This window comes from Mobula birostris, chromosome 8 (genome assembly GCF_030028105.1).
Source record: "Mobula birostris isolate sMobBir1 chromosome 8, sMobBir1.hap1, whole genome shotgun sequence".
In the NCBI taxonomy this organism is placed as follows: Eukaryota; Metazoa; Chordata; class Chondrichthyes; order Myliobatiformes; family Myliobatidae; genus Mobula; species Mobula birostris.
In genome coordinates, this window is record NC_092377.1 from 143,302,409 (window position 1) to 143,374,497 (window position 72,089).

The 72,089-nt window shown below is 41.6% G+C and overlaps 1 protein-coding gene across 1 annotated transcript; it reads left to right on the forward strand.

Annotated features, from left to right (window-relative positions):
• Positions 1–3,765: 3,765 nt before the first annotated feature.
• On the forward strand, positions 3,766–48,664 carry LOC140202328 (scavenger receptor cysteine-rich type 1 protein M130-like). Its single transcript, XM_072267236.1, has 16 exons — positions 3,766–3,770; positions 4,195–4,227; positions 4,858–5,172; positions 19,206–19,511; positions 25,199–25,513; positions 27,326–27,640; positions 34,250–34,564; positions 36,193–36,510; positions 36,598–36,672; positions 36,761–37,072; positions 37,200–37,235; positions 40,135–40,227; positions 40,652–40,759; positions 46,988–47,095; positions 47,531–47,661; positions 48,236–48,664. The coding sequence occupies exons 3-15, from the start codon at positions 4,878–4,880 to the stop codon at positions 47,623–47,625; spliced, it is 2,691 nt and encodes an 896-aa protein (XP_072123337.1). The 5' UTR covers positions 3,766–3,770; positions 4,195–4,227; positions 4,858–4,877; the 3' UTR covers positions 47,626–47,661; positions 48,236–48,664.
• The last annotated feature ends 23,425 nt before the right edge of the window (positions 48,665–72,089 follow it).

The window sequence follows — 72,089 nt, forward strand, 5'->3', positions numbered from 1 at the left end:
GCAGAATTTTGTTTCGTTATATTTGCCGTTGCAAATAAAGATAACTTAAATTCACCGTCCGAAAACAGAGTTATATCGTCATGCAAACAAGCAGCATGCAAAGATCCGCGCCCACTCACCGAGTCTGCGCTGATCAGCAACAACCCCTTTATAAGTTACTCCTTTTTCAATTTCTTTCTCAATCTACTGGCGTGATTGTACCATTCACCCACATAAAAGAGATAATTTACAGTGGTGATTCAACTTATCATGAAGCCCGTCCGTGCGTATATTTAAGGCGGAAGGTGATCGTTTATTTATTGGTCAGGGTATCAAAAGATATGGCGAGAAGACAGGTGTATGGAGTTCAGTGTGAAACAGGAGAAAATCTGCAGATGGTGTAAACCAAGCAAAATGCAGAGAATGCTGGAGGAAGACAGCAGGCAAGGCAGCATCTATGGACAAGTGGACTGCAGACGTCCTGCCGAAGGGTGGCTGCCCAAAACCTCGAGTGTTCCCTTTCCATAGATGCTGACCGGCCTGCTGAGTTCCTCCAGCATTTCGTGTGTGTTTATGGGGTTGAGTAGGATCCGTGAACAGTAACGATGCAAAGGCGGAGCAGACTTCTTGGGCTGAATGGCCTTATCCTGCTCCTATGTCTTATGGTCCAAAACTGCACACAATTTTCCAATTTGAGCCTCACTAATGTTTTATAGAATTTCAAGATAACAGCCCAAGTCCTGTACTCAATATATTGTTATGTGAAGATTTTCTTTACGACCCTATCTACCTGTGACGCCACTTGAAACCCCCTTACACACGGAACGATGGATCTTTATTACTAGAGTCCTCTTGTCTGCAGCACTACTTTGTGCGCTATCGCTCACCTAACCAATCGCTACGGCATGCCAGAAGTCATAGGTCTCCAGTGTGAGAGGCAATCATATACATCCTTACTCTGGATCCTTCTGTAAAACCAATGTCTAATCCAATTTACTACTACTTCTTGAATGCCAAGCGACTGAACGATCTTGACCAAGTTTTCATGCGGGACCTTGTGAAAGATCTTGCAACCTCAGTGTGGACAACATCCACTGCTTTGCCTTCATCGCCTTTCCACGGAACATAATCGAAAAGTTGTGTAAGATTGGTTAGATACGACGTTCCACGGGCAAGCTCATGTTGACTATCCCTAATCGATCGCTTTCTAGCCAAATGCCTATGTACGCGGTCTCCTAGTATATTTTGCAATAGCCTTCCACTTCTGATGTCAGCCTCACAAGTCTACGATTTTCTGGCGTGTCCCTACAGCTTCTATTGAACAACAGAACAACAACACCTATCCTCATATCCTGCGGTATCTCATGCGTGGATAAAAATCTTTTGAACAGCTCTACCAAGGCCCCTGCAGTCTCTGCATTAGCCTTGTTCAGGTTTCGAGAGAATCCGGACCCGGGGATTTATCCAATCTAATTTGCCCCAAGAGAACAAACGCTGCCTGCTCTGTACATTGTATGGGGTCCAAGAACTCGCTGCTGCATTGGTTCAAATCTATAAAATCTTTAACTGCCCCGAGTAAATACAGATGCAAAAAAAATCATTTAAGATCACTGCCAATCTCTAATTGCTCCTCGCATAGATTAGTACAATGATTTACCGAGGACAAATTTTGTCCATTGCTATCCATTTGCTCTTAACGTATCTTTAGAAGCTCTTAAGATTCTCCCTCACCTTTTCTGCAACAGAATAAAACTCAAGTCTTGTTTCACCGTTCCTGATTTCCTTGTCCTGCATTCCTTGTACTGCTCAAGTACCTCATTTGTTGCAGTCTGCCTATACCTGCTGTATAGGCAGACTGGAACAAATGCTCCTTGTTTTCCTTAACCAGGGGCTCAATACCTCTCAAAAACTAAAGTATATTGAACCTGTTAATCTTGCCTTTTACTCAGGCAGAAACGTACAATCTGTATTTTCAAATTTTCACTTTTGTGGTCGTCATGGACACAGGAGGTCTCTCCGCATTTCCACATCCGGCAAGGGGAATATTTCAGTATCAAATCCGGTACCGCACTGCTCCAGATATGCAATAAGAGAAATAATACATTAAAACACAATATTTCCTCGTGGAAGCCTCAATGAGCCAAGCCTCAACTCTTCACTCCAACACTGGCCCAGTCACAGAAGCGCGACTTAAACTTAACTTATATTTGTTGTTCCTTGCTAAGTGCAATCATTGTCTTCTCTGGAACTGTACAGAGCAAAATGTGCCGACTTTTACTTCTACTTCTTTTAAACTCTTCCACCGCCCATCATCTTAACCCAATCCGATTGCTCCTCAGGACTGTCCACAGTCCACAGTAAGAGGATCTGTTTACCATTGGATGAAACTCAATACTGTTGATAGTCTTCCTAGAAGTGTTACCCTGCAAAGGTCACACCAACAGCACAACGTGTAATACTGATGGAGGTGAAAAACAACCTGAAGGTAACAGCAAAATACCTGCAACAATTTCTGTGCATATATCCACCACGGAGGAAACCGCTGCTTTCCGAAAGAAAAAACTTTGCTGCAATTCTCAACTTTGCAAAAGACCACCTCGATGTTATCCAATACTCCTGGGACAGCGTTCTGTGCACAGATGAGAAAAAAGTTAAACTTTTTTGGCAGAAATGCCCATTGCTATGTCTGGAGGAAAAGGGGCACTGCAGACCAACACCAAAACCTCATCTACACTGTGAAGCATGATAGAAGGAACGTCATGGTTTGGGGCTGATCTGCTGCCTCAGGGCCTGGGCAGTTTGCAATCATGGAGGGAATATGAATTAGAAATTGTATCAAGACATTTTACAGGAGAATGTCAGGGTGACAGTCCGAAACCTGAAGCTTGAGAGAAGTTAAATAATGCAACAAGGCAACAAGCCGAAAGACAAGAGTAAATCAACACCAAAATGGTTCAAAAAGATGTCATTTCGAGTTTGGAATGGACGAGTCAAAGTCCCGCACTTAATCCTATAGAAATATTGTGGAAGCACATGAAGCAAGCAGTTCATATGAGGAAGCTCACCAACATCCCAGTTATTGCTGTACAACGTGGTCATACCAGTTACTGAAAACAAAGGTTCACATACTTTTTTTTCCAACAAATACATATAATATTAGATTTTTTTCTTTATAAAGAAATGAACCAGTATCGTGTTTTTGTGTTACTTATTTAATTGGGTTCTCTTTATCTAGTTTTAGCACATGCAAAGGTCTGATCACATTTTCTACAGGGTTCACAAACTTTATCGCACCACTGCTAAGGATGTTGCCAGGACTGGCAGATTTGAGTTACAGAGGAAGGTTGAACAGATTTGCAGTTTATTCCCTGGGTCGTATTTGGGGAACAGCTTACAGGGACATACACAATTATGTCACGTACAGATAGAGTGAATATATGCAAGACTTTTCCCTCAACTTTGGTGATGGGTTCGGGTAAAAGATGAAATATTTACTGGGAATCAGAGGGAGACTTCTACACTCAGAGGTTGGCGCGAGCGTAAAGAATCGTGAATTCTATTGGTGGATGTGGTGTCAATTGCAACACTTAAAGACTTTTGAATAGGTACATACGTCAGAGGGCTACGAAGGGCTATGCTTTGGGTGCTGGTAGATGGGACTGGGAAAATATTAGGTACGCACGGAATAATGGGCTGAATGGTCTGTTTCTGTGCTGTAGTGCTCTATGGCTGTTTTATTTCGCTAAAGCCAGTTAATTTGGGCAAACTTGAGATGTCACGAGTCGGGTCGGGTAATTACCGCGGTCCTAAAAAACTGCTTTTCTGTGTCTCACTTGCCTTACACTCGTAGAGGCGGACCAGTCGTCGGCCATCCACAGGTGTTGTAGAGGAGAACTAAACAGATGTGATCTCTAACCTCACAATGTGAGGATGTGTCCAGATGTCAGCACACCGAAAGTAATTTCCAATGCAAAAACACGATGTGAAGTAACAGCTGTCGACTTGTGATAATGGTGTCATTAAAACAAATATATGAGAAAGTGAAACCACTCTTCTATAACCGATCGGTATACACCGCCTCACATCATTAAGACATTTCTGGCTGATGGATTTATAAGTTTGATAACCCGCCTCCCATGAACACCTCCGCTTCTACGTCCCAACGCGACAGCTCCACCACTAAATCTAATTATGTTTTTTTTCCCCTTGCTTTAGGGCGTCCGGGGGATTGTCAGCCTGACCGATCAGGTAATGTTTCTTAATTATCATTACGCGTAGGGCTGGATCTGATTGTCACTGAAAATCAAGCTGAGAGGTAACTGCTGAAATCCCGTGCAGTGATTCGGCAGAGAAATGACTCCGCTGGCATTGTCCAAAAGCTCACAGGAGTTCACACAGTTTATTTTTGAGTTTTGAGGCTGAAATCACGTTAAGGCTCATTTTAACCCTTTCTCCTTTGTGCCCCAGTTAGAGGAATGTCTCCTTCCGTCCAAGCAAGTTTCGGTTCTATCACTGAATTGATGAGGGCTGAGTGCAGCGGGACAATGACCCGAGCAGTCTAACAGCTGTTCTCCGAAAAGAGAAAACGATCCCTCAGCCCAGCCTTTTTTTTTCCCGCTGGGAAACGCTTTGCTCTCCGGAACAACCGGATGACTCCCGGTTCACCGGATGATCACGAGTTTACTCTCTGTTTTTGTCACGTTTAGCAGTTCGTGCGTTGTCTGCCACAGCCTGACAGTTCGTTTGATCATAACATGGCACCTACGGAGTTTAAATGCTTGGGATGGGTGGGCAGAAGGAGCGGTTTACTGAGCATTGAGTAGCTGCAATCTTAAACTAACGTTAAAGATTGATCTCCCATTAACTGATATTTTTCAGAAAGCGTGAAGTTGAGGTTGATGAACGGAGGCAGTCGATGCGCCGGGAGACTGGAGGTTCACTACGTGGGATTCTGGGGGACTGTGTATGGTCGTAAATGGGACCTGGATGACGCGACTGTGGTGTGCCGGGAGCTGGGTTGCGGCAAAGCGGTGGATGCCCCTAGCAAGGCTCACTTTGGAGCAGGTTCCGGATTCGTTGTGACCCAAGATGTTCAGTGCAACGGAAACGAGGCAACCCTGCGGGAGTGTAAATCTTACACTTGGAATCATTATGCGTGGCCTCACTCCAACGATGCTGGTGTCATCTGCTCAGGTAAAAATCAGAATTTTGTCCCTTCCGTCCCGCCTGATTGATGACTCTATGATGTCCCGACTGTAAAATAATGTGGGCTGATAAAGCGCTGCCAGTGACGTGAAACTAAATAGGGTTTTGTCGAAATTATTCCCGTCATGTTGTGATCGCAATTTGTGTTACCGAACGTTTGCACCGATATTAATTAGACACGTACATTTAGTACGCAGTACTGGACTCGACACAGCATTTGAAAGAGCTCAGCAGTCAAGTAGCATCTATGGAGCGAGATAAAATGCTGTCACGGCTGACACTGATCGAGAGCTGAAGCAGCGAGAAAATTTATACCAAATATAATGCATATTTCGCTGCGTTCCTCCATAGTATGTTTTTAGTTGTTCCATTTTCCAGCATTTGCATCGATAGAGTCATGGAGTTGTCAGCCTTTGGGGGGAAGCTTTCTATATTCCCCTCATGATATACACATCTCAATAAAGATTGAAGTCCTCGTCTCTCCACAATTACAGTGCAGCCAGACAGATAGCATCTGTGAATATAGAATAACAACTTCCCAAAAGTCAGGTGCTGGAAATGTGAAATAACCTCAATGATGTTGCAATCAATGCAATCTCGTATAACTGTGGTGCCGAAATTAGAGTTAACACACATTGTATCACCGTCTTTGCAAAATATTTTCCTTCCGTGTGTCCATGTAGTTCCTGCTGCAAAATAAGGTCTCGGTTAAAAGAAACAACATAGTAACCCCTACTCCCTCCATACGAATGCTGCCTGACCTGATATATAAGACAAAACAAAGGAGCAGAAGTCGGCCATTCGGCCCATCGAGTCTGTTCTGCCATTTTATCATGAGCTGATCCATTCTCCCATTTAGTCCCACTCCCCCACCTTCTCACCATAACCTTTGATGCCCTGGCCACTCAGATACCTATCAATCTCTGCCTTAAGTACACCCAATGACTTGGCCTCCACTGCTGCCCGTGGCAACAGCTTCCATAGATTCACCACCCTCTGACTGAAAAAATTTCTTCGCATTTCCGTTCCGAATGGGCGCCCTTCAATCCTTAAGTCATGCCCCTCTCGTGCTAGACTCCCCCATCATGGGAAACAACTTTGCCACATCCACTCTGTCCATGCCTTTCAACATTCAAAATGTTTCTATGAGGTCTTCCCTCATTCTTCTAAACTCGAAGGAATACAGTCCAAGAGCGGACAAACGTTCCTCATATGTTAACCCTCTCATTCCCGGAATCATTTAGTGAATCTTCTCTGTACCCTCTCCAACGTCAGCACATCCTTTTTTAAATGAGGAGACCAAAACTGCCCACAGTACTCCAAGTGAGGCCTCACCAGTGCCTGATGTTGCCTCAACATCACATCCCTGCTTCTATACTCTATTCCTCTAGAAGTGAATGCCAACATTATCTGAATGGTGGCCGATTAGGACAAGGGGAGGTGCAATGAGACCTGGGTGTCGTTATACGCCAGTCATTGAAAGTGGGCATGCAGGTACAGCAGGCGGTGAAAAAGGCGAATGGTATGCTGGCATTTATAGCAAGAGGATTCGAGTACAGCAGCAGGGAGGTACTACTGCAGTTGTACAAGGCCTTGGTGAGACCACACCTGGAGTATTGTGTGCAGTTTTGGTCCCCAAATCTGAGGAAAGACATCCTTGCCATAGAGGGAGTACAAAGAAGGTTCACCAGATTGATTCCTGGGATGGCAGGACTTTCATATGATGGAAGGCTGGATGAACTAGGCTTATACTCGTTGGAATTTAGAAGATTGAGGGGGGATCTGATTGAAACGTATAAAATCCTAAAGGGATTGGACAGGCTAGATGCAGGAAGATTGTTCCCGATGCTGGGGAAGTCCAGAACGAGGGGTCACAGTTTGAGGATAAAGGGGAAGCCTTTTAGGGCCGAGATTAGAAAAAACTTCTTTACACAGAGTGGTGAATCTGTGGAATTCTCTACCACAGGAAACAGTTGAGGCCAGTTCATTGGCTATATTTAAAAGGGAGTTAAATATGGCCCTTGTGGCTAAAGGGATCGGGGGTATAGAGGGAAGGCTGGTGCAGCGTTCTGAGTTGGATGATCAGCCATGATCATACTTAATGGCGGTGCAGGCTCAAAGGGCCGAATGGCCTACTCCTGCACCTATTTTCTATGTTTCTATGTTAGCATTGCATTCGCCTTCTTCACTACCGACTCAACCTGGAGGTTAACTTTAAGGGTATCCTGTACGAGGACTCCCAAGTGCCGTTGCATCTCAGAACTTTGAATTCTTTCTCCATTTAAATAATAGTCTGCCCGTTTATTTCTTCTTACAAAGTGCATAACCAAACACTTTCCAACATTGTATTTGATTTGCCACTTCTTTGCCCATTCTTCCAATCTATCCAAGTCTCTCTGCCAACTCTCCGTTTCCTCAGCACTGCCGGCCCCTCCACCTATCTTCGTATCGTCAGCAACCTTAATCACAGTGCCATCTATTCCATAATCCAAATCGTAGATGTACAACATAAAAAGAAGCGGCCCCAACACGGACCCCTGTGGAACACCACTGGTAACCGGCAGCCAACCAGAATAGGATCCCTTTATTCCCACTCTCTGTTTCCTGCCAATCAGCCAACATTCTATCCAGATTTGTCACTTTCTCGTAATTCCATGGGCTCTGATCTTGTTAAGTAGCTTCATGTGTGGCACCTTGTCAAAGGCCTTCTGAAAATCCAAATATTCAACATCCACTGCATCTCCCTTGTCTAGCCTACTGGTAATTTCCTCAAAAAAATTGTAATAGGTTTGTCAGGCAGGATTTTACTTTGAGGAATCCATGCTGAGTTCTGCCTATCTTGTCAGACGCCTCTAGGTATTCTGTAACCTCATCCTTGACAATCGAAGCCAGCAACTTCCCAACCACCGATGTCAAGTTAACAGGTCTATAATTTCCTTTTTGCTTCCTTGCCCCCTTCTTAAATAGCGGAGTGACATTTGCAATCTTCCAGTCCTCAGGACCGATGCCAGAATCTATCGACTTTTGAAGGATCATCGCTAATGCCTCCGCAATCTCCACAGCTACTTCCTTCAGAACACGAGGGTGCATTCCATCTGGTCCGAGAGATTTATCTACCTTTAGACTATTCAGCTTCCTGAGTACTTTCTCTGTCGTAATTGTGACTGTACACACTTCTCTTCCCTGCCACCCTTGAGTGTCCGGTATACCGCTGTTGTCTTCCTCAGTGAAGACTGATGGAAAATACTCGTTCAGTTCCTCCGCCATCTCCTTATCTCCAATTACAATTTCTCCAGCATCATTTTCTATTGGTCCTATACCCACTCTCACCTGTCTTTTACTCTTTATATACTTGAAAAAGCTTTTAATATCCTCTTTGATATTCTTTGCTAGCTTCCTTTCATAGTTAATCTTTTCCCTCTTAGTTTCCTTTTGTAAGGTTTTAAAAACTTCCCAATCCTCTGTCTTCCCACTAATTTTTGCTTCCTTGTATGCCCTCTCCTGTGCTTTAACTATGGTTTTGACTTCTCTTGTCAACCACGGTTTCATCCTTTTTCCATTCGAAAATTTCTTCTTTTTTGAAATGTACCTGTCTTGCACCTTCCTCACTTCTCACAAAAACTCCAGCCACTGCTGCTCTGCCGTCTTTCCCGCCAATGTCCCTTTCTAGTCAACTTTCGCCAGTTCCTCTCTCATGCCACGGCAATTTCCTTTACTCCACTGAAATACCAACACATCAGATTTCGGCTTCTCTTTTTCAAATTTCACAGTGAACTCAGTGATGTTATGATCACTGCCTCCTAAGGGTTCCTTCACCTCAATCTCTGTAATCACCTCTGGTTCATTACACAATACCCAATCCAGTACAGCTGATCCCCTAGTGGGCTCAACAACAAGCTGTTCTAAAAAGCCATCTCACAGACATTGTACAAATTCTCTCTCTGGAGAACCAGTGCCGACCTGATTTTCCCAGTCCACTCGCATGTTAAAATCCCCCACAATTATCATAACACTGCCCTTCTGACAAGCCTTTTCTATTTCCTGTTGTAATTTGTAGTCCACATCACTACAGCTGTTTAAGGCCTATAAATAACTGCCATCAGGGTCCTTTTACCCCTGTGATTTCTTAGCTCAACCCATAAAGATTCTGCACCTTTCCATCATATATCACCTCTTTCTAATGACTTAATATCATTTCTTACCAATAAAGCCACGCCTCTCCCTCTGCCTACCCTCCTATCCTTCCGATACACCGTGTATCCTTGGACGTTCAGCTCCCAGAGACCTGCATCCTTTAGCCACGTCTCAGTGATGGCCGCAATATCATACCTGCCAATCTGTAGCTGCACGACAAGGTCAGCCACCTTATTCCAGAGTTTTTGGTTTAAGATCAGATTTATTACATTTGCGTTTATTTTATGTTGACACGACACCGGTCATGACATTGAATACTAACATGACATTGCGTGAGTGGCAGGGTAGTATGAGACTCAATGGCAGATCTGCGCGTCCCGTGAGCCAGTTCCCTCCTGGTACTTTTATTTGTGATGTTACCTTCAGTAACATGGAAATTAAGTGCAATGCACTTGGTTGAGACTGAATACCGTTGTGTGCCAGTAATGGAGAAAATGAGTGCCCATCGTGGTAGAAAGGAGGGTTAAGACGTTGAAAATGGACTCAGATGAGTTACTTTGTTCTGAATGATCTCAAGTATCTTGAGCATTATGGGAGTCGATCCATGTTAGCATTGCCAGACATTCCTGAATTTTGACTCATCAATAATAACATGATATTGGGGACAATCAAAAGAGACATTTGCAGCCTGATATTTAAAGATTGCATAAGTGTTGTCGCTGTAGCCTTAGTGCGTCCCACCTCGTTTAGGTTCTGTTAATGTTTGACTGATAAGTTACAGATGATGTGATGTACAATCTCAGAATGTCGAGGAGAGTTGTTGTGAGCTTCACTTGTATTCCTGACGCTTGGTCTGTATGAACGCAGTACATCACGTATAAGCTATTATTTGATTAATATTTAGGCTTTGCGCTACCTGATCTGGAAATGAGGGCAAATGTTAAAAAGCATCAGAGAAATTCATCTGCTTGCAAGATATACAGAAAATGCTACATAGGCTGGTGCCCACAATGAAGCTGACTCAGTCCAAAACTTTCTGCAGCTTCTTTAAATCTTGCACGGTAGCCCTCCCACTCCCATCCCCACACACCCCATACCAGAATGCGATGCTGCCAGTTATAATGCTCTGCACGGTACAACTGTAAAACATTGCAAGTGTTTTTGCTGTCATACCAAACCTCTTCAAACTCCAATAAAATACATTCGCCATCTTGCCTTATTTGTAACTTCATCAATATATTGGACCCAAGATATTGTCCAGGAAATGTTGTCACCCAGGAATTTGAAAGTGCTAACTCATTCCACTTCTGATTCCCCTATGTGGACAGGTATCTGTACCTTCTTCTTAACCTTTCTGAAGTTCACAATCAATTATTTGGTTCAGTGAAGGTTGTTGCTGCAATACCACACAATGCCTTTATATATCCCGTTCCGTACGACTCTCATTACTATCTAAAATTCTGCCAACAATTATTGTGTCACCAGCGAATTTGCAGATGGGATTTAAACTGTGCCTAAACACACAGTCATAGGTGTAGAGAGCGTGAAGCAGTAGGCGAAGCACACATCCTTGAGGTGTTCCAGTGTTGGTAATCAGCGAGGTGGAGATGCTTTTTCCGATCATCGCAGACATTGCTTTTCCGCTTGGGAAATTAAGGATCCAGTTGCACAGGATGGTACAAAAGACCCAGGTCTGGAACATTCGATCAGAATGGTTGGAATGTTTGTTTTAAGCACTGAACTCTGGTCAATAAACAGCATCAATAAATTATGGTAGTTTCCAAGTGCTCCAAGGTAGCATGAAGAGCCAATAAGTGTGATAGCCATCCGTAAATCCAACCTGGTATTTTTTTCTTTTAAATGCTACTAATCTAGCTATCAGTTGTCTACAAACCTTCTGGCTTTTGATTCGGGTATGTACAGTATGTTCTCATTGGCCCATAGTTGTCCACAAGAAGTAGAAGATATGAAACATCGGGTAGGCAGAACAATATTATCTAGAGCTGCGGCCGCATAGAGATCAAATTGAACAATGCTTGGAATATTGGTACATTTATCTCGATAAATATGAGGGAATGCGGCTTAGCTAGCAAACGAGGACTTAAGATACAGTAAGGAGGAGCGGAAGACGGAATGTTGAAGAAGTTTGATAAATAGATCCTGCGGTTCATAGCTTCATAGATCGAATAAAGTGGCAACAGAGGACGGAGGGCATCGGAGATCTTATAACATCTTTTCTCTCAGAGGTCAAAATAAAGCATAAAAGAGTTGAGTCATCGTAATAAAACCTTGTAAAACACTATTTAAGTTTCACTTGGAAAACTAACTGCAGCTCAGCAGCCATTTTATAAGAAACTTTGGGAATGATTTTACTTGATGAATTGTAGAAGAGATGAACAAGGATTTTTCTTGAAAGAGGATTTTATTTATGGAGAAAAGACTGGGAAGACTGAATTCATTTTCTACAAAAGAACAAGGCCGACATGTAACCTGATAGATTCGTGTAGAAATGTGAGGAAAAGATGGTTAGATTTTCAGAAATCAATCAAGAACATAAAAACAAGCAATTAGGTTAAAATGGATATAGGTTTAAAGTTGTAATTGTGACCTACAAGACGCGACTGTGTTGTGCCTGGAGCTGGGTTGCAGCAAAGTGGTGGATGCCCCGGGGTGGGCTCACATTGGAGCAGGTTCTGGACCCGTTGTGGTCCAAAATATTCAGTGCAACGGAAACGAAACAACTCTGCGGCAATGTACATCTTACTCTTGGGATCATTATGCGCCGTCTCACTCCAGTGATGCTGGGGTTATCTGCTCAGGTAAAAATCAGAATTTATTCTCTTCCATCCCGCCGGATTGATGACTCTATGATGTCCCGTCTGCAAAATAATGTGGGCTAACAACCCGCCGCCAGTGATGTGAAACTAAATCTGGGCTGTGTCGAAATTATTCCCATCATGTTGTGATCGCAATTTGTGTTACTGAAAATTTACACCGATATTATTTAAATACGTACATTTAGTACACAGTACTGGACACGATACAGCATTTGAAAGGGCTCAGCAGTCAAGTAGCATCTATGGAGCAAGATAAAATACTGTCAGGGCTGACACTGATCTGGAAATAAATAACAGAGAAATGTTATACCAGCAATAATGCGCATTTCGCTGAGTTCCTCCATATTATGTTTTTAGTTGTTCCATTTTTCAGCACTGCATGGACAGAGTCATGGCGTTGTCTGCCCTTGGGGGAAAGTTTTGTGTATTCCCCTCAAAATTTACACACCTCAATGAAGATTTAATCCTCGTTTCTCCACAATTATAGTGCACCCAGCAGATAGCATCTGTGAATATAGAGTAACAATTTCCCAAAAGCCAGGTGCTGGAAATGTGAAATAACGTCAGGAGATGTTGCAATTACTACAATCTCGTATAACAACTGTGCAGCAGAAAGCAGAGTTAACACCTTCTTTGTATCACCATCTTTGCAAAGTATTTTCCTTCCGTATGTCCATGTAGATCCTGCTGCAAAATAAAGTTATAAATAAACAACATAATAACTCCTACTCCCTCTATACAAATGCTGCCTGACCTGAGATATATTTCCAGAGTTTTTCATTTAAGATCAGATTTTTTGCATTTGCGTTTATTTTATGTTGACAGGACACTGAATACTAACATGACGCTGCGTGAGTGTTAGGGTACTATGAGACTCAATGGCAGATCTACGTGTCCCGTGAACCAAATCCCTTGTGGTACTTTCATTTGGAATGTTACCTTCAATAACATGGAAATTAAGTGCAATGCACTTGGTCGAGTCTGAATACGGTTGTGTGCCGGTAATGGAGGAAATGAGTGCCCATCGTGGTAGAAAGGATGGTTAAGATGTTGGAAATGGACTCAGATGAGTTACTTTGTTCTGAATGAGCATTATGGGAGCTGATCCATGTTAGCATTCCCTGACATTCTCGAATTTTGACTCATCAACAATAATATCATATTGGGGAAAATCAGAAGAGACACTTGCTCCCTGACAATTAAAGATTGCATATGTATTGTCACTGTAGCATTTGTGCATTCCGTCTAGTTCAAGTTCTGTTCACGTTTGACTGCTAAGTGACAGATGATGTGATGTACAATCTCAGAATGTCGAGGAGAGATGATGTGAACTTCACTTGTATTCCTGACACTTGGTCAGTATGAACGCATTACATCACGTATGAGCTCATACTTGATTAATATTTAGGCTTTGCACGTCCTGCTCTGCAAATGAGGGCAAATGGTAAAAAAGCATCAGAGAAATCCATCTGCTTGCAAGATATAGAGAAAATGCTATGTAGGCTGGTGCTCAAGATGAAGCAGACTCAGTCCACAATGTTCTGTAGCTTCTTTAAATCCTGCGCGGTAGCCCTCCCGCTGCCATCCCCACACACCCCATACCAGAATGCGATGCTGCCAGTTATAATGCTCTCCACAGTACAAATGTAAAAAAATTGCGATTGTCTTTGGTGTCATATGAAATCTTTTCAAACTCGAATAAAATACATTCGCTGTCGTGCCTTATTTGTAACTTCATCAATATATTTGAGCCAAGATATAGTTTAGGAAATGTTGTCACCCAGGAATTTGAAATTGCTAACTCATTCCACTTCTGATCCCCATATGTGGACTAGTGCATGTGCCCTCTTCTGAACCTTTCTCCAGTTCACAATCGGTTCTTTGGTTCAGAGAAGGTTGTTGCTGCGATACCACACAAATGCTTTATATATGTACATGTATATGGATTTCAGCAAGGCATTTGATAAAAATCATAGTCATACTTTATTGATCCCGGGTGTGTATGACTAATTAATATTAATCAAGTATGAGCTCATAGGTGATGTAATGCGTTCATACAGACCAAGTGTCAGGAATACGTGAAGTTCACATCATCTCTCCTCGACATAAAGTACCCCATGCGAGGCTTATTGAGGAAGTAAGGAGGCATGGGATCCAGGGGTCATTGCCTTGTGGATCCAGAACTGGCTTGTCCACAGAAGGCAAAGGGTGGTTGTAGACAGGTTATATTCTGCATGAAGGTCGGTCACCAGTGGAGTGCATCAGGGATCTGTTCTGGGACCCTTACTCTTCGTCATTTTCGTAAATGACCTGAATGAGGAGTGGAGGGATGGGTTAGTAAGTTTGCTGATGACACAAAGGTTGGAGCTGTTGTGGATAATGCGTTGGGCTGTCAGAGGTTACAGCGGGACATTAATAGGATACAAAACTGGGCTGAGAAGTGGCAGATAAGTGTGAAGTGGTTCATTTTGGTAGGTCAAATATGATGGCAGTATTAATGGTAAAACTCTTGGCAGTGTGGAGGATCAGAGGGATCTTGGGGTGCAAGTTAAGAAGGCGTACGCTGCATTGGCCGCCATCAGTCGTGGAACTGAATTTAGGAGCCGAGAGGTAATATTGCAGCTATAAAGGCATCTGGTTAGACCCTACTTGGAGTACTGTGCTCAGTTCTGGTCGCCTTACTACAGGAATGATGTGGAAGCCATAGAAAGGGTGCAGAGGAGATTTACAAGGATGTTGCTTGGATTGGGGAGCATGCCTTATGAGAAATAGGTTCAGTGAACTCGGCCTTTACTCCTTGGAGTGACAGAGGATGAGAGGTTACCTGATAGAGGTGTATGAGATGATGAGAAGTATTGATCGTGTGGATAGTCAGAGGCTTTTTCCCAGGGCTGAAATGGTTGCCACAAGAGGACACAGGTTTAAGGTGCTGGGAGTAGGTACAGAGGAGATGTCATGGGTAAGTTGTTTTTTTTTACTCAGAGAGTGCTGAGTGCGTGGAATGAGCTACCAGCAACGGTGGTGTAGGCGGATACGATATGGTCTTTTAAGAGACTTTTGGATAGGTACATGGTGCTTAGAAAAAAATAGAGGGCTATAGGTAAGCCTAGCAATTTCTAAGGTAGGGACATGTTCAGCACAACTTTGTGGGCTGAAGGGCCTGTCTTGTGCTGTAGGTTTTGTATGTTTCCTTGCCTCTATGCTTCTATATCTCGTTCTGTGCGCCTTTTCATTCCCATCTAAAATTTTGCCAACAATAATTATGTCGTCAGCGAATTTACAGATGGGGTTTGAACTGTGCCTAAACGCACAGGCATGGGTTTAGAGAGGGTAAAGCAGTGGGCGAAGCACACTTCCTTGAGGTGCATCAGTGTTGATAATCAGCGCGGTGGAGATGTTTTTTTCCGATCAGCGCAGGCTGTGATTTTCCGGTGAGGTAATCAAGGATCCAGTTGCAGAGGATGGTACAAAAAGCCCAGGTATGGAACGTTCGATCAGAACAGTTGGAACGTTTGTTTTAAGCACTGAACCATGGTCAATTAACAGCATTCTGATATAACTGTTGGTATTTTCCAAGTGCACTGAGGTAACGTGAAGAGCCAATAAGTGAGATAGCCCATTGTAAATCAAACCTGGTCTTTTTTTGTCTTTTAAATGCCATTAATCTAGCTATCAGTTGCCTACAAACCTCCTAGCATTTGATTCGGGTATGTACTGTATGTTCTCGATGGCACATGGTTGTCCACACAGGTTTTAAAGAAGTAGAAGATACGAAACATAGGGATAGGCACAAGGATATTATCTTAAGCTGCGGCCATACATAGATCAAATCGAATAATGCGTGGAATATTGGCAGATTTATCTCGATGAGTTTGAGGGAATGCAGCTTACTATAGCAAGCGAGGACATGGGATACAGTAAGGAGGAAGGGAAGAAAGAATGTTGAAGAGTTTTGATAAATAGAAAGGTCTTGTGGTTCATAGCTTCATTGATCAAAAAAAAATGTGGCTACAGAGGATATCGGAGATCATATACTTTATAAGCATCCATTAGTCTCGTGATACCATGGATTTGTGCCTTGGAAGGTTTCCAGGGCGCAGGCCTGGGCAAAGTTTTATGGAAGACCAGCAGATTCCCATCCTGCAATTCTCCCCTCTCCATATCTCCGATGTTGTCCAAGGGAAGAGCAATAGGACCCAAACAACTTGGTATCGGTATTGTTGCAGAACAATGTGTGGTTAAGTGCCTTGCTCAAGGACACAACAGGCTGCGTCAGCCAAGGCTCGAACTAGCGACCTTCAGATCACTAGGCGAACGCCTTATCCACTTGACCATGCGCCAACAGAGATCATATAGCATCTTTACTATCAGAGGTCAAAATAAAGCATAAAGGAGTTGGGTCATCATGATAAAACTTTGTAAAACACTATTTAAGCTTCACTTGGAACACTAACTGCAGCTCTGCAGCCATTTTATAAGAAACATTGGAAATGATTTTGCTTGGGGAGTCGCCGAAGAGATGAACAGGGAGTTTTCTTGAAACAGAGGATTTTATTTATGGAGAAAAGACTGGATAGACTGAATTCGTTTTTGACAAAATGAACAAGGCTGACATGCGACCTGATAGATTTGTGCAGAAATGTGAGGGAAAGATGGTTAGATTTTCTGAAATCAGTCAAGAACTTTAAAAACAAGTAATTTGGTGAAAATGGATATGGGGATAAAGTTGCCCTGACAGAGAGTGAAGGACATCTGCAATGTTTCAATGTTCATATCTCCTTCAGGTGAGCTCTCTTCTTAAAGGTTGGAATCCAACAGCATTTCAGCTTTACTGCATTAATAGCCCGCGTCGCTGCCAAGGAAGATGATTTTCCACCACCCTGATCTAGCGCATTGTTAAAAAAACATGTTTTGTAAGTTTTTGAATGCTATCCTTGCCCATTGTGGGTAACGTGAAGAAACTACAAATATTTGTGTAAATTTGTCGGTCGTATGTGAGGCAGCAGAAGATTGCAGGCTGGCGAATAATGTCTGGTTATTACGAAGGATGCAGGAATAAGCCAAGGGTATTAGTGCTGATGATTCTGTCTCCAGTGAAATGTACGTTTCCAAGAAAGTATTCTGAGACGATAACGCTCTGCATTTGGAATGACCAGACTGGCTTTGTCGAGGGGGAAACTGTGTACCATGAATTTGCTCGAGCTTTTTTTTCTTCTTGGAAAGCTAATCAAGCCGATTGACGAGTGCAAGGCAGAAAATATTTTCCCCATAGATATAACTTAAGTCTTTGACGAGGACCCGCATGGCAGGTTGGACCAAGAGGTTAAAGAGTGAAATAGTATTTGTATATAAACACTTATTGGTGATAGGACAGAGAGGGTGGTGATGGAGGGTTGTTCATTCAGTTTTGAGAACGGAGAACAGTATTTTATTATTACAGTATATTAAATACTTGTATAACAATCCAGGTGGAACGACATAGAAGTTTGTGGATGGCATCAAAATTGCTGGCATGGTGCAGTGTTAAGAAATTTGTCCTTCGGTACATCACGATCTGGATCAGATGGAAAGGTGTGCACGGGACTGGTAGTTCAAGCTTAACTCAGATAGGCACAAAGTGATATATTTTTTAGAATTTAAACCTGCGTAAGACATGCATAGTGAATTAGTAGATCTTGAGAGGTGTTAATGAATAGAGAGAACAAGCAATTGATTCTGTGAAAGTGACAACACAAATGAGGTTGTGAGGAAGCCATCTGGCATACTTTCTCTTATCGGCCGGGGATGTGAGCACTTTGTGGGTCGTCAGATTACTGATGTGCGCGATGTCGGTCCGAATGCACGTTTATTGCTGTGTGCGGTTCTGATCTCTACGCTACTGAAAAGACGGTCTTATGCTGGAGAGGGTGCAGAGAAAAATCAGAGGGATTTTGGTAGGACTAGACAGTTCGAGTTATAAGAAATATGGACAAGATGGGACTACTTTTAGCGAAGATTATGGAGATGTTATGTTATAAGAAATATGGACGAGATGGGACTACTTTTAGCGAAGATTATAGAGATGTTAGGTTAAAAAAAATAATAGCTGCAGAAATAGGATATTAACAAGTTCAGCAAGACAGGGAACATTTTCCTCATATTACAGAGCAGGGTTAATCGTGGGAAATGGCTTCATGGAACGTTAATGAAGTACATTCATATTCATTCTTGCAGGGACTCCAGTCATGGGATAGCAGAGGAACCGATGTAAAGCAGGGGAACTGGTTTATTTAAGGATCATTATCTGTCCCCAATTAATTTGGAAAAAAGAGAATTGAGGCTGCTGACGGTATGCTGATATCCTGATGTAAAAGTCAGTAAAGTTGACAAGTGGGCAAACCAGCTGAATGCACTTTTGACAGAAAGATTGTTCAACTCGGAAACTAGAATAATTCCTCTCATGACTGTGGCGATTGATTTGTGAGACACAGCATCAGCTTGTGAAATATCAGTAAAATCCGATCGGTGTGGTGCCGAAATTAATCTACCAGTACCAAATAATTGTGGTGCATAAGGGAGGAAGGAAAGCATGTCATCTGTATGAGATGAAACTTGAATTCCAATGAATTCAGAATCTGAAATAATCTGAACTCAATTGGAATTGACTACACGGTGATATAATTGTCATTATTATGACTGTCCTATGATGCTTTCTGAGAAGTACTGATATCCTGATGTGAAAATCAGTGAAGTTGTTGATAGGACAAACCGACAGCATGCACTTGTGATACAGAGGTCGTTTAAATCGTATTGCAGAATATTCTCGATCCGGACTGCAGAGAGTGCGTTGAGCACATGCAGCATTAACTTGCAATATGTGAGGGAAAACTGTTCGGTCTGGTGCCAAAATGAATCCACCAGCACTCAGTAAGTAGAGTGCACGAGGGAGGAGCGAAAACATGCTAACTGTCTGTGACCAAATTTGAATCCCGACGATTTTGGAACGTAAAATTATCTGATATCAAATAGTCATTATGACAACTGCGCTTTACATCTTATTTTTTTTTCCAGATCACAGAGCTCCAAGATTGGTGTCCGGATCTGACGAATGTTCGGGAAGACTGGAAGTGCAGTTTGTTAAAACCTGGGAAAGGGCTTGTGTCCCGCAGTGGGATATGGAAGATGCCAATGTTGTGTGCAGTCAGCTTCAATGCGGAGTTGCTGTTTCTGTGTTGAGTGGAACCCGTATTGAAGAGGGAAATGAACATTCACAGAGCGTTGAATGTCAGGGCAATGAATCGACCCTTTCGGACTGTCCAGTATCTTCAACTAGGCATAATTGCAACCACATGAATGATCTCATTCTGATCTGTTCCGGTGAGTACCAGGATTCAGAGTAAATCAATGGTAAACTTTGGTGGCACTTGGAAATGAATAGTCAGTTCTCAACAGTTCTTCCTGTTTAGGGCTTAAAATTGCAGCAATATTAACCGACATTTTGGGGGTGCGGAGCCTTAAGAATTTTGTATTGGTCAGCATTAATGATTGATTTTAATGTGGGGGACTAAAGGAGGAATTGAAAAATGCCTCTATTTGGAAACTTCGATGGGCTAAAACAAGAATCATTCATCAAAACCTGACGAATATGCTCTTAAATTGACAGACAGTAAATATATAGATAGATACTTTACTGATCCCAAAGGAAATTACTGTATCACTGTAGCATAACAGGTGCACAGATGTACAAGTATTATAAGAGAAGTAAGAAAGAAAGAACATTAAGCTCCTCAAACAGTCGAACAGGAGGGTCAATAAGAGTTGGTACATTAACAAATTTGTTCGGCCTTGAAAGACAGATTTTTCTGAATCATATAACCATATAACCATATCACAATTACAACACGGAAACAGGCTATCTCGGTCCTTCTAGTCCGTGCCGAACTCTTACTCTCACCTAGTCCCACCGACCTGCACTCAGCCCATATCCCTCCATTTCTTTCCTGTCCATGTATCTATCCAATTTAAATTTAAATGACAACATCGAACTTGCCTCAACCACTTCTGCTGGAAGCTTGTTCCACACAGCTACCACTCTCTGAGTAAAGAAGTTCCCCCTCATGTTACCCCCAGACTTTTGCCCTTTAACTCACAACTCATGTCCTCTTGTTTGAACCTCCCCCACTGACAAGGGAAAAAGCCTATCCACGTCAACTCTATCTATCCCACTCATAATTTTAAACACCGCTATCAAGTTCTCCCTCAACCTTCTACGCTCCAAAGAATAAAGGCCCAACTTGTTCAACCTTTCTCTACAACTTAGGAGATGAAACCCAGGCAACATTCTCGTAAATCTCCTCTGTACTCTCTCAACTTTATTGACATCTTTCCTATAATTCGGTGACCAGAACCATACACAATACTCCAAATTTGGCCTTACCAATGCCTTGTACAATTTCAACATTACATCCCAACTCCTGTACTCAATGCTATGATTTATAAAGGCCAGCATGCCAAAAGTTTTGTTCACCGCCCTATCCACATGCGATTCCACCTTCAGGGAACTATGCCCCATTATTCCTAGATCTTTCTGTTCTACAGCATTCTTCAATGCCCTACCATTTACCATGAATCACAGGAGATTGGGCTGCTAAAAAAGGAAGCATGGTTGGACGACTGAAGAGATAAGGCCAACCAATTCAAATCAGCTACTATTATCTTCAGGCTAGATGGTGTACGATATTACTGTACGGAAATGTATAGAAATGGATACAAGTAAAATACATGATGTTAAATGCGCAAAATTCTGCTGTGATTCGATTGATTTGTGGGAAAAGAATGTTAATCCTGCCGAACTAATATAAATGACAGAAAGAAAACCACAACTGGAACACAAAATCAGAAAATTAGAAATATGTTGAAACATTGCTTTGCTTTGGAAATTGTAGCAGGAAACGGAAACCAAATATCTTCAAAGAACATTATAGAAATGAAATCAAGTAATAATGACAAAATGAAATAAAAAAATAATAGTTGGAAGAAAACTGCTGACCCAAAAGTCTGATAAATCGCCATCAACAGACAGAAACCAGAAGACTTTGTGACACTTTTGAGTGAAAGCGATTTAATAGGAAAACCCGTTGCCTTTTATCAATGCTGTGGCAGGGAATGCAATTAAATTTATTTCAGATTCTAATTCGTTCTAAGATTGATAATGATTGTCATGCGGAGTACTGCAGTGGTCAATTCCTGAGAACCACCTTCACTGTCACCGACTACAATCATGGTTACAGAGATGGAAGTTAAGAGGACTACTAAAGGCTTGGAGATTACATGAACCTGAACGTTCAAAGTTCAAAGCTCTCATTCATTTTATTACCAAAGTACATATATGACACCATTACAACCCAGTGATACAGACAGTACGATACGACACATTCCAATTAACACTACTCAGGATAGAAGGAGGAAGACGAACATTAGACATAAAAATACACAACAGTCAGATAAAGTTTCTAAAGATGTATTTTCATCAATGTAAACAAGATTCAGCACTCTATGCGAGCATATGCAATTGTGATAAGAAGCACATGTAACTAAACTGAAATGCAAGTACATCCCAGAAAAATGAAATAAAATTGTCACTGTAGAAGCTACAGTTATCGAATAGAAGAACATTACCCTCCATGGAATACACCCCCGGGATACTGTCAGCATGGTAGCGTAAAGGGTAGCATAATTATTTACAGTACAGGTGACTATTGTTCAATTCCCGCCGCAACCGGAAAGGAGTATGTAAGTGCTCTCCCTGACCGCATGGGTTTCCTCCGGGTGCTCTCGTTTCCTCCCACAGCCCAAACATACACCAGTTTGTCGGTTCATTGATCATCGTGAATTGGTCAAGATTAGGCCAGGAACAGATTGTAAATAAGAGAAAATCTACAGATGCCGGAAATCCAGGGTAACAAGCACATTGGTCGGTGCACATCGACGGGCCGAAAAGGCCCAGTCCGCGCAGTATCACAATATCTCTGAGGAGGCTAACATCGACAAAGAAATGTTGAACCCTGATTCCAGTTGAGACGAGCTCTCCGAGTTGGAGACCTCTTCCTAGAAACAGATGGTTTCACTATGGCAACAGAGGACCAGGTGGTTAACACACACACACATACACACACAGACACACACACACACACACACATCAGAAATGCATAATAAAAGACCAACAAATTCAAGGCGGTCAATGCAGAATGTGGCAAGAGAAAATAGAAACAATCCAACCCATAACAGGATCCTGCTGCAGCTTAACAATCTGATTATTTACTCAGGCATAATCAAGTGGCAAACATCATTCACCAAAGTCATCAAATCATAACTTAATATGCAAACTCATAAATAGACCGTATCTTACTATAATTACAAACCTGATCCTGTGTTACAGCAAATTATATTACAACAGGACCATCATTATAGAGAGGATAATCAATAATGACCATCCGACTATAAAAATTCAGGATCAGCAAGCAAGACAATACTCAGTTAATCGATGTTGTCATTGCAACCACACACAGCATATAAAACTCAGTGAAGGAAAATCACCAGAAATATGCTGAATTAGAAGAGGAAATGGAAAGACTATGGAACATGACCAAGGTATACATTGTCCCAGTAATAATATCTACGACTGTTTTATCCCAATGTCACTACACAATAACATTAAACAATTCGACCTACACAACAATATCTAAGCAAACCGTCAGAAGGTTAAATTATGAAACAACACCAGAATAATCCAAAAGATTCCAGCCATACCCACAACTCAAGTTTTACCATGTTAGCTGAGATAAAGAAAGTGATAATATACATACTTCTACATGGACAATTTGAAATTATATGCTAAATAGGTTATACACTCTTTCATGAGTAAAGCTAAAACAATTCATTCAAAAGTAGATCTATTTTCTGAAGAGATTAACATGAACTTTGGGCGATATAGGTACAGAACATTGAACGCAAATAAAGGTGCGATAGAGCTAGTGAAACAGATCACAGTTCCATGAAGGTGAGAACGATCAATATAATTTAGTTCAAAGCTTAAGAAAACCTTCAAAACAGAGCTCAACAGTAAATATATATCAAAGGCAATAAACACTTTTGCTACACCTATATATTTGTGTTCTTTTAGCATAGTATCTTGGTACGAAACTGTTCTGGAAAATTTACAATGAAAAACAAGGACGAAGATGTTGAATATTGGAAAAACAAACCTATGCACACTCGAGCGCATGGAGATTAACACAACCTGGAATAAAAGGTGGAAGAGGAATAACAGACATTAAAAAAATACACAGCATTCAGATAAAGCTTCTGCGGATACATTTTCATCGACGAAAACAGGATTCAAGCGTCCACTCGAGCACATGAAATTCTGAGACGCTGCATACAGCACTAAACTTAAATAAAAACACAACCAGAAATATGAATAAATTATCACTATTGAAGAGAAAGCTAACCAGTGGAAGAATATAACCCTCCGTTGGATATATCCACACGATTTGAGCAGACTATATGTTTACAAGGAAATGTCGAAATCCTCACTTGGAGTTGGAGATCTCTTTCCGGAAAAAGGGCTGTTCCTTGTGGAGATACAAGACAGAAAACACAACAACAAATCAAAATACTTAATAAAAGAACAATAAATTCAAGGTGATAAATGCAGAACATTTCCAGAGAAACCAGAAATAATCCAGATATTGCAGGATGCAGCAGAAGTTTAAATCAGCCCGATTACTTACACAGGCACAATCAAATGGCAAATATCATTTACAGAAAATCTTGCTATAAACTACATACTTTATCATAAATAAAAGTTTTATCCAGTTTTAGAGGCACAGATTGAAAATATTATATTGCGAACTATACTGTATTGCAGATATTACGTTCCATAATCGCCCGGATATAATATTATACGGGAAACATGCAAGAACAAATTACTGAATAGATACAGCCATTCCAAACACATCACATCCAGAAGCCATTAAGCGGAACACAGCAGAAATATGCTTAATTAAAAGAGGAAATCGAAATACGATGGAACATGGACAAGATATACATTGTCCCAACAGTAATAACAAAAATTGTTATCATCCCAAGTTCATTACACAATAGCATTAAGCAAATAGACCTACAAAGAAATATTTATGTAAATCTCCAGAAAGACACAAGTTAAGCATGACTGGAATAGTCCTAAAGTTCCTAGCAATTGTAAAATGAGTGTGCTTGTCTCAGGTTTCAGCAGAATGAGCTGAGAAAAATAATAATAAATAAGCAAAAAATATCGAGAACATGAGAGGAAGAGTCATTGAAAGTGAATCCATATGTTGTGGGAACAGTCCGGTAATTGGGTGAGTGAAATTAAGTGACGTGATTCCCTTTGTTTCAAAAGCCCTATGATTCAGAGGTAAAAACTGTACCTGAACCTGTAGGTCTTGAATCCGTGTCTCCTCTGCATCTCCTTGCTGATGGCTGCTGCTTTCCTGCGGCAGCGTCCATGTAGATGTGCTCAATGGCGGGGAGTGTTTTAACCATGTTGGCCTGGGATGTATCCACTAACTTTTGTAGTGTGGGAATGTGAACGGAATGGGTATGCAAAGATCATGAAATTAGGGACCAATACTTAGTTGAAGTGTATGTATAAAAATGTAAATAAAGAGCTGTTTTTCTCACATGTATGGCCTAATGTTTGTCACGTGTGTGGCCTCATGCTTGAAGCAATGGTCGTCTTCAAAAACTTCAAGTGTACCAGAGTCCAGGTGGGTTTAAGGTAAACTTTGGGAACAATAAGAATCATGAATTGGAAACAGATGATCGCGATGCAAACAGTTAAAGAGCAAGGCTGCAGTGTACTATAGACTGTATTACTTTTCGTGAACTCATGCTTCACAGACAGAATTGGAAAGCTGTCCAATCACGTAAAAGGTGAAACATGAAACCATTTCACAGTTTTATTAGCTTCTTCTGTTTTGTTATTCAGAATATTTATTTGTTATCAATTATAACTAACACAGGGAAACATGGACCACGACTGGTTGATGGGGAGAACAGATGCTCTGGTCGTGTGGAAGTCCTGCACGGAGACAAGTGGGGGACGATTTGTGATGAATACTTCAGCCTGGAAGATGCGGCCGTGGTCTGCGAGCAGCTACAGTGCGGTGCAGTCAATGCATCTAGCAAAAGTTCTTACTTTGGCGAAGGAAATGTGTTGATGTGGAAGGATAATTACGATTGTCTGGGGAACGAGTCTAAAATAGCTGATTGTCCAGTCTCAGCCTGGGCTCAGATTAGCTGTTCACGTGGCATTGAAGCCGGTCTCATCTGCACTGGTGAGTCACAAAAAATGTAGGGTTGAAACAAGCTTGTCTTTGGTCGTAGTATAATCATAACTGTGACGTTTTAACCAATTGATCGAATCAGCAGTTTAGTGGCGCCCATGCGCTACTGTGATTTCGAAGAAGGTAGTGTCGTTCCTCCCTTTCCCAACGATAGGCCATGATACAATTTCCGTGACATTAATGATAGATCGAACTTGAGCATGGAGTAGATAACTCGGAATTTTGGAGAATAATGCTATGCAAGGACAGAGGATGATGTCAATTGATGTAGCTGGATAGTAGCTTTTGGCACGATGTAATGGAGATATAATATTTACGCAGAGAGTACTGGCATTATAGGGTTTATTGACAGGTTGCTGAGAATCAATATGAAGTGAATTCGATTAAGTGCAATTCAGTATTGTTACATAGAATTTAAACATTTGAAGGCAGTACACTCCCTTCGGTCCACGATGTTTAGATAACAGGAGCCTAAGACATCGGAGCAGAATTAAGCTTTTCAGACCATTGAGTCTGCTCCGGCATTCCGTCATGGCTGATGCCGGATCCCATTAAACCCCATACGCCTGCCTTCTCGATAAAACCAACAACTAACGACCAAGCTTTGTGCCGACATTCTAACCTATTCTAAGATGAATCAAATTTTTTTCCTACTACGTAATCCTACATCTTTTTCTATCATCCATGTGCCTTTTTAAAAGTTTCTTAAATGGCCCTATTGTATCGGCCTCTATCAGATCTAGCAGCAGGTCGTCCCACGCTCACTTCACTCTCTGTGTAAAGACCGTAAATTTGATACGCGCGCCCCCCACACTTTCCTTCTAACAGCTGAATATTATGCCTGTTCTTTTAGACCCTTGAGAAAAGTCTTTATCTGTCCAATGTATATAACAGTCTTATCACCTTATATACCTCTATCAAATCACAACTTATTCTGCTTCTCTCCAAAGAGAAATCCCGAGGATTTTTTTTTTCCTTTCTATGTGTGTATTTTTCCATCCCCACGTACGTGGGGAGGAGTTGCAAAGCATTTTTCCGATGCTTATTAAGGTAGAAAGTAAAGACATTTCAGGGAAAGATTTGGGAAAGGGATAAAAAAAAATGAAAAAAATAAGTAAATAAGTACATAGGGATTGGATAATTATGTCTGCGGGCAGGAGCAAGCATGAACAAATTAGGATATAAACACCTACAATGGTTGTTACATAGGCTTATATACAACATTTTGGACCAGTGGAAATGGTCCAGAAGGGTTATATGGAAACTATTATTACCATTTTTCTTAACAACTAATACCATTACTTAGCCTAATAGGTTAGATTTACCACAGTACATAACTATCTATTTAAGTGTTTATTTTCCTTTTATATCATCTCAATGTGTACTTAAGAATGTATAAATAATTGTAGTTTTATACATATAAAAAATGGAAAAGGTTATATGTGTGAAAAAAGTACATGATATTTGTGAATTCCTTATCCAAATAAAAATAAAAGTAAAAAAAAAATAAAGATATTTCTGGAAGACCCGTTACTCAGGTATCAAAATGCGTCATCCCTTCTGTAGTTATCAGTACATTCAAAGGGTAACCTCTCTGACTTACGTTTCCAGTCCAATTTTCTGAGATGAAGTACACAAACAGTTTTTATTGCTCTTAAGTGGACCGATGAAGTTTACTGATATTTTTCCCTTCCTGTGTAACACGTGGAAAATTAGTGTGTAAAGAAAACTTCGCATTTATTAGCTGAAAATGTATGGAATACTTTGGCTTGGTATGTGTTTTACCCTTTTTTGATATTGCAGATGAACTGTGGTCTTTGAGACTGAACGACGGGGGAAGCCGCTGCGATGGCCGAGTGGAGTTGTACGATAATGGTACCTGGCGTAGGATGCAGGATAACTATTGGAGCATCAAGGAAGCTAACGTTGTTTGTAGACAACTGCGTTGCGGCTCTGCGACATCCGCCTACAACTCTTCACGGTACCCAGAGAATGAACGGCCCGTGTGGGTGACCGAAGTTCAATGTGAAGGAAGTGAGTCGCATCTCGGCAGTTGCAGAACAACCATGTTGAATCCGTCTTCCTCTGACATTACGGGTGTCGGTGTCCTTTGTTCAGGTGAATATTATGACATTTCTGGCAATGGGAGTTTATAAACAGCTGTGACCATTAATAATACATTGAGAAATTCAGAGCAATTGACACATGCAGAGAGGTATCTGGCCACCTGACAATGTCGGCGCAGACAGTCAACTCCCCTGTTGAAGGAAGTGCATATTATACTGCACCACTTCCCCCAACTGACACACAGAACTCTGTCCGCGGCCCCGCCCGATAGAGTCTACAACTTCTCTGGAGAATACAGGGAATTTACCAAGGGCAGTTAACCTACCAGCCTGCACAACTAGGGAAGTTGAATGAAAATCGTAATACAGAGGAAAGCCACGTCTTTCCGGCCAGATAATGCAAATTTTATGCAGTCAGTATGTACTTAACCTGCTTCACTGAAGACATCAGATTTAGACGCTGCGTATACGATTTTATGCATTCATTCACATTGGGTTGTGTGCCAAATGAGGGTGACTTCAGTGCGACGAAATGTGGGATTTTTTTTTTATGCGTTCCCTTGACCCTAATCAGGCTTTGCAATAGAATTTCTACTAATTTCACACGACTAAGATCACTGCATATATACTTCTAAGAAGTTTTGCCTGTCGCATAGCTTTCATGCAGCCTCTTCTTTTGTGAAGCCAAGAATGATAGGAAAGGCACATTAAAATTGGAGGAGGAAGTTGAGCATTTGAGCAAGCGAGACATTCTGTGAGGGAGAGTTTGCAAGGAGTTGATTGGAGCAATAAAATATTGTCAACTTTGGAGTACTACTGATGATTTATCTTTAGCTGCAAATTAACACTGCTGAGCTATCCGAGTCAGGGCAATCTACGTTGAAGTTCATTGGAACATGTCAATACGTGGCTAACATTTAAAATACTGAAACACCGCAAATCTCTGATAGCTTAGCTGTACTAAGAAGTGTTCCCTATTCCAGACTGAGGAAAGGGAGATGTTTAATGTAAAAGTTGCATGATATGAGGCAAAGGAAAAAGTTTTCAGATACTGAAATCAGGCTAAATATAAGAAGGGCGTTTCGAATCCGATGACCCGAACAAAGAGCAAACATATGCGGTGGTACTGTGAGGCAGAAGTTAGTTGTGATTTGAAATACTGGGAATTAGATTATCAAAGAAAGAGTCAAACGCGACGCCAAACATGATCACTGTTTATTGAATAGTTGTCAATGGATCAGCCTGCTTATTACTCAGGTGAGGGTTGATTATTTGTGTCTGTGTGCGCAAAAGAAAATGGCATGCACTATTTTATTTTTGCGTCAGTGTGTATCAGTGGTAGTGTTGTGGCGCATTCATATTCTCGTATTCATCCTGAAACAAAATGATTTAAGCGATTAATTTTGAAGGTGTCTCTGAAAGTCCAGTTTTGATGTAGTCCACGGAATGTGATTGGAGGCTTGATTATAGATGAATGCAGTGTTATTATTTCAATGAAAATGAAGTTAACTGGGATACCATAAGACATATAGACCATAAGATATAGCAGCAGATTTAGGCCACTTGGCCCTTCGAGTCTGCTCCGCAATTTCATCACGGCTGATCCAATTTTCCTCTCAGCCCCAATCTCCTTGCCTTCTCCCCGTATCCCTTCATGACTTGACCCATCAAGAATCTATCAACTTGCACCTTAAATATACATAAATAAAGAGCTCAATTCTGCTCACAATGCTCCAAGTGCGGTCTCACCAGTGCTTTAGAAAGATTGTAATTACCTCTTTTCTTTGATATTCTTGTTCTCTTCAAATGAATGCTAACACTGCATTTGCTTTTCTCATCACAAACTCAACCTTCAGATTAACCTTCAGAGAATCCTTCATGTACTCCCAAGTCCCTTTACACCTCAGTTCTTTGTACATTCTCTCCACTTGGAAAATCGTCAACCCTATCATTTCTTCGATCAAAAAGCATAAACCATACACTTCCCGACATAAATGTGCTGAATCTAAAAATGTATTTTCAGAAATGTGATCTATGAACGAATGTTAATTTGGCAGGAAAAATCAGCTGCCAAATGCAGTCTTTTTTCTTGAACAACTACCAAAAGTTGTACAGCGCATCCTCGCAAGAGCAGTTTTATTTTCGTGCATTAGACTGGACGTGGGAGGTGATGAAGGAACAACCCGAAATATATATTGAAACAACATTAACATCGTTATAATTCGTTAGTTGGTGTTTAACTGGCTTTTTATGTTAGTGCAGACCTATTGATGAATCCAACTTTGTTATTGATACTTGTCTTGCTTAGAGATACAGTATTTTACCAATTAATGACGTAGAAAGGAAACTAATTTTTAGATTATTAGAACACTCAGTGCTCTTTTATTGTCATTTAGAAATGCATACATGTATTAAGAAATAATACAATGTTTCTCCAGGGTAATATCACAGAAAACACATCAAACCAAAGACTAACACTGATAGAACCACATAATTATAACATATAGTTACAGCAGTGCAAAGAAATACCAGAATTTGATGCAGAACAAACCATGGGCACGGTAAATAAAGTCTCAAAAGTCCCCGAGTAGATCGACTCCCGAGTCCCCGATAGCGGCGGCAAAAGGGAGAACTCCCTGCCATAAACCTCCAGGCACCGTCAACTTGCCGATGCTTTGGAAGCAGCCGACTACAGCCGACACCGAGTCCGTCCGTCCGAAAACTTCGAGCTTCCGACCAGCCTCTCCGATACAGCCTCCTGAGCGACATCCTCTGCCGAGCGCCTTCGACCTCACCCCGGCCGCTGGAACATGCAAAGCCGAGGATTTCGGGGCCTTCAGCTCCGGAGATTCCGGTTACCACACAGTAGCAGCGGCAGCGAAGCGGGAATTTCGGAAGTTTTCCAGATGTTCCTCCGTACTCTCACGTCTGTCTCCATCAAATCAGGATTGTGCACGGTCCCCTACTTGGCAGATAACAGACATCACCAGCGAAGTGGCCGCGCACGCCAAATGAACAATAGCATTGAAAATGCTAACTCTCCGCAACTGGACTGAAGGCATGACGATAGTCAATAATATCCAGTGTTGATCCGTTGTTTAAGGGAGGCTATGAGAATAAATCGGCAAATTATACGCTGTTGAGGCTGACTTAAGTCGTGTGTACATTACTAGAAGGCTTTACAAGGAACCCGATATATAAATATTTGAATAAGCAGGGTCAGATGAGAGAGAGGCAACATCGCTTCGTGCAAATCACATTGGTCTTTCCTCATCTCCTGTCTGGCAGGATCCGTCACTGCCCATGAGACAGGATGCATATCGAGATCGTGCCCGGCCTCACCGACCTGTTGCTGGTTCACGGCATGGGAGTGACAGGTCATATTCCCGCTGACCTTATCCAGTTGGCCATTCAGTAATGCATCCACCTGAAGGAGAAGGAGAAGCAGGGCAAGGATGTATGCCAGACGATGCCAATGCAATTCCACGCAGAACAAGTCCAAGAGCAATAACGACAACACCGAAACCGGGGCTGAGTCGGACTTTGAAGAAACAGTTGTTAAGATATTAAGGAAAAGAGTTTCAGTTTGTGTAGCAGCTTATAGTATTTACACGTAGTTAGCAGGAATGTTGATGAAGGAAAGACAGAGAACCTTGTCTACATGGACTTTAGCAAGGCTTTTGGCAAAATCCTCGTGAGAGTTCGTCAAGATAGTTGATCGCTTCACATTTACAATGAGGTCGCAAACTGGATTTGACGGTGGTTTCTCGAGAGAAGCTGAAGTGTGACAGTAGGCTGTTGCCTCTCCATCTGAAGGCCTGTGATTAGTGCAGTGCCGCAGGGATCAGTGCTGGATTCGATGTTGTTTGTCTTCTATATGAAAGACCTGGATGATAATCTAGCAGCTCAGTCTGCAAAATTACTCATTGTAAATTAGTGGAAGCGAGAGAAGCTATCAGAACTTGCTGCGGAATCTTGAGTAACTGGAAAAAATGGGCTGAAATGGCGGTTGGAATTTATTGCAGACTCCTGTGAGGTGTTGCAATTTTGGAGGACAAAACATGATAGGACTTACATAGTGACCGGCAGGGCAATGAGGAGTGCAGGAAAGCAGAGTGATTTGGGAATACGGATCTGTAATTTTGGGAAAGTTGAGTTGGAGGTAACTAGGGTCTTCAAGAGAGATTTGGATCCATCGGGTTTCCTAAATCGAAGTAGTGAGCATAGGAGTTGTGATGTAATTTTGAAGTTCGATAAATATTTCTGAAGATTGAAAGTGCATTTATTATCAAATTGTGCATAGAGAAAACAAATCAGAGATTCGTCTTCCCGCAGGAATCATGGTATCTGAAAACAGGCTAATATAATTGCAGGCCTTGTAATATAGATCATTCATCACTGACTTTAGATAAACCATCCTGGGATTCATATCATTCTTATACTCAACGTCGTTATTAAATGCTTCTGTACAAACTGGAATGCTTCTGCTTAGTATCTGAAAAAGTAATTATTCAAAGTCCGACTGATTCTGAGGTCCAGGTTCGCCATTATTGCCGTTGGACTTGATCCTCAGTGAATCTCATTGACAACGGCGTGCGGCTCCTCCTTCTCCTTCAGTCGGAGGAAGTAATGGATGGCGAACTGGAACATACCTGCGGGCCTCTATAAATAGATATTTTTTTTCATGAATTGAATACACCAAACAAATGCTTTCTAAATGGTTGCCTATGACATTATCATTGATAGTTCGAATTAATGCTATTAAAATGATAGTTTTACCGAAACCATAGAAACCATAGAAGCTACAGCACAGAAACAGGCCTTTTGGCCCTTCTTGGCTGTGCCGAACCATTTTCTGCCTAGTCCCACTGACCTGCACACGGACCATATCCCTCCCTACACCTCCCATCCATGTATCTGTCCAATTTATTCTTAAATGTTAAAAAAAGAACCGGCATTTACCACCTCATCTGGCAGCTCATTCCATACTCCCACCACTCTCTGTGTGAAGAAGCCCCCCCTAATGTTCCCTTTAAACTTTTCCCCCCTCACCCTTAACCCATGTCCTCCGTTTTTTTTCTCCCTTGCCTCAGTGGAAAAAGCCTGCTTGCATTCACTCTATCTATACCCATCATAATTTTATATACCTCTATCAAATCTCCCCTCATTCTTCTATGCTCCAGGGAATAAAATCCTAACCTATTCAACCTTTCTATGTAACTGAGTTTCTCAAGTCCCGGCATCATCCTCATGGTGACATAATCCGTACGAACACAGACGTTATTGTTATTTGGGTACATCATAACAAAAATAACAAAAGCAACAACAAGATCATTAAATGTTTTGTTAACTTTTGACATTGCCCAGTCGAAATATGAACTGAACTGACGACAAAACAGATGGAGAGTAAGCTTTACGCTTAAAACAGATATTCACAACACTTTCCATAAAGATTAATTCTGCACAGTGTTTCCAACACCAGCTTGGTGAAGTTTCAATGTAACTGCCTGGAACGTTTGAGATTTTCATTGAAGGTGAACACAATTGTGTGCACTAGTAGTTGGGAAAGAAAATTATGGTTAAACGTAGTTCCCATTGCAAATAAATAATGAATCAGAGGAAGTGACAGACAAAGTAGTTGTGTTGTACCTATTCATCAAAGAGCGGCATTCACTTCCCAGTCCTTTTCTCCAGAAGTGTCTGCCACAGGTTGGCTTCTGGCAATCTTACATGCATCTTGGAACATCCAGTATCCACATGTTGCTGTTGCTCTGCTGTTTGATGTGAATTCTGTTTATTGACAAGTCACCAAATTGTTTTCGTATATTAGTAGATTTTAAACCAAAATATTATCTGTACGATCAACGAAAGGCTCAATTATCTTCGCCGGTATAAAAACACAGAAGAGAATGGCACATCAGGATCTACAAAAGAATATCGTTCCATTTTAAAGCTGCTTTAGACGAAACTTGTTAGCACTGTGAATTTGAAATATATAGTGAGGTGCAAGTGCATGTAGATCAGTTTCTTAGTAATTGCTGGCAAAAAAGCCAAGTGGATCACAAGTTGGCCTGCAAGTTATTGTAATGCGACAGCTGGAGGCTTTCGTCTCGAGAGACAGTGGTTAGATACTCACTTCTCTACGATCTGGTCCACTTATCTTCCCACTGCCGTAGGAGGTGATCACATCCTGCAAACTGCAGGGAATCACTTGGAGGAGACGACTAGGCTACAAACAGTGAACATAGCCAGGTAAAGATGTGCAATTCCCGCAGACCAGCGTGGTCAACGCTTGACACCGTGATTGATATATGGTCTTGAATAAAATGTCTTGGCCAAAGAAAACCATACCTAGCAAATCCCATGCCCGTCTTTTTCTCAAATGTGGTGTGCGAGAACCTGTGTCCAGCATAAACAAATGACAGAGCTTCCACCTTTGCATAAAACTCAAAAATGCGCTGTATGAGATACCGAAGTTTTCGGGCTTTTTATGTGTTCTTCTTAGATTTTATACGTGAGCATCTTCAGCTTCATTCTTTTGGTGATATCATTGCACAATTATTTTCAAAATTGTATTTCAGAAGAACTTGCAGAAATGCGAACGAGTTGATTTGTTCAATTTTTAATGGAATGAATAATCTCATATATTTCTGTTCAACAGGGCACTTGCAATTAAGGCTGTCCGGAAGTGAAGATGCATGTGCTGGAAGACTGGAATTTTATTACCACGGATCCTGGGGAACAGTCTGTGATGACTCCTGGGATCTAGTTGATGCTAATGTTGTCTGTAGGCAATTGGGCTGTGGATATGCTTTGGAAGAAAAATATGTTGATTACTGTGGACAAAGCACTGGAGAGGTTTGGTTGGATGAAGTGAGATGTTCGGGTAATGAATCACATGTCTGGAAATGTCCTTCAGCTCCGTGGGGCCAGCATGACTGCAGCCATAAAGAAGATGTGACAGTAAGGTGTTCCGGTAAGGGTACTTCTATTGTGCTGATCCTCCGTAGTACGGTATATGAATCTTCCGTTCTGAGATGTCGGAATCGTTTTATGGTACCTAGCAGAATTATTGGCAATGGATTGTTTGTGTAATATTTTCACTCTGCATTGTGGATCTAAAATAATGAGCATTTTGGATATGAGTACCTTCGTCACGACTGCAAAAGATGGAAGACAATCAAAAACCAAATGCAACAGAAGCTTGAGAAACAATTCTTTAATCTTCTTCTAAATCTCATTTATTCTTCAAGTTTTGAGAGATAAGAAGATAGAGGGGTGAATGTGTAGTACAATGAAAACCTTACTGGCAGCGTGAAAACGTATTAATCAATCTGATAGTTAGAGCAGCCAGCTCAACTTATGACATGTTCTATTACATGATGTATTCCTTATAGTAAGAATTTGGGCTATTTACTTTCGGCCAGTGTATTTTATGATGTAGAGTGCTGTATTATACTTCTGAGGCCCAACAAAGTAAGTGACCACTTAACCTCCAAAGTACACCCTGGAATGTGGAAAGAGACTGGTGCAGCCTGTGGAAACCAAGTGTTCACGAGCAGAACTTAAGAACTCCTTACTGGTAGCGACAGTATTGATCCCGGATGTCTATCCATAAAATAGCGTCACCGTAACGGCTGCGCTACTGAAAGAAAAACGAAGAAAAAATGACAAACAGAAAAATCTTGTTCTTTTGCAGATAAATAGCTAAGACATCATACCATATCGATTCTTGAAGTGTAAATGAGATTTAGAAGAAGACAAAGCATTATTTCTCAAGCTTCTGTTGCATTTGACTTTTTCAATGAGAGGACGGGACGGGAAGGAAGAAAGGAATAGGAACTGATCAGGAATATTACTTAATAAGGAACCAAAAGCTCATCTGAGTAACAGTTTTGCGAATTGAACGCAGATGCTGATTAGAGCAATCAAGCCGCTAAGGGGACTAAATTATAAACACGAACAATAATATTTGCAAGATAGATAGAATGGAAGAAGTGCAGGAGAATTTTGCTAAGACTTTGAAGACCGAGTTCTGTACACAGGGAAGAATATAGACCCATCTAAAGCAGTTGGATCAAAAAGCGACCTGGAATTTGACTGGTGGGCTCTGAATAATGGACAGTTGATACACGGAGGGACATATTCCTTCGAAAAGCTGAAAGATTGGTCGTTACTTATAAAATTTTGAAGAGACTTTTATCCCTTATTTCCGTCAATTTACTTCCTTCAGCTCTCCACACTGTCCTCATCATACTCAGACAAAAATAAAACAAAATGTTGTTTTTCATCTTCCACCAAAACAATGCCCAGATTCAGTGCATGATCCTTCGCAATTCCCGTGAAATCCAATACAATTCAGCCAAAAGGACAACATTTCCCCTGCTCTACATTCCGCAAATCGGTAGAATACTTCTTTATTTTATTTCTAATTTGATTATCCTTCCACACGTTACCCTCCCTGATGTATTTCGAGTGATTTATATTTTTATGTATTGCAGATATCTATCACTTGCGTTTTTTTTCTGTTTTACAAAAACAACTTAAGTCTGTTGCTGTATGAAAACATTGTGACGACCTTTGCATTAACTGCTTTGTTTTCAGAACACAAAGAAATGTGCCTGATGAGCGGAGGTGGGCGATGTGAAGGCTGGGTGGAAGTGCGGTACAATGGGACGCGGGGAACAGTTTGTTCCAGGACACTGGATGAAAAGGCTGGGAACGTGATTTGTAAACAAATGAAATGCGGACCCATGATATCTGTTAAATATAACTACCAGACAGAAAGAAAGGGATTAGGTCCAATATTGCTGGATGAGATAAAATGTTCTTCGTACGAGTCGACCCTTTGGCAGTGTCATGCTGACCCGTGGGGAAAACACAGCTGTGACGATTGGGAGTATGCAGGGATTGAATGTGAAGGTAACAGAAGATATCCATTACGTGACGATTTGTATTTTAAGCATAGATGTTAAAAATAAATAGGCATTATTTTTCTCTTATGACCAGAAGCCAAATTACCGGAGGGTTACTGCGGAATGGTCTGCGATTCACGGAATATACCTGATACTCCCCGGTTAGCAGGTGAACTGTGCTACAAATTACAATATCAGTTTAAATGAGTTCTGAAGTTGTGATTAACACAATGTAAATGTTTTCCGATTCCTTTCAGAATTACGTTTGCGACTTTTTGGCGGCAACAACAATTGCTCAGGAAGGTTGGAGATTCGGTTCAATAATACCTGGGGCACTGTATGTGATGATTCCTGGAACATGGCAGATGCCGATGTCGTCTGCAGGCAATTGGGCTGTGGCTCTCCTCTTTGGACTACGGTGGTGGAAGAAAATAATCAGGGCGTCGGTGATATCTGGATGGATGAAGTTAAATGCAAAGGAACTGAATCTTTTCTGTCCAGTTGTTCTTCCTCTCCACTCGGTCAACATGACTGCGATCACAAGGAAGATGTCTTTGTCTTTTGTTCCGGTAGGTGTCTTTGTGCAAATGTTTATGTTATGTTCAACTGATTTGTTGAATTAGGAGCTAGGAACAACTGGAAAAAAATCCAACAAACACGAAGTTGCTAAAACTTGTCCAATAAATGTCTTTACAGAAATGTCCAGTGGTCCAGCTGGTTCCACCCATTCAGGTAATTGATATTAAAGCATTATTGATTATTCGAGTTCTAAACAAGGTTTATAACACTGATATCCCTTTGTTACTGGTTATTAATTACAATGGTCGCCCCTGAGTGTTTAAAATATTTACAGTAATCCTTATTGCTTAATCAAGAATTTGAACCCAGATGTGGCAAAATTCTTATAAATAATATATCCAATTCCAGTCAAATGTTTTGATGAGATGACAGGATTTCGTCACTGGGGTCATCGTCTCATTATTAACCATCCACAAAGGGCCTTGCAAAGGTGTTCTTATTGAAACCTTGGAGAATTTTCATACACTTATGATGAAGGAATTCTGATCCTTGGCTGAGTATTAATAATTTATTCTTAACATGCGCTGCAACCAATATTATCTCTGACTTGGAGAAAAAAGTGCAAGTTTTTAGTTCATTGATATGTCAATGCGGAAGCAATTGCTGTTTTAGTAGTATTGAAGTCATATGGATCTGTTACATATCATGTATTTTGTTCATCATTATGGTAAGTCCAAGCAAGCCCACTACCATATTTCAGACCCTGTGGGACAATCCCTCCTCTGCTACTAGATCCGTGACTTCCCAATCAACAGACTGCAATCTAACCACCGATGTTCCACAACGTTATGCCCTCTGACACCATCCTCCTCCCTGAACATTCAAGGCCTGCCTGACTAGATTCTGCTCTAAATCCATCCACACGTCTGTAGATGATATCATCTTTGCAGGCCATATCAGAGTAACGAGAAGTTAGACTACAGGATGGATAAAGCAAGCTACGTAACATGGTGTATTTTAAAATATCCTTTCCATCAGTGAGCATCTTCCTCTTCACATTAACATTATTGAGAATGTGGAGTGAGAGCTTCAGGTTCCTAAGAGTGAGCATCGCCAGTCGTGTATCCTGGTCCTACTATGTGGACGCCATGGCCAAGAAAGATCAGCAAGGCCTCTATTTCCTCAGGAACCTAATTATATTTTCATGCCCGTTGAGCCTTACCAATTTTCACCGAAGCACTACAGGAAGTACTCCATCTCGATGCATGTTCTTGGTCTGACAGGTGCTCTACCATGGACTGCAAGAAACTGTAGACGTGTGGTCACAGCTCATCAAATAAGCAAAACCAGCCTCACCTATGTGGATTCTGTCATACCTTCTCACTACTATATATAGTAGGCAGTATAATCAAAGACCCTTCCAACCCAGGCATTCTCTCATCTGTCCGCTCCATCAGGCTGAGGATACCAAAGACTGAAAACACGGACAACCAGGCTGTATCTACCTTGCATAAGACAATTAATAAAATCCCCGGTACAACGCTGTGGACGTTTGACACTACATTGTACTTCGTTATGATCTTGTTCTCTACACTTTATTGTACTGCATTTTATCTGTAGCTGTTACATTTTATTCTGCATTCCATTATTGTATTATTGTGTTCTCCCACACCGTTCAATGATTTGCACTGTATGGAAAATATGCAAGGCACACATTTCAATGTACAGTAAATGTGGCAATAATGAACCAATTCCAATATGAATTCCAAAATTTTCATTCTTTGCCAGTGTGTGCTGGCGCTGGAAGAATTGAACATTTGACAGATGCCCTTCCACTTCCTATGAGTTACTCTAATTTCCTGTTCATGTCAAGTATGGTGTGTGTCTGTCTGTGGTGTACCCATATTACCCACATGCGCAGTTTTGTGCTGCTTCTGGTCGGGTGTCATTTGTGGTGAATCTAGAGCTTACAGGTGTCTTCTGTTTTCACCCGATTCCACACAGCACGGTGAAAAATGTCGTCTTCTTCACAAAGTACCTTATCCTACATAACTGCAGTGCAGCAGTTATGAGTTATCGGGACACAGAGAAAAAGCACGAGTTAGAAATTAAACATGAGTGCTATTCCGGGTAGCTTTTTCCTCCTGATAACATCAGCCCTCTTATATATTTGTGCTTCAAACCTAGCGTCGCTTTCACGAGCGGGTTGCTGGTGATCATTAAAGTCACCAAGTCTTTTTGCAAAGCTTGCTGGCCTCGGGATGCTTTGAAGTACTTGTGAAGAAAGAAGAGTTATAAATCCAGGGTTGTGCAAGAAAGTTTTTTTGAGTTTTCTTCAAGCATGTTTTTCCTGATAGACCATGGTTTCATTTGGCCTGGAGAGAATGCAGACACCTTTGAGAGATAAATATGAAATTGGATGACCGATTTTACTCTTTACTGTAATTAGGAGACAAAAAATATGCGGCGTGTTAACTCAGGTAGGGAAAGCTAGTACCACCTTAAACCAACGTTCAACACAGTTTAGCAGCTCAACCTGCCATAACCTCATGATTGCAAACAGCATATTATCAATCCCATGAGCTGAAAAACACGATTAAGTGAGCAAAAAGTGGAAACTCTTCTGGTTCCAATGGCATGCTTTACATTGTAGTTTAATATTGCAATTCCATTACTTTGATGTCTACATTTTGAGTATATCTCTAGCTGCCACACCGTGTGTGGAGGTGGATTGGAATAGGTATGCATAGTAGAAAATCACAAGCAAACTTGGATCAGTGGTCATTTGTTTTCAGGATAAATACCTCTTTTGCAAAAATAATGTGTGTTCCCTCAAGATATTCCCAGGACGTTCTGTGTGCGTATTATTTCTTATTACAGTCAATATTTGCAGCCACTTGTGTTTTTCTCCAATGTCATAATAACCCATATTATTTACCTCTGTTTCTTTTCACTAAGTAGTCGTTATCTTTCTGCAAATCTTATTGTGCGAGTAATTAGGGATTATGCAGATTTACCTCAGTACTTAAATTTAAATATTATTCTTTGTAAATGTATGAAACTTAAAATTGTAGTGCCTGTTTTAAATTTATCTAACAAATCTGCGTTTAAGTATTCGTTGTTGTCTGTGTTACTCTTGGAATCGTCCTCGTGGCCGAGCTATTCACATTGCAGACGCTAATAAGAAGGCAGGCAGCAAGAATAGGTAAGATTCAAAAATTGCACTTTATTATTCTTCAGAATAATATTTTATTTATTGGTAAGAGCAATAATGCTCTTTTTCCCAGAAGTCCGTGTTCTTTTTATCGGTTACCATAGAGATGGTGTCCACATCTATGCAGTCATAAGAACCTCGTCGTCATTTGCAATGTAATGTATCAATGCAGTCCATCAAAAATGAACAATTATTTTTATATAATCTAGATATGTTTTATATTGAATCATTCCGATTACACTGTAATTTGCCCATATTTTGAGATAAAAATAGTGCTGAAGGAATCTTACAAGTTCTTTTTTACCAACAGTAGTATATATATTTATCTCCTGTTGTTAATTTTAGTAGAGAAGAGTTAATTCTTCTATTAGGAACTTGTAAGTAAACATGATATTCCCAACTCTGACTTCAACAGGCGCCTTGTTACGAGGGGGATACTCACCTGATATATTTTACCAAGCAATTTATGAAGAGATTGAGGATACTCCCCGCATCAAGAAGTTGGATTATGCAGGAGATTCAGGTGAGTTTTGTAAATTGTCGTTTACTTTTCAGGCGATAAACACTTCTTCCATTCATAAGGTATCAGAGATCAACAAATACCAGAAAAAGATAACAAAACATACTTCAAGGTTGAAATTAAAATCCCGAGATCGCTAGTTATGGAAGTCCTATGATAACATGTGTGAGTGGGCCAACGTTATAGGAAGAAATTCAACTTTACCTCATACACTTTTCAGCGAAGAGAGATGGAGTGTGTATGCAGATCTTTTTCGATTAAAATTTCTTTCTGTCTTTCCTATTGCACAGTTAGAGCAGTGGGGAGGCCAGGTAAAGATAGTGCAAGGCTCATTTTGCAGGGTGTAGCAAGGTGGAGAGACAACCAGTATCCCCGATGACTCCACCTGCAAGAGGTACAGTTTCCTTCAGACCGTGTTTACAGTCCGAGCTGGAAATGGGTGATTATTCGGAAGGCTAACTGGTTGATCGACAGTACTTATAAAGAGGTTTTTACACCCAAGGTGCAGGAAACAATTGTCAGTCTGACTGTCAGCAGTGGACAGTGCAGAGTACCACTGTCGCTGTTCTCATTAACGACACCTGTACCACTTCGGAGACGGCTGGGGGGATATCCATGCAGAGGACAGCCACAATGGTAAGGCCTGTTTCACTGACTCCGGCTCTGAGACCCGGACAGGCCAGGAAGAGAAGTTGAGAGCTGTAATGATAGGAGCTGTAATCATAGTGTGTCGATGAGAACGGAATTCCCCAATAGCACATTGGATCCCGGGTACCAAGAGTCCAAAGCATTTTTAAGTGGGAGGCTGAGCAGCCAGGCGTCATGGCTCTCGTCAGTACCAATGATATTGGCAGGAAGGGTGATGAGGTCCAACGAAGTGAGTTTCAGGTGTTACATGCTAAGTTGAAGAATATGGCCCCATTGATCGTGATCGCAGGACTGCTGCCCGTGGCATGTTCTATTGAGATCAGAAACAAGAAGATTATACAGGTTGACACGTGGTTCGGGAGACAGTGCAGGAGAGAGGACTTCAGATTTTTGGATCATTGGACTCTTGTCCAGATAAGTTGGGACTTCCACAGAGGAGAAGGGTTGGAAATGAACTAGTGGGTGACTAATACCTTTGTTGGAAGGTTGACTGGTGATGCACGCTGTGGAGGGGCAGCCGGTGGTGTCTGATTTAAACTAATGTTGCAGGGAAATGGGAACAAGGGTTAAAAGCAGATCGTGGAGCGTTTGTGGCATCAGTGTTGTTATGCCAACATAAAAAGTCAGGAATGGAAAGTCTGAGCAGGGTGTGACTATTATTCTGAGTTGTATATACTTAATTGCAAGAATCATTGTAGGAAAGGCGTATGAGCTTCGGTCATCGATGAGCACATGGGATGATTACATTATATCTATCAGTGAGACGTGGTTACAACAGTCACAAGAATACAGCATATAATATGTCCATTCGGCCCATTGATGTCATGCCGAACTATTTAAACTGTCTCGTCCTATCGACCTGCACCGGATTATAGCTCTCCATACCCATACCTTCCATGTTCAAAAGCAAACTTCTATTAAACATTGAACTCGAACGCAAATGCACCACTTGCCCTGACAGCTCATTCCATGCTCTCACGATCCTCTGATTGAAGACGTTTCCCGTCATATTCCCCTTACATATTTCACATTTCACCCTTAAGCCATGACCACTAGTTGTCGTCCCACCCAACCAACGTGGAAAACTCTGCCTACATTTACCCTCTCTATGCCCCTCATAATATTCTATTGGCCTATCTAATGTCCCCTCAATATTTAACGTCCTAATCTATTCAATCTTTCCTGATAACTCAGGGTTCCGGCCTCGGCAATACCCTTCTAAATATTCTTTGCATCCTTTCAACCTTGATTCCCTCTTTCCTATTGATAGGTGACCACAACTGCACACAATACTCCAATTTATGCCTCAGCAAGGTCTTATGCAACTTCAACATATCAATCCACTTACTGTACTCAATACTTGGGTTTATGACGGTCAATGTGCCAAATGATATCTTTAGGAACGTGCCTACCCGTGACGCCACTTTCAGTGAATTATGACCTTGTATTCTCTGATCTCTTTATTCTAACAAAGTTCAACACCTCGCACGTCTGCAGTAAATTCCACCTGCCATTCTTCAGTCCATTTGTCAATTTGGTCCAGATCTCGCTGCAATTTCTGATAGGATATCTTGCTGTCCAGTACACCCGTAAACTTGGTGTTAGCTGCAATTTTGCTGATCCATTTTCATCGGGGTCATTGATATAGATGACAATCAAGACTAGGCCCACCACCGATCTCATCCGACCTTAAGACCATAAGACCTGGGAGCAGAAATAGGTCATTTAGCCCTTCCAGTCTGCTCCGTCATTTAATCATGGCTGATATATTTTTCTGTCCTGCTCAACTCCACTGCCTGACCTTCTTCCCGTAACCTTTGATGCTGTGGCCAGTCAATAACCTATCAGTCTCCGCCTTAAATACGCTCAAAGATCTGGCCTCCACAGCTGACTGTGGTAACAAAATTCACAAATTTATTGTTCTCTGGCTAAAGAAATTTATCCGTATCTCTGATTTAATTGGGTGCCCCTCTATCCTGAGCCTGTGCCCTCTTGTCCTATAATGTCACATCATTGGAAACGTCCGTTCTACATCAATTCTGTCCGGGCCTTTCAACATTCCAAAGGATTCAATGCGATCAATCCTCATCCTTCTGAATTCAAGCGACTACAGGCCCAGAGCCATCAAACGTTCCTCATGCGATAATGCTGACATTGCCAGAATCGTCACCGTGAATCTCCTCTGAACCCTCTACTTGTCACAGGCCTGCAGTTAGACAGACAACCATCTACATCCACTCTCTGTTTTTTCCTGGAACCAAATGTCTAATCCAATTTTATACCTTATCTTGAATACCTTGCGACTGAACAAACCTTAACAACCTCCAATGCAGGACCTTGCCAAAGGCTTTTCCAAACTCCATGCAGACGAGATACACTGCCTTGCATTCATTGATTTTACTGGTAACTTCTTCAAAAATCTCTATTGGTAGATCAGACTTGTCTTACCACGCACGAAGCCATGCTGACTATCCCTAATCTGTCTGTACAAGTATTGATATATCCTGTTGCTTAGAATACCTTCCAATTTTTCCCCACGACTGATGTCATGCTCACTGGCCTTCAGTTTCCCAGTTTTCTCCCCCAGAGCCTTTCTTGAACAGCGGAACAACATTAGCTATCCTCCAATCTGGTACATCACCTGTCGACTTATATATTAGTGCTAGTGTTCCTGCCATATCTGTACTTGCCCCCACCCTAATTTGGCTCAAGGCAGCAAACAAACCCTCCTCTCTAATGTATATATAGTTCCTGAAGTCGATGAAACTTATCCTCACATCTATAGACTCTGTGTCAGTCTCCCATGCAAACCCAGATTGTAAAAAGAAGCTTAATGGACAATCACCCACATCACTTTTGGCTCTACGCATGGATTACCAGTCTTATATTCCAAAGGATAATTTTGTCCGTTGCAATACTTTTGTTCTCAACAAAACTGTTCAAACTCTTAGGATGCTGCTTCACTTTGTCGGTTTGGGCAAACTCATGCCTTCTTTTAGCCATTCTGCTTTCTTTCTGAAGTGCTTTCTTGCATTTTATATACGCCATAGGTACTTAATTTGTTCGTATCTGCGTACACCTGCGATACACCATTTTTTTTTTCCTTAACCTGGGCCTCAATATCTCTGGAAAACGTAGTTTCCCTCATTCTTTTATTCTGATATGCACACACACGCTTTCTAATCTCAAAATTTCACTTTTGAAAGTCTTTCACTTCCAAAGTACACGTTTGCCAGATAACAGCCTTTCACAATCCATACTTGCTAGGTCCTTTTTGATACACGAGCCTGTTTCAACTGCCCTGTTTGTTCCTCTATTAACAGATCGAAGGTCGCACATTCTATCGCTGGGATTGAAAAAATAAACTTTTCTGAACACAATTGGCAAATTCTATCTCCTCTTGTTCTTTTACAGTATGGGAATCCTAGTCAATCAGTGGAGAGTTAAAATCACCTACTCTAGCTAAACTGAGATTTCTTGCAGCACTCTGCGATGTCTCTACCAACTTGTTCCTCTTCGTCCTGCAGACTTTTGAGTAGTCTGGAATATAATCACATTAACGTGGTCATGACTTTATTATTTCTCAGTTCCAACAATAATGCCTCACTAGACCAGTTGTCCAATCTGTCATGACTCAGTACTACCGTGGCATTTTCCCTGACAAGTAACTCCACCCCACACCCCCGCTGTGACACGTCTGAAATAATGGAACCACAGCCCTGCCCCATGCAACCAAGTCTCACCATTGGCTACAATAGCATAATACCATGTGTTGATCCATGCCGTGAGCTCATCTGCCTCTCATACGATACTTTTTGCATTGAAGTACATGCAACTGAGGGCATTAGCCACACCATGCTCAACCTTGTTTCCTGTCTTTGTCGACTATCATAACAATATCTGTCTCCAGAATCTCCGTGTTTTGGTACTCTGGTTCCCATCCACGTGCAACACTGGCCTAACTCCCCTTCCCATCCCCCCACCCCAACGTGCATCAAAAGCAAACCTTCCCACTAGGTTACTAGTTCCTCTCCAGTTAAGCGGCAAGCAGACTTGTCCGGACATTCACACCGTTCCTAGACAACAGTCCAATAATCCAAAATTCTGACCACCTCACTCCTACGTCAACTCCTTAGCCACGTGTTAATCTGTGTGATACTCCTATTTCTACTCGCATGTGGCACGAGTAGCAATCCAATGATTACAAACCTGGATGTCCCGGCCTTTAAAGTAACACCTACTACCCTGAGCTCACCTTAGCGAACCTCGACCCTCTACCAATCTACGTCTTTGTTACCTACACAGATCACGACCTCTGTCTGTTCACCCTCTCACTTAAAAATGCTGAGGACTCAGTCTGAAATCCGAGAGGCAAGATTACATCTGGCAATCTCGTTCTCATCCTCAGACTCTCCTGCTCTTATCACAACAGCTCACCTCTTCTCCCCCATTCCCTTCTGAGTCACAGAGCAAGACTCAATGCCAGAGACCTGGCCACTGTCAGTTTCCTCTTCTAGGCCATCTCCTGTAACAGCAACCCACATGGCGAACCTGCTGTTGAGGGGGATGTCCACAGAGGTGGTCTGCACTGGCTGTTTAACCACTTTCCGCTTCCGGACTGACACCATTTCCTGTGCCCTGCACCTTGGGTGTAACTATCCCTCTATATATCCCATTTATCAGATCATCATTGTACTGAATAATACAAAGTTCATACAGATCCAGCTCGAAAGACTAAACGCGGTGCGTTAGAGGATGCAGCTGGATGCATTTCTCACTGGTGTAGTTGTGAGGGATACTGGAGTATCCATCGTTTTCTAACTGAGCAAAAATAAAGATGGAAAAGGAATACACAGGCTGTGGGGACAAGAAAATCTACTTACAGCTTGCCACTTTCTCTCACTCAATCCTCTCCTTGCTGATGCCTTAAAAAACTGAAGCATCAAAATCCACACTGTATAAGTGTTCTCTACAACGATGGCCGCCCCGCTTACCCCTGGTGTACTGGACAGCGAGGTTCTTTGTCAAAGCTTGTAGCAGTTCCTGAGCAGATGAAAAAAATTGGCTGTAAATGGAGTACGGAATTTTTTTACAGACATGTGTGAGGTGTTGCACATGGTAGGACTTACACCGTGAGCAGTGGATTACCGAACAGTGCTGTAGAGCAAAGGAATCTCGGAAACCAGATACATTATTCCCTGATAGATGCGTCAATAGTAGATAGGATCATAAAGAAACCTTCTGGCACGTTGGGATTCATAAGTCAATGCACTAAGTACAGGAGTTGAAATGTTGTGTTGAAGCTGTGGAAGACGTTGTTGAGGACTAACTTGAGTATTATGTGCAACTTTCGTCACTTACCATCGAGAAAGATACCAAAAAGTTTGAAGGAGTGCAGAAAGCTTATCCGGATTTTGCAGGACTTGGGGTACAGGGAAAGGCTGCACCTCCACAGCACTCTATGACATGATATCAGCGTAGCATATGTGACAATGCTGTCACTGAGATGATGAAGGGTTTATGAATTTTGTTCCAAAGGTAAAATTAAACTTTCTATCAACTATCCTTTTCATTGACTTCCAGACTCTGGTTCCATTAATTCCATGAATCAAATCGACTATTACACCAGTGACCCGTTTACCGGCACCGTTCATGGGCCAGAACGTACTGAAGGAAACCCCTGTGTCTGTGGTTGGTGCATGTTTTGTGTTGTGATTCTGTTTTTATTTTCGACTTATAACTCATGCTGGCCGCGAATATAAACTAAATAAGGAAGGTGTACACGCATGTACGACGTACACTGATCGGAGATTTCAGACTTATGTGATTGATTTGCGTTAATTCATTCATGCGATAATATATTGTGTAGGAGTGAGGTGTGTAATTGAACGAAATGCCATTTCTTTTTTCATTGCGTTTTGCTCATTTCGTCGTGGGGGCTTTGAAAGATAATTAGTGCGCGGTGTTCGTGCAGAATAAGCTGTTCTTAACCAGGGCACAGATAAACATCGGTCTTCCATCGAAATGCCCATCACACAAAGAACAAATAGAATATCTCTCATTCAGCAGAGTGCACTGTACAACGTATGCTTACAGGATAACGATTTGATTTATACTTTCTCCTAGATGTGGCTTCAAGCGAATACGGCGGTGCTGGAAGTGAGCTCATTGATTCACTTGATGCTCCGGTCCTGATAACCGGCAGTGTCGACAATCTGTGATGTTCACAGTTGCTCACGATGACCACAAAAGAGAAGGTGAATGCAGACTCCCTAATATGCGTAGTAACCGACACTGGGGCTAGCAATTCATTAAGCGGGTTATGATTTCGTAGAACACAATCTTTAATTTATATTTCTTAAAGATAGGTGTCCTGGGAAAGTAGTTTACAAGGAGTTCTGTTATCAGAGAGACAAAGTTGTCATCCCGGAATCCCGTCCGAATCACGTGACTCTAAGATATTGCATATTCCACGTCTGTTTCTCTTTATATATTGCATTTCGATCAATTAAAATTATTTCCAGCCATCTCTCCCCAGCAACCCAACCTTCGATACAGATGAGATGCATGAAATCCGCACTGCTGATTAAATTATTGCCGTTGATATTCAGCAGTTAATCCTCGTCATACGGTTCTCTCACTCGCGTATTCAATTTGGTATTTTTCGTTTCAAATGCCACATAATCGTGCTGGGTTGAGGAGACTAATACTTTCAGTGAGAATAAACAATGCCTTACAATTTCGTCAATGAAATAAAAAGGCAGTGTAATATTTCAAATGTTACTTAATTTCAGTCCACACTTAACCGACATAATGTGTCTTACTTTGTAGATTATCAGAAAGTCCATGGTCCCATCTTCCAATGCGAGCCTTGAAGAGAATGGAAGAAATGTTCTGACTCACATGGAGGAGCTCTTCATTCATCGGTCAAGGATGAGCATGCATTTCTTCAAATTGTGTCTTCTCGCGAAAATACCAATAGTAGAAAAATTGACTTATTTTGAGCATATGTTCTTTGACTCTTGTACGATAATTTTCAAAACATTTTTATTCAGTTGAATGTAAACAATTCTAGTAAACGAGGAAATATCAGAATATCACTCGAGAAGAAGAATCACGGCCATTTCTAATGCTAAATTATTGCTTATAGGAATTTGCTTGTATTGGACTTTCCAGAATTCCGTACAGTTGTTAACAATATCCTTGGGTGTTCAGATGAAGGACTTACGGCTTTATCGCGTTTTGTTTTTGTTATGATCACTGGCAGTCGCTGATTCATTGTAATGTTCTTCAAGCAACTTAAATAAACATATAATTTCATTAATAAGTTCATATTTTGTCCGAAGCACGGACACTGTCATTTGTGGGGGCGCTGGGAATGGACCCAAATGCGAGACGCAGACAATGAAGTACAAGGAACAGGACTTGAGCAGAGTAGGGATATGACAGGATACAGACAAGGAGCAGGGAAAGAACGCAGACTTGGGCTTGGACTCCGAGCCCGAGACTGGACAAGGACCCAGAACCTGGGTCTTGCCTCGGGCTCGGACCCCAGAACCAGGCATGGGCATGACATAACTGCAGGACTGGAGGCAAGGGTCTAGAGGCTTGGAGGCAGGCTTGGGGTCTTGAGGCTGGTGGCTTGGAGGCAGGCTTAGAGTCTTGGTATTGAGGCTTGAGGCTGGGGTCTTGGTCTTGAGTCTTGAGGCTGCAGGCTGGGGTCTTGGTCTTGAGTCTTGAGGCTGCAGGCTGTGGTCTTGGTCTTGAGTCTTGAGTCTTGAGTCTGCAGGCTGGGGTCTTGGGTCTGGAAGCTGCAGAGGCTGATAACTCAGAGGCTGGAGCTCAGAGATAGACTGGGAACTGTACATCAACATAGAGCCAGGACTTATTCTTCGAAAAGCCGGCACTCATCTTTAACACAACACGAACATGAGACAGGACAGTACATTGACAAAGAGCTGGGACTCATCCATAGACAAGCCGGCACTCAACTTTATCTCCATACCAAGGTGGGACAGGTCCGCCTGTTGAGTAATGGCAGAACGGCCTGATTTACCCAATACAGGCAAAGACAAGACAGGAGCCCCCGAAGGGCAACGGCAAACGGCCTGACTTACCCCACGGAGGCCAGGACAAGAAGAGAAAAACACCAAAGAACGACAGACAGTTCCACCTCTGCTTCAGGGTTCCTTTGAGTCGCAGTTACAGCCAGCAACCTCAGCTGGCTACAGAAACAGCCGGATCCCTACCTAGTTCAGAGTGCCTGACAGCTACTCAGCTGGCCCAGGAAACAGCCTAAACCATACTGCAAGGACAGCTCTGACTACTGACAGCAAGGCTCCATGAAGCGATGGTTCTCCAACACGGCCTAAAGATGGCAAGTGGCCACACTAGCCTTCAACCAGCAGGCTGCTCACAGAGGATCTTGACAAGACAAACCAGCCGCCCACACTCAACCCCAAGGCTACTTATATTCCAAGCCGCAAGATGGGAATCAGGTGCCTATGATTAACTCAATAAAAACAAGGGACAGCTGGAAGACCCGGAGTCCTGAGTCCATGACCGGACCGTGAACCGGAATGCGGACTTCACGGACTAGATCATGACAGACACTGAAGGAGGGAGAGAAGGTGGAGGGGGATGGAGAGAGAAAGGGAGAGGAGGAAATAAATGAAAATAAATGATTGAATTGAGAAATTGGTAATAAATGTATGTCTTGCCAATGATACCGAGACCTGTTGAAGTCATGAATGAAAGAAGAAAGGAAGAAAATAAAGCAACACACATAAACGTTGCTGGTGAACGCAACAAGCCAGGCAGCATCTCTTGGAAGAGGTGCAGTCGACCTTTCAGGCCGAGTCCCTTCGTCAGGACTAACTGAAGGAAGAGTGAGTAAGGGATCCTTCAGTTAGTCCTGACGAAGGGTCTCGGCCTGAAACGTCGACTGCACCTCTTCCTAGAGATGCTGCCTGGCCTGCTGCGTTCGCCAGCAACTTTGATGTGTGTTGCTTGAATTTCCAGCATCTGCAGAATTCCTGTTGTTTGAGGAAGAAAATAAATGTAAGTTTCACTCGCATTAATCCTCATCTACATACTAAATGGACGTCCCTATTTTTTGAGGTTGCGTTATCCGTTCCTCGACTCCCCAAGGAAATGAAACATCTTCGAAAGATAGACTCTGTCGAGGGTTTTCAACATTCGATGTATTTTCAATGAGATTCCACCCCTCCCCTGCCATTCTTCTGAATCCCAGTGAACACAGGCCTAAAGCCATCAGACGAATCTCGTACGATAAGCCTTGCAATCCTGAAATCAAGCGTTTTAACCTTCTATGAAACCTGTCCAATGTCAACACATCCTTTCTCTGATAGGGTGCCCAAAATTGCTCAACGGTATTCGAAGTGAGAACGTGCCAGTGCGTTCTGATGCGTTAACATTGTAGCCTTGTTATTATATCCTAGTCCTCTGTAGATGTATGCTAACATTGCATTTGCCTTTATCATTATATACACCTTGCATATTGACCTTTCAGGAATCTTGCACGAGGACTCCGAAGTTCATTTGCACCGCAGAACTTCGACTTTTCTTTACATTTAGAACCTCTTCTAAACTTTTATTCTCCAGCCTCTCGACATCCGCAACTCTACCTTCACTTCTACCCATTGTCGTCTCGTCCGAAATGTGGGCAAAAAAACAATTAGTTCCATTATGCAAATCATTGATGGATAGCTTAGAAAAATAGCGGTCGCAAATAGATCCCTGTTGAACCCTGGAGTCAGTGGCAGCCACTAGAAAAATGTCCCTTTAGTCCAACACTTTACCTCCTGCCATTTAGCCAATGCTCTGTCAATGATAGCATCCTTCCTGAATAACCATGAGCACTTAACATTGAGAGGGTACCTCACGTGTGACACATTGTTTAAAGTGTTCTTAAAGTCTCAGTACATAACGTTCATATATTCTCCATTGTCTATCTGGATGTTGTTTCTTCAAGAATTCCAAGAGATTTATGAGGCATGGTTTTCCCTTGAGGAATCCAAGCTAACTTTGGCCTATTTTACCTCTAAGTACCTGAAACGACATCGTTAACAATGGATTGCAACATCTTCCCAAACACTGAGGTCTGACTAACTGGCCTAGATTTTCGTTTCTTCGGCCTCTCTTCCTTCCTGAGGAGTGGAGTGACATTTGCAACTTTCCAGCCCTCAATAGCCATACCAAGATCCATTGATTCTTGAAAGATCATTGCTAATGCGTCTGCAAACTTTTGAGCCACCACTTTTAACACCCTGGTGTTTAGGCCATCTGGTATAGGTGACATAAAGCTTCAGACCTTTCAGCTTCACGATCACCTTCTCCTGCTTAAATGCAACTTCACGCACATCTGCTCCCTCAAACTTTCGAACTTCTGGCTTGCTGCTAAAGTCTTCCACAGTAAGGACTAATGAAAAACACGTACTCAGTTCGTCCGCAATATTCCTATTGCCCATTCCTACCTCTCCAACATTATTTTTCAACTGTCATGTATCTAATCTTGCCTTTCTGCTGCACCTTATATATGTGAACAAACACCTGCTATCGTCTTTAACATTATGGGCTGATCTACCTTCGTATTGCGCCGTTTCCCGCCATGAATTGTGAATTGCATTCTGTTGGTTTATCAAAGCTGTCCACCATACAACTTACAACTAATTTTGTTCCATTATATGCTCTCTCTTTAGACTCCTTTTTTGGGTTTCACTCTCTTTTCAGCCCTCTTTTCAGTAACCTGCCTTTAGAATATCTCTCCTTCTTTGGGATGTATCTGTACTTCAACTTCCGAATGCTCCCAGAAGGTCCAGCAATTGCTGCTCCACTGTCATTTATGCTATTGCCTCCTTCCAATAAATACTGGCCAGCCCCTAACTTCTGATACGGATTCAACTGAATTTAACATCTTGTTCTCCAACTTTAGTGCGAAATCTGCCACATATGATTACACCCTCCTTATGGTTCTTTTACCTTAAGCTCTGTAATCTTCTCCATTTCGTTGCAGAGCACCTTAACCATAAAAGTGACCCCTAGTGGGCTCATACACGGGCGGCTTCACATTTCCGCCCTCGGGATCCAGTACCAACCTGGTTTTCTCAAAGTATCTGTATATTTTAATTCCCCTTGACTGTTGGGGCATTGCCTTTTCGATGCACTTTCTATCTTACCTTATCATTTCTATACCACAGATTTGCTAAGGTGGATAACACGCATCATTTTCTTTTTAAACTTGCAGTTTCTTGGATCGACCCACAATGGCTCTACACCTTATGCCAACTGTTTCTAATGATTTTTTTTTTAGCAACTGAGCCACCTGACCTCATCGATCTACTTACCTTTCCTACGATACATCATATTCGTGGAAGTTTAGCTCTCAGCTATATTCTTCTTTCTGCCACAATTCAATGAATCAACTTCGTACATGCCAACCTATAACTGTGCGACAAGTTTATTTACTTTATTCTGTTACTTGCCTGCATTCAAATATTACTACTTCTGTCCTGTATTCTTCGTCCTTTTCGATTTTTTCTGTACCTTTGGCATTACAACTCATCCAGCTGACTGCCGTTTACTATCCACTACACACGGCGTCGGTTTGGAAAACAGCAACACCATTCTTAGCCCTATCACTCTGGCCCAAATTTCCCTGAAAGTTTATTTCAAATCCTTCCGAAAAGCTCCAGTAACCCTGCCCACAAGGTTACTGGAACACTCCGGTTCAGATGTTACGTGTTCTTTTGCACAGGCCATACCAGGAGATATCAGAATTATCCAGAAAGCTGAACTTCTGCCCCCTTCGTCCCCTCGCCAGTACTAGCTCCTCAGTCACGGATTCATCTGCCAAGTAATACTATTCTCATCCTGACTGGCGCGTATGCATCACTCCTGTTTGTTCGGCCCCCTCCCTCAAAGGTATCCAAATTGAAATACTGATTATAGAGGAGAACGGGCAGAGCGATACTCTACTTAATGCGCTTTTCCGTTCCTTCTCCTGCAGTCACCCAGTTACCTACCTCCTGTAACCTAAAGGTGACTACCTTCCCTGTAGCTTTGTTCTGGCAGTTCCTCACGACCTGTATGAACCAAACGTCATCGAGCTGTAGTTCCTTTTCCTCAACACGTTCTTTTAGGAACTTCCGATCAGTGCGTTTAGCTTACCTGTATTTCCCAGGAGACTAGAGCTCTCCCAGAATTTCCAAACCTCCCACACAAAACAAAACACTGTCCCTGAAGTGATACTTATTGGACTAGTGGTGCCTCAACAAATGAGGAATGCCAAATAAAGAAAAGGAAAATACTTACCAGATACTTACCTCGCCAATTCGAGAACTCACCAGAACCAGATGAGCCAAACTGATTCCGACACTGCCCAATTCACACAATGACCGCTCCAACAATTGCTGCTTCGCTTACCCATACATTGTTTTTGTTCATATCTTCTAATGTATCCCACTAATTGATTGGCTGCAGCCTAACTCCGAAAAGCTACTGCAAAGTTCTGCCATATTAAATCTACAACCGTGATCCAAAGTGAAATCGTTGACGTTTTCCATTCTCACGCTCATTGACTTGGCGCAGGCCATATCCTTATATACGTGTCCTCTGCTTACTGCCGTCCTACTGCAGACAGATCCTCCTTATCCATGCAAATATTCCTGATATTTTCAACATTTTTTCGCAGAGGGTTCGCATTCAGTAAGCCGTCCAATAATATAAGTTTTCAGTTCAGTGTTTCGGATGTTTTGAACGCTGATATCAATAGCCAGCAAAACCGTGGGGATTCCGCCAATTCAGAAAAGCATACCTGAACATACAGCGATTCGCTGCATTTCTGCAGCTTTCTCTATGACTGATGCCGTATCTCCCTAACAGATTGGACTATTTCAATTACTTCCTAGGGAGTGGGTATTTGAACAAAGTGGATGGTTTACAACTGAACTGGAGTGGGACCAATAACTTTACTGTAAGATTGGCTAGCGATGCTCTGGAGGTTTCAAACTACAGCTGCAGTGTGCTGAGAGAGACAGCTTCAGAACAGCTGGTGCAGTTCTTGTAGAGAAAGTAGATGTTAGGACTGGAAACAAAGACAGCAAATGTTGGACGTGATCTACGTTGATTTTACTTCTATGAAAGGGGTATTTTATATAAGGCAGCTGCCCTTAAAGTAGACACCAGAAGGCGAAATTATGATATTGTAGCCGTAGCTGAAACTGGGATGCATGAAAGACAAGCCTGGCAGCTCAATAGTCTGTGGTTCTGTGGTTTTAGGTATGACAGAAGGCGAGGTATTAAAGTGGGAGGTTAAGCTTCATTCGTCCGGGAAAATATCATGGTAGCGCCCAGATAGCGGTGCTGAGAGAGTCGTCAACTGAGCCTATACTTGAGGAACTGAGAAATAAAACAGAGGTGACCACGTTAGTGCTATTATTGTTTAGACTGTCCAGTAGTCAGAGGGAGTTAGAGGGTCTAATTTATAGAGAGGTAGAGGCCAGCTGCGAGAAGAACAGTTGAATGGTAGATTATTTTAGCTTCCTCACATCAACTGAGAATCGCATACTGTAAAATGCCAGGCTGGGATAAATCAGTCAACTGTTAAGAAAAACTTCCGAACAACAAATGAAAGCTTCAATGAGAGAATGTGCCCGAGATCTCCTGTTAGGGAACGAGTCACGACGAGTGTCGTAAGTACTTTTGTATATGAAGGAGAGAGAATTGGGCCTAGCGATCGCAATTCGTCTAATTTCGAACTAATGATGCAGAAAAATAGAAATGGTCTTCTCCTCGAGATTATAAATTTCAGGAGTACGGTTTTTTTTTTTTTGGCGTTAGAAATGACCGTGGAAATGTGGATTGGCAATGGTGATTTAGTGGCAAAATGATGCTTGGTAGCAAATTGAATGGATCTCCAGATGTATTCAAAACATTTGGCCGGTGTAAGTTATTGGAAGGCATTCAAAGAGACAGAATATTCAAGAATTCTGATAGACAGGGTCTGAACAGGGACAGTCAGCATGACTTTGTGCGTGGTAAGTCGTGTCTAAACAGTCCTATAGTGGTTTTCAAGATGATTACCAGGAAAGGTGATGAAGGAAAGACGGTGGACCTTGCCCACATTTAGCTTTACAAGGCCTTTGACAGAATCCAGCATGGGAGGCTGACGCAGAAGCATCTGTCGTTTGGAATTCATGTTGAAGGAGTTAATGTGATTCAACCCTAGCTTCGCAGAATTAGCCAACTAATGATCGTAGAAATGTGCTCTCTGATTGGATGCCTGTCTTTAGGAGTGTACCGCAATGTTCGCTACTGGGTCCGTTGTTGAATGTCATCTATATTAGTATTTGGGTGAAATTGTGCGAACGTTAATCAGCAGGTTTGAGAATGGGTCAGTTTTCAGCGAGGAATGTGATCAAAGCTTCCAGCGTTGTCCTGGACTGCAGTAAAAAGGGACTAAAATATGTCAGATGGATTTGAATCTCGACGGTCGGTTGTGGGTTGCACCTTGGGGTGACAAACTACACTTACATTGTGAACGGCAGGACGTTGGAAAGTGCGGTAGAGCAGAGGGCTCTGGAATATGGTGTCGAAGGCAGACAAGTTGGTAAAGGGAGTTTTTTTTTGGCACATTGACCTTCATTTATCCGAGTATTAAAAATAGGAGCTGGGATGTTATGCGAAAGTTGCAGAAGACGTAGATGAGTCCAACTTTGGAGTACTGTATTGTAGACATTACTCTTTATCTACCTGCATTGCAGATGTCGATATGATTAGAGGAGAATAGGGACAATTAGCCAGGATATTTCCGGAAACTGAATACAGGCGTTATAGGATCAGATTAAGTAGGCTATGACTTTATCCCTTGGAGGTTCGGAGAATGTCCGGAGATCTAATATAGGTAGAAAATTAGGAGAAATAGAAATAGAGATTCCAGGACGAAGGGTCTCGGCCCGAAACGTCGACTGTGCCTCTTCCTAGAGATGCTGCCTGGCCTGCTGCGTTCACCAGCAACTTTGATGTGTGTTGCTTGAATTTCCAGCATCTGCAGAATTCCTCGTGTGGCAACAGATGTAGTGAAGAAACTGAGAAAAGGGTATATAATTTTACTGTATATATGGTAGGAAAACGTATAGTCAGGATAACCATGGGAATCAGTAGCTTTATAAAAGATATTCTGTCATTTTTTTGTCTCCAGAGTTGAGGATAGTGGAGTGAAAAAAGGAGAAACAGTGGGTAGGAGATGCACCAAATCAATTTATGAGCAGGATTGAAGTTAGAGGCAAAGCTGATACAATTGACGACCTCAGCATTGATGCATGAAGCAGTGACAATTCACTCGTCAACGTAGCGGAGGAAGTGTTGGGGAATATAAACAGGGAAGGTTGTAAAGATGGACTATTCTACATAGCCAGCAAAGAGGCAGGCATAGATGGGGTCTGTGCGAATGCTTGTGGCTAGCCCACGAGTTTAGCGGATTTTTAAGGTTTGAAGTAATTTTTTTATTAACCAGTACATATATGTCACCTAATACGACGCTGGGATTAATTTTCCTGCGGCATACTCATCAAATCCATAGAACAGTAACAGTAACAGAATTAATGAAAGATCAACTGGAGTGCAACAGAAAACAAGCTGTACAAATAAAGGTATACATAGCTTATAATAAATAAGACGTACATGATATAATGAAATAAAGAGCCTTATAGTGCTATCATTGGTTGTAGAAACACTTCAGTGATGGGGCATGTGAATGCAGTTATCTGTTTAGTTTAACAGCTTGATGGCTGAGAGGTAGAAACTGTTCTTGAACCTTGTAGTGCGAGTCCTGAGGCATTTATACCTTCTATATTATTGCAGCAGTGAGAACAGACCATGATATTATGGTTGGGGATCCGATTACAAGTAATACGTTCCTACGACAGCATTTTGTGTACATGTGCAAATAGATGGATGTGTTTTACTCATGATGTTCTGGGCGGAATCCAATGTCTTTTGGAGGATTTTCCGTTCAAAGGCATAGGTGTTTCCATGCCAGTCGAAGGTGCAGCCAGACAACACTCTCTCCACTACACATCTATAGATGTTTATTGAAGTTTTAGGTGTCATGCCGAATCTCTGCACACTCCCAAGATAGTAGAATAGCTCCCCGCCTTCCTTCGCAATTCCACTAACATGCTGTGTCTTGGAGAGATCCTCTGAAATAGCAACACAGAAGAGCTTAAAGTTGCTAACCCTCTCCACGTCTGATCCTCTATGCTCTGATGAAGTCAGGCTCATGAGCATGTGGTTTCTCAGTCTGAAGTCTGCTATTTGTTCCTCGGTCTTCCTGACACTGAGTGAGAGGTTATTGTTATAACATCACTCTGAATAATTCTTAAATAACCTCCTGTATGCTGATTTATCACCACTCGTGATTTGGTCCACAATAATCTTCTCATCAGCAAAAGAGCATTTGGTATTGCGCCTGTGTTTAGTCATGTAGTCACAGGTATAAAGAAAGGAGAACAGAGGATTCAGCACACAGGCCTTTGGTGCACCTGTGCTGATGGACATCATGGAGGAGATGTTGTTGCCAATCAGAACTGACTGGGGTCTACAAAAGAGGAAATCCAGGATGCAATTGCACAAGGTGGAATTAAGGCCAGTTCATGGAGCTTATACATTAGCCTCGGGGGATAATGGCACGAAATGCTGAGGTGTAATCGATAAAGGTTCCAGGACTGAATGAAGAACCAGTGAGATGGCATCTGTTGTATAAGTACTGCTCTGGTATGCAAAGTAGAGCAGAACCAAATCACCTCTCGGTCAGGAGCTTATATATTTAATCACCAGCCTCGCAAAACACTTCATCACTGTAGATGTAACTGCCGCTGGGTGATAGTCATTGACACAGACCACCATGCCCTTCTTAGGCATGATTATAATTGAAGCTGTTTGAAGCAAGTGGGTATCACACAGTGCCGAAGCGAGAGGTTAAAGATTTCAGTGAATACAGCAACTAGTGGGTCAGCATGGGGATTTAGTAGATAGCCAGGTGCCCCGTCCGGTGTTTCCATGGATTTACCCCCCAAAAGCAGTACACACATCAGGTGATCAAGGGATCATCGGGAGATGTGGAGTTATGTGATAGTTCTTCCATGTTCTGATGGTCAGAGCGAGCATAAAAGCAATTGAGCTCATCTGACAGTGAAAGACTGCTGTCTCCATGTCGTTTGACTTAATTTGTAGGAGGTGCTATCATTCAAGGCCAACCACAGCTGCCGAACATCCCTCACTGACTCAAGTTTGGTCCAGAATCTCCACTTGGTTTGCGAGATGGCTTTCTGGAGGTCATACCTTCATATTGTGCTGCTTCCTTGGTCCCTAGAATTGAATGCCTCTGATCTGGCCCTGAGCAAATATCGGATCTCACGTTTCATCCAGGGTGTCTGATTCGGAACACTCTGAATGAGTTACCAGGGATTCTTCCATTTACAGATATTTTAATAAAGTCTATTGCAACAATGGTATATTCAATCATATCTCTAGAAGAGTGGTTGATCATGACCCAGCCCACTGACTCAAAGCCTTCTACGACCGCCCGTTAGTCATCCTGATCCCTGGAGCTTTGCTTTTTATGCTCTGCCTCTATGCACGTCAAAGGAGCAGAGCCACGCGATCTGATTTACCAAAATATGATCTGGGAAAGGAACGACCGGCATTCCTTACCTTAGTGTAGCAGATGTCTGTTATGTTGGAATCTCTGGTAATACTGGTTTTATTCCGTTGATAATCAGGCGGGTTTGCTTCAAACGAGCCTCTTTGAAGTCTCCGACTATAATTTGAAATGCGTCTGGATGGAGTTTTTCTTGTCGGGAGACAGCATCATGCAGCATCATGAGTACTTGCTTTTAGTCGGCCGCTGGTGAACTCCTGAGTCAAACAGAGTGGACGTCTTTTGACCGTTAGGTGTTCCAAGTCGAGGAACTCAAGTTCGACCCACCTGTCACATAGGAGCACTAACGAGACGTAACCAGAAAACATACGCCTTTTCCCTTCGCCTTACCTGAATCCGCAGTTTGCACCATTCTGTAAATCAAAAATCATTCTGGTCTGACTAAAGACTAGATAACATTTACGGACAACTCCAAAAGCTGGTGATGACGGACTCTCTTGGACAACTGAAAAGCCACAGAGCTTTTGGTACGTCATGACTACACTGAACTATAAACACCCTAATATGCATATCATACCTCACAACCACTTTGAGACACAGGAAAACTGAACTAGAGCACCCAGAGGAACTCTATGCAGTCACTGGGAGAGTGTATAAACTTTGCACAGACAGTATCAGACATTGGTATTGAAATCAGATCTCAGGTGCTATGAGCCATTCGTTCTGTTAGCTATGTCAAAGTTGCATGCGGTCTTCTGCTGAAGGTGCTCTCAACACTGTTGCAAATAGGGGAAACATCAGAATTTTGCTAAACAGCATTGAAGACTCCGATAACTAATAGAAGAGTTGGAAAAATAGGACAAAATGGCCAATCTAACTCAGTCCAATGACAGCTTTTAATATGATCATGTCTGATCTGCCCCATGCCCGATATCCTCTTTGTGTCACTTCCAAACAACTCTGAATTCCCTGATTGTTCAACAAGTTACCAGCTTCCTGTTTTAGTGCTCTGAAAGGTCTGGCCTCTACAATTCACACGCAGAGTTTCAGCGATCCATCGCTCTGTGCTATGATATATCAACAATGAGTACAACTTGGACAATTACTTCAATCTAGTATTGCCAGTCTTGACCTGAAATGCCAACTGTAATTTTCACTTCCCAGATGCTGTCTGAACCTTGCTCTTTCTTTGTTGCAAATGTTAGTTCCTTTGAAAGGAAGTCTTTATGAAGTCGCCTGGAGTTAATTCAGTAGTCATGATGTACAGTAATTGCTGTAATATGGGAGTCAGCTTGCTTTCGGTAAGTCCACAATGAGGGTAGCCAACGAATAATCAAGCTTTTTTTTTCTCGTGGAGTTATTAGTTTAAATTATAATAAAATTGTCTGCCTTCATGAACTATTATTAGATAGATTAGCACCAGGAAGCTTTCCTATCATTTTCTACTCAATCAGCGCCTTGAGACCATTAACCTGAAAATATCCTCGCTGTATCCGTCCCACCAAGCACCGAGTAGGTATTTTCAGTGTTTCAATTAAAAAAAAAAACCTTTTATTCTTCTACAACAAAATGTTCACAGGAATCAATCTCGTGAATCACTACATTCCCTCAATCACGAGTGTATCCTTCCCTACATAGGGAGACCAGATCTCTACACAATAATCTGCATGTGTTCTCAGCAGACCCTTATAATTGGAGCAAAACATCCTAATTCTGGTACGCAACTGGTCCGGCAATGATGGTCTAAATGTTTGCTGTACCCGCATGTTAACCTGTCGTGATTTGTGTCCAGAGATAACCAAATCTTCACAAACGTCATCAACATTTATCTGCCATCGATAAAATAGAGACTTCACTTCTCAATCTACCTTGTCTCAATCTTGCACATTTTTATCCACCTGCATTGCACTTTCTCTGCAGCTGTTGAACTTTATTCTGCATTCTATTATTGTTTTAACACGCACTACCTCAATACACTATGATAAATTGACCTGGATGAAGAGTATACAAGACAAGATGTACGTTAATACATTGTTATCAATATCACCGGCATGTGTCATGAAATTTGTTGTTATGTGGCAGCAGTATTTGCGATACATCATAATAAAAACAGTGAATTACAGTAAGAAATATGTATATGCATACATTTTACTGCAATTGTATATAGTGTACATGTGAAATTTAATGAGTATCTCAAAACAAAGTAGTGAAGTACAGTTTATGGGTTCACTGTCCATTCAGAAATCTGATTGCAGGGGGGAAACTGTTCCTAAATCACTGAGTAAGTGCCTTCTCGCTCATGTAACTCCTCCCTGGATGTTGGGGAGACTCTTGCCCAAGATGGAGCTGACTGAGGTTACAAATCTCTGCAGCTTATTTGGCTCCTGTGTGTACCCGCTGTCCCTCGCCCACCAGCTGGTGATGCAGAATGCTGTCCGTAGTACTATCTGTAGAAATCTGGGAGTGTGTTTGGTGACATTCCGAATTTCCACAAGCTTCAAATGGAATGTAGCTACTGTCGTGTCTTATTTGTAACTGCATTGATTTGTTGGGGCCAGATTAGTTCCTCAGAGACGTTGACACAGGAAATTGAAATCCATTTGTGGTCCCTCTATACAACACACACAAAGTGCTGGAGAAACTCAGCAGACCAGGCAGCATCTATGTAAGAATGTGCAGTCGACGTTTTGGGCCGACAATATTAGGCAGGACTCAAGTCTGCTGACTTCGGCAAACCCTGAGCACTACTGAAAGGTCTTATCTCGAAACATCGATATATCTCACTCATCTATGACTCCTTGTCACTATGTGATATTTTGCCAACAATAGTTGTGCCGTTATAATATTTATGTTGGCGCGTGGCCAAGTGGTTAAAGCATTTGTCTGTGTGATCTGAAGGTCGCTAGTTCGAGCCTTGGCCATGATAGCGTGTCTTGTCACTTAACGACACATTGCTCTGCGACGACACTAGCGCCAAGCTTTATAGGTCCTAATGTCCTTCCCTTGGACAACGTCGATGGCGTGGAGAGGAGAGACTTGCAGCATGGGCAACTGCCAGTCTTCCATACAACCTTGCCCAGGCCTGCGCCCTGGAAACATTCCAGGTGCAAATCCATGGTCTCACGAGACTAACAGATGCCTATTATCATATTTATGAATGGCATGTGAGCTGTGACTTGACACACAGTCATTGGTTTAGAAAATATAGAGCAGTGGGCTAAACACACGTCCTTGAGGTACGCCAGTGTTGATTATCAGTAAGCTGGAGATTTTATTTCCGATCCACACAGAGTGTGGTCTTCCCGTAAGAATGCAAATAGAAATAATAACAATGATAATTTTAAATACTCCACATATGAGATTTTCCACAAAGTAAAGCTACATATCAAATCACAGCTGACATGATCTATATGAAGTATAGGAATTCTCTCTTGGTGACCTGGCTAGCATTCAACCACTGAAACTGATCATGCATCATATTGCGTACAGAGATTTGTCATGTGCAAATACTCTGCTGGCCATTTGCCCACATTGAGTGCACTTAAAAACACATTTAAAAACATTGTCAGAAAAATATTTCAGAGCTATCTGCATATGACAGAAAAAATGTTATTGCTCTCATACTCAAGGAGCGCACTGCCAGATATAAAATTTCTCTCCTGTCCCGGATTCACTTCTTACCCACAATTTCATGTTCCTCCACCTCCCCATATTCATTTCTTCTGGCTATAGCTCTCTTTCTTCCAGTCCTAATGTAGGGTCTTCATCTGAAACGAGTACTGTTCATTTCACTCCATATTGATGCTGCCTGACCTGAGTTTTTCCAGCTTTATTTTTCTTGTGTATTTATCCATAAAATTCCATGCAAATATCACTGGATATACGACTATGATATTTTCTGTATCAGTTTAACTTGTGGAACATAGTATTAGAAATTGTATGAGATGGCAATGTGGTGGATTGTCTGAGAGTGCTAATAACTCTGAAACATTGTTGTGTACCGGTCTGTTTATACAAATGATATAATTTCCTTGATCTTCTTACATCTACAATCTCCAGTCTGCTTCCTCTAATGGAATTCATTTCAACAGAGGACTTCAAAAACTAACTATTCTTTGCTACATTACTCCACAAGTGAAGGCTTGTTTCAGTGCCACTTATCTGGTGCTGGTCACTTCCACGTCCACACTTCTGACTACAACTTCAAGAGAATGATTAATTAATTAGGCTCAGTAATGAAAGATAGAGGTTCTGTTTCTGAAGTATCAGCAAGAATTCTCAACAGCTGCTGGTAAGACACTGAAATTCCATCATGGAAACAGTGGAATTTGAACATGAAAATAAACGTCTCATCTCAGTAAGAATAATGATGACTTTTGAGTTGTAGTAAAATGCAGTCGGTTCTACAATGCAATCTGGGTCAAATATATTGTTGTATTTGCCCTATCTGTGGTTGCAGATGCAATAACAAACTTCATTCTCAATTGCCTCTTCATTTCAGATGCAAATAGGGATAGGTAATAAATACAAGCATTACCAATGCTATCTAGATATTGTCATGAGATAAATTTACAAAAATCAATAGAAGAAAAATATTTAAGAAGGAAAAATAAATGACAGTTTGCCAGACATTAGCTGAATAGAAATGGCATGATAAATGCAGATGAAATACATGTTTAATACTTGCTTTTGTGTCAGTACATTTTGGAATCATTGGAATCATTCAATTCCCCTTTGAGATTCATTGTTAAATCCCTATCCACAGTCCCTTCAGCTCGTAATTTCCCGAATAGAATATTCATAGAGTGTGAAAATAAAAACGCTCATCTCTCCTTTGCTCGTTTTGGCAATAACCTTAAATCTGTGTCCTCTGTTCATAAGTCTCTCACTGAGAACAATTCATTCTGGTCTTTAAAAACACCAGATTCTTCAACACCGTATTTAAGGAGTGGTTCAATATGAGGAAATACCTTCATCACCCAGGTCACTGAAGGACCTCGTGCGCCATCTATTGGCTGTGCCTTATGGAGAGTATTTTCAAACTGCTGGTCCATTTTCAGTGTTTGTGTATGCAGGTGTCATGGCAAGTTATTTTAGATACAGGACAGTATTACTTCTGACAAATAGAGATAACAATGCAATAGAATATGTCCTTTTTGAAATTCTTTCTATAAGTTTTCATACAAAAGAACTGAGAAGAATTTAACACAAATCCTGGAAGAACTCAACAGGTCAGTTTGTTCATTAGTCTCCAAGTACTTGAAAACTCATTCTTAACAATATATTCCAACACTTTTCCAGCCATTAGGCTGTCTGGACTTACTCCATTCTTAAAGACTGGAGAGACATTTGCAATCTTACAGGCCTCTGAGACCTTGCCATAATCAAATGATTCCTGAAAGATTATGACCAATGCATCCATCATCTCTTCAGCAACCTGAATCAGGACTCTGGGATCTAGTTCATTTGGTCCAGATGACTTGTCCACTTTAAGACCTTTGGGTTTGCCGAGCATTTCTTTTCTTTCTACTGGCAATGGCACTCGCTCCCGCTCCCTCGCACACACCCACTGGTGGACTGTCTGTGTCTTCCACAGTGAAGACTGATGCAAAATACCCGTGAGGCCCACCTGCCAAATCTTTACATCCCCATTACTACCTCACCAGCATCATTTTCCAGTGTTCCAATAACAACATGTAATTTTCTGTTTTACAAAAGCAATTTAAGTTTGTTGCTGTCTGGAAACAATGTGACGAACTTTGCATTAATTGTTATGTTCTCAGAGCACAAAGAAATATCCCTGATGAATGGAGAGCGGCGATGTGAAGGCAGAGTGGAAGTCCGGTACAATGGGACGTGGGGAGCAGTTTGTTCCGAGATACTGGATACAAATGCTGCGAATGTGATCTGTAAACAAATGAAAGGCGGACCCCTGATATCTATTAAAATGACTCCAGTACATATGGAAAGGGATCTGGTCTAATATGGCTGGGTGAGCTAAAATGTTCTTCATACGAGTCCTCCTTTTGGCAGTGTCGAGCTGACCCATGGGGGAAACACAACTGTGACCACAGGGAGGATGCAGGAGTTGTATGTGAGGTAACAGAAGAAATCCATTACCTGATAATTTGCATTTTAAACGCAGATGTTAAAAATAAACAGGCATTATTTTCTCTCTCGTCATCAGAAGCAAGAATACCAGAGGGTTGCAGCGTAAAGTCCTGCGATTCAAGAAATGTACATGGTTCTCAAGGTTAGCAGCTGTTCCATGCTACAAGTTACATTATCAGAGTAAAGTTAGTTTCAAAGTTGTGATTGATAAATTATAATTTTTTTCTTATTTCACTCAGAATTGCTGTTGCGTCTTTTTGGCGGCAATGCCAATTGTTCAGGAAGGTTGGAGATATTTTTCAATAATACCTGGGGCACTGTATGTGATGATTCCTGGGATCTGGCCGATGCCAGTGTTGTCTGCAAGGATCTGGGCTGTGGTTCTGCCCTTTGGAGGCAAGCGCTGGATGAAATTATTCAGAGCGTCGGAGATATCTGGCTGGATGAAGTGAAATGCAAAGGGGGTGAAACTCTTTTGTCCAGTTGTCCTTCCTCTTCACTCGGTCAACATGACTGTGATCACAAGGAAGATGTCTTTGTTGTTTGTTCTGGTAGGTATTATTGTGCAAATTTTATGTTCTAGTCAACTGATTTGTTGAATTCGGAATTAGAAACCACTGAAAAATAAAATCCTAAAATATTGTCTAATAATTGTCTTCACAGCAATGCCCAGACGTCCCGCTGCTTTCACCGATTCAGGTATTTGATTTTAAAGCATTTTTTTATTATTCCAGTTCTAATTTAGAATGATAGCAGTGATATTCCTTTGTTACAATTTGTTACAAAAGGTCGCCCTGAATGTTTAATATATTGGCTGCAATTCTTATTGCTTCATCAATTATTTGAAGAAGAATGTTGCAAAATGCTTAAAAATAATATATCTAATTCTAGTCAAATGTTTTCATGTGATTAACGGATGTGGACATTGAGGTCATTGTCCCATTATTAACCATTCAGAAAGGACTGTGAAAAGGATTTAGTATTGAAACTTTGAAGAATTACCATTACACATTTGATGGAGGGTTGCTGATTGTTGACCGAGTAGTAATAATTAATTCATATGATGTGCTGCAAACTAATATTATCTCTGATTTGAAGAAAAAAATGCTAGCTGTCAGTTAATTGATATGTCAATGCAGAAACATTTGCAGCTTTGGAAGTTAATATCGATGTCATATAGATGAGTCACATATAGTTTATTTTGTGTATCAGTATTGTCATTCCATGCAAACCCATCACCATATTCCGGAGACAATTGGATAATCCCTCCGTCTGCAGCTAGATCCGTGACCTGCCGATCAACAGACTGCAATCTAACCACCGATACTCCACAAGATTGGGTCCTCTACCCCTATATTTTTCCTTTAAAATTCAAGGTCTGTGTGACCAGATTCTGCACAAGGCTGTGGATGATATCATCTTAGTAGGCCATATCATGATAACAGTGAGCCAATATACAGGAAGGAGAAAAGGATATTAGGTGGCATCGTGTACATGCAGCAAACTTTTCCACCATTGCGCACATTCCTGTTTACATCATCAATACTGAGCATGAGCCGGTGAAAGCTTTGAGTTCCAAGGAGCAAACATCAACAGCAGTGTACCATGGTCCAATCATGTGGACACCACATCTCAGAAAGGTTAACAATGCCTCTATTTCCTCATGAAATTGTAGAACACTATGTAAAAAAGATCCCCAAAACAACACAATGTACTCTTGACCCTACATTTTACTTTGTTATGATTTTGCCCTCTACTGTTTATTACTCTCATTTTCTCTGTAGCTGTTACAGTTTATTCTGCACGCTATTATTGTATTTGTTTGTTGTCCTCGCCATCTAATGACGTGAGCTGTATGCACAGTGTGCAAAACACGATTTTCAACGTACTGCATGTCGGTACATGTGACAACAATAAAACAATTAGAATTCGAGTTCCATAATGTTCACTTTTTCCTCAGCCCGCACCTGTGCAGGAGGAACTGAATATTTGTTTTATATCTTTCCATCTCCTAATACTTACTCTGATTTAATTTTTGTGGCAAATGCGGTGTGCGGTCTGATTGTGTTGCAAGCATATTACCCAAAAGTGCTGTTTTGTGCTGCTTTTTGTCGTTTGACATTGGTGGTGAATCTAGATCTTACAGGTATCTTCTGCTTTCTTCCCATTCTATACAACATGGTGAAGAATGTCATTGTTTTCACAATGTAACTTTGCCCACAAAACTGCAGTGCAGTACTTATGGGGAAACTGCAAACATAAGGACATAAGAATATACGAAATAGGAGCAGGAATAAGTCATCTGGCCCATGGATCCTGCTCCGCCGTTTAATAAGATCATAGCTGACTTGGCCACGGACTCATCTCCACCTACCTGCATTTTCACCAAACCCTTAATTTCCCTGCAATGCTAAATGCTATGAAACCTTGTTTTAAACATATTTACTGTGGTAGCCTCCACTGCTTCATTCGGTAGATAATTCCACAGATTCACCACTCTCTGGTTGCAGCATAACCTCTATATTCTTAAATTGAATCATACTAGCGATGAAGCCTCACCTTCCATTTGCCCTCTTGACAATCTCTCACACCTGCACACAAACTTATCGTGATCCATGCACAAGCACTGCCAAGTCCCTCTGCACAGCAGCATGCTGCATTTTTCCCACTTATAATAATCTGCTCTTTCATTTTTTCTTTCCAACCTGGATGGTCTTGCAACTTACCACCATTGTATTCCATCTGCCAGAACCTTGCCCACTTGTTTAACCTATCTATATCTCTCTGCAGACTCACCGTATCTTCTGCACAATTTGCTTTTTAACTCAATTTAGTCTCAGCAGCCAATATAGATACGCTACACTCAGTCCCCTCCTCCAGTTCGTAATGCATATCTGAAAATTTGTGGGCCAATCACCGATCCCTGCAACACGCTATTCATTACTGTTTGCCATTCACAGTAACACACGTCTCCTAATTGTCTGCATTCTATTGGTTAACTAATCCTCTATTCATACAAAACAATCACCCCCAACTCTAGGCACCTTATCGAACGCCTTCTGGAAATCCAACGAAAGAGCGTCCATCTGTTCCCGTCCATCCACTGCTGCCGTTATATCCTCAGAGAACTACAGTAAGTTTGCCAAACAGGACCTGCCTCTGATAAAGCCATTCTGTTTCTGCCTGCTGGATTCATTTCTTTGCAGATGCCTTGTTGTTTCTTCTGTAATGATTGCTTCAAGTATTTTCCAAACTACAGCTGTTCAACTAACTGGCCTATAATTACCTGTCTTTAGCCTACATCCTTTATTGAACAGTGGCGTTACGTTTGCCGTCTTACAATCCGCCGGGACAGCTGGGAATCCAGATAACTTTGGTAAATTATCACCAAAACTTCTACTGTAACTTCTGCCTTTTCCAGGCTGCATTCCATCAGGACAAGCGGTCTTATCTATCTTCGGGACCACAAGTCTTCTCATCACTACCTCCTTAGTGATAGCTATTATATCGAGGACCTCACCTCCAAACACATCCGTAACTTCTCTCTTTGGCATGTTAGATATGTCCTCCATCGTGAAGACCGACAAAAATGAGTCATTCTCAGCTTCAGCCATTTCCTCATTACCCAATATCAATTTCCCCTTCTCATCCTCCAAGGGACCTGCATTCAGTTTAGCCACGTTTTTCCGCGTTTTATAATTATAAATTATTTTACTATCCGTTTTTATATTTTGTGGTAGTTTATTTTCATAACCTAGCTTCCCTTTTTTTATTGCGCGATCAGTGGTTCCCAATCTTCCAGTTTCCAGTTTCCAACTACTCTTGGCTACTTTATATGTACAAGCTTTCAGTTCGATACCTTCTTTTTTTCATTATCTAAGGCAGGCTCTCCCTACCCTTCCTCTCCTTGCTTTTAAATGGAATATACTTTGTTAAGCACCGTGAAAAATCCAGCAACATAATTTAAGTATGAATGCTATTCCGAGCAATATGCCATTCGTATCTTCTTCCCTTGAATAACTGGAAATCTTACACATACTGTATGTGTACTTCAGACACAGTGGCGCATTGGCGAGAGGTTGCTGTTGATTCTTGAAGTCATCGAGACTCTTTGCAATACTTGCTTGTCTCAGAGATACTTTGAAGAGTTGAAATCCAGGATTACACAGCAATGCATCGTGGAATTCACCTTGAGTTTGCTTCCAGCATGTGTACCCTGATGGGCTGTGATTTACATTTGCCAGGATAGAATGCAGATGGCTTTAGGAGATAATTATGAAATTGGGTGACTGATCAAGGACATCTTTTTGCCAGTTACTCTAATTAGGAGACAAATAAGATGCGCCCTGATAACACAGATGGGGATAGCTGGAATGACTTTAGACCAGCTTTCAACATAGTTTGGAAGCTCAAGTTGCCATAACCACATGCTTGCAAAAAGCACACCAACCGTCCCATAACTTGCAGGAGGGGCACACGTCAGTCGATCAGATGAGGAAATAGTGGAAATTCTTCTGGCCCATATGGTGTGTTATCCGTTGAAGCTAACTTTTGCAAGTCCATTATGTTGCTTTCCGTACTTTCAGTGCATGTCCAGTTGCAACAAAAGATGGTTGTTGTGGGTGGAGGGAGATTGGGATAGTTATGAAAATTACAAAGTCATGGGCAAACTTGGATCGGTGCATATTCTTTCAGGAATAACTTCCTCTTTTACAAAAATATGGTATTTTTCTCTCAAAACATCCTTGGACGTTTTGTGTGCGTTTATTTCTTATTACAATGGAAATGTCACAACCACGGAGTCAGAATTGCACAGATTCGGCAACTGCGCTCGTGAATACGCACGTGCCAGCTAATTATTTCATTGTGATAGTATTTATATCCATTGTTCCGTCGTAGTTTTGTCAAGACCAGAACCTAGAACATAGCTGTGCTTTATTATCTACATTCCCCCTAGCCTGAGAAATTGGACTGTCGAGTCCAATTTCTCTGAAGACTCGCGGTGTTCATTTTATTCTTAGTTGTTCTTTTCAGCCGCAGTGTAGGCCTCATTTTCCTTTTGACTGTTTAGTTGTCGGCCCTGTTTGGCCTGCCATTTATTGTTTTATTTTCCCTTCAAACATGGTTTGCATTAAAATTTGCGAATGATCGACCTGCTTCAGCGTCTCTCATTCCACACTTGGGGCATATCCGCACCGGATGACAGGAAAATGCAGCCACTTGTGTTTTCTCCAACGTCATAACAACCCATATTATTATTCACCTCTAGAGCTTTCCACAAAACATTTATCATCTGTCTGCACTTCATAGTCTACAGTTTATTTGGCATTATCTCAGAGCTTAAATTTAACTATTACACTTTGTAAATGTCAGGACCTAAAAAAAAACATGGGTCCAGTTTTCAACTTATCTACTAAATTTGCATTTAAGTGTTCGTTACTGTCTGCATTACCCTTGGGATCATCTTCGTGGCTGAGTTTTTTGCCCTGAAGCTGATAATAAAGATACAGTCAGCAAGAAGAGGTGAGAATCGATCCTTGTGCTTTATTATTTTTCAGAATAAAGTTGCATATCTTGGTATGAGCAATGACTGCTCTTTTTCCCAAGTCCGTGTTATTATTGGTTACCATACAGATGATATCCACAGCTATCTCGGAATGATAAACCTGTCATCCGTTCAATTGCAATAATAACTGCAGTGGAATGACAATCAGGAATTATTTCTATATATGCAGATGTACCCTGTATTCAATCTTTCTGATTTTTCTATAATCTGCCCATGTTTGCAGGTATGTACAATGTCAAGGGATCGTCTAAGCTCTCGTTCACTAACAGTAGTATATAATTTATTTCCCATTTTTAATTTAAATGGCAAAGTGTTTATTCTTCAATTAGAAACTTGTAAACGAACTTAATATTCTGAACGTGCAATTCAACAGGTGCAGTGTTAAAAGGCGGAGACTCACCCGATATCTTTCACCAAGCAATTTATGAAGAGATTGAGACTATTCCACACATCAAAATGTTGGATAATACAGGAGATTCAGGTGTGGTTTACAAATTGTCATTGACTTCTCAAGCGATATACTGTACACTTCTTCCAACCATCCGTGGCAAGTTCATGGAACGTTTGCTTTTCCTGCACGGAGGGACGGGGACAGCTGTTGGTGGTTGCGGTTTAAACCACAATGACAGGGGAATGGGAACGAGGGCACAGGTGTCGATCGTGGAGTGGTTGCAGGTAGAATTTGTGAAGCCAACATGCAAAATCAGCAAATCGGAAATTTGAGCATGGTGCGACTAATATTCTCAGTCGCATACACTTAAATGCAAGAATCATTGCAGGGAAGGCGTAAGAGCTTTGATCATGGGTGAGCATCTGGGATGGTGACATTGTAGCCGTCAGTGAGATGTGGTTGCAGCAGTCATTGTCATAGAAATGTACAGCAGAGAATCAGCCCCTCAGCCCATTTAGTTCATGCCAAACCGTTTAAACTGTCTTTTCCCATCTATCTGCACTGAGACGTAACTCTCTATAACCTTACCATCCACATACATATCCAATCTTATCTTAAACGCTGAAATCCTGCATGTGTTCATCACTTGCCCTGACAGATCATTTCACACGTTCGGGATCCTCTGAGTGAAGACGGTTCCTTCATATTCCCCTTACATATTTTACCTTTCAAACTTAACCCTGGCCCTCTGGTTGAAGTCCCAAACTATGTGGAAAGGCCTGTTTACATTTACCCTCTCTAGACCCTCACAGTACTGTACAAGTCTATTAAAAGTCCAACCAATATTTTACATTCCAAGCGATAACGTCCTAACCCATCCAAGTTTGCCTTACAACGCAGGGCCTCTGGTCCCGCAAATATCCTTGTAAATTTCTCT

Coding starts and splice junctions, on each gene's coding strand:
- LOC140202328 (XM_072267236.1), top strand. CDS start 4,878: ATGAACGGAGGCAGTCGATGCGCCGGGAGACTGGAGGTTCACTACGTG. Junction 25,514..27,325: donor AGCCGGTCTCATCTGCACTG/GTGAGTCACAAA, acceptor TTGATATTGCAG/ATGAACTGTGGTCTTTGAGA. Junction 36,511..36,597: donor TGCAGGGATTGAATGTGAAG/GTAACAGAAGAT, acceptor TCTTATGACCAG/AAGCCAAATTACCGGAGGGT.